Source organism: Nyctereutes procyonoides, unplaced genomic scaffold (genome assembly GCF_905146905.1).
Source record: "Nyctereutes procyonoides isolate TBG_1078 unplaced genomic scaffold, NYPRO_anot_genome, whole genome shotgun sequence".
In the NCBI taxonomy this organism is placed as follows: Eukaryota; Metazoa; Chordata; class Mammalia; order Carnivora; family Canidae; genus Nyctereutes; species Nyctereutes procyonoides.
This window is the reverse complement of record NW_026575049.1, coordinates 57828355-57900443: the sequence shown is the minus strand read 5'-3', so window position 1 is coordinate 57900443 and position 72089 is coordinate 57828355.

The window sequence follows — 72089 nt, the reverse complement described above, 5'->3', positions numbered from 1 at the left end:
GGTATATCCAAATGGATAACATTAATATTATAGGATAATGGAATATTATTCACTGATTAAAAGAAATGAAATTCTGATACCCGCTACTACATGGATGAACCTTGAAAACTTCATGGTGAGTGAAAGAAGTCAGGCACAAAAGACTGCATATTGTCTGATTCCATGATATAAAATGCCTAGATTAGGCAAATCCATAGATATAGAAAGTAGATTCATGGTTATCTAGGGCTGGAGAAATTAGGGGAAAATGAGTAGTGATTGCCAATGGGTATAGGGTTCTTTCAGAATTGACAAAAACATCCCAAAATTGATTATGGTGGTGGTTGCACAACTCTGTGAATATACTAAAAATAACTTAATATACTAAAAATAACCATAAATGGGTGAGTTGTATGATATGTGAATTTATTTTAATAAATTGTTGTAACTAAAAGTGATGGAATGAGGGAAGGAGGAATAGAGTTCTCTTTAAATATGTAATATTAAATGTACTCATTTATCTCTCCTCAAAACCCAAATAAAATGGTGAGAAAAGAATTTTTTATTTTTTTATTTTTTAGATCTTATTTATTTATTCATGAGAGACAGAGAGAGAGAGAGAGAGGCAGAGACACAGGCAGGGGGAGAAGCAGGCTCCATGTAGGGAGCCCGACGTGGGACTCCATACTGGGTCTCCAGGATCATGCCCTGAGCCGAAGGCAGCACTAAACCGCTGAGCCATCCAGGCTGCCCTTAAAAAGACGTATTCCCACGTGGACAAATAATATGGGAGAAGAGAGCACACACAGCAAAGGGGAGACGTCAACACAATTTTGGATGCTGGAAAGTAGAGGAACAAGTATCATGACCTAACAGACCCAGGAAAACTGAAAACCAAGCCTGTAGGAAAAGATAAGATGGAATACTCATGCTTCAGAAAGCTCCAGAAAGGCTCACAAATTGGAAGCATCAATTAATTCTGAAGACCAGGGTATGGAATAAGGCTGGAAGTTGGAGTGCTGGTTCAAAGTTTATATAAGAGGGAATCAAATCCCCTTCATAAACCATGAAGCTAGACTACAAAGTCCACCCCCAACCCCACTCTGCTACCTTAGCTAGAGAGAGACAGATGGTTTCCTCTTTTTTTTTTAATTTAAAAAATTTGAAGTATGACACATAACATTATATTAGTTTTAGATATATAACATAATGATTCCATATTTTTATACACTGCAGAATAATAACAAGTCTAGTTAACATCCAACCACCTTGCATACTTACAATTTTTTAATATTCTGGTGAGAATCAATAAGCGATTTCTTTTCTACAGAAGTGGTGGGTCTCAGACTCTGGGCTCAGGATTTAGGCTCTGGATTCAGGGATCTAAGACACAGAAGAGGAAGGAGTGAGATGGTCAACTAAAAACAGTGGAATTGAATACACTGCTGTACATTAAAAGGTAGTCTAGGAAACAGAAAGTAAAACAAAATGGCAAAGAGGTGGGAAATAAGAAAAAAGACAAAAAAGTTGGAAGCTCAATCCAGATGGTCAAACATCAAAACAACAGAAGTTCCATGGTGAGGTGGGTAGACAATGAGATCAGAGAAAATGGAGAGGAGAATATTATAAAAAAAAAATAACACAGGGCCACCTGGGTGGCATACTCAATTAAGCATCAGACTCTTGGTTTTGACTGAGGTCATGATCTCAGGGTCATGAGATCGAGCCCTGAGTCAGGCTCTGCACTCAGCACGGAGTCTACTTGAGATTCTCTCTCTTCTTCTGCCTCTGCTTCTGCCCCTCCTCAAATGAATGAATGAATAAATATTTTTTTTAAAAAAAGAAAGAATGGTATAAAATTTCCTAGGACATAAAAGAATATGTTTCTAAATTGAAGGGACCAACCAGGTATCCATCACTATGAAATTTTGTTAACTCTGGGATTCTGGGACACACTGGAACAGTGCCATCAAGGTCTAAGAGAAATTCTGTCCAACACAGAATTTCTTACTTCGCAAAACCATTAGTTAATTGTGAGGGGAGAATGTAGACCAAGAAAGAAAGTCATGTCATCTAAAAAGTTGGGATTCGACACCAGAGAGAAGCAAGCAAAATGCCCAGGATGCTGGTGAGGGACACTCCCGGTGACAGCTTCAGGCCCAGAGAGTGGAGAGTCACAAGCTGTGGGACGGACAGGAGCAGGAGGAGGAGGATTCTGAAAGTTAGGAAAGATTGAAAGGTCAGAGGGACATGGGGGAGGGTGGGTGTGCAGGGATTACTTAAGAAGATGACTTGACAGAGAATCTTCAGCCTTCAATCCTTTAGCAACGAGCTAAGCAAATAGATAAAGCCAGTCAACTGCTCTAGAGAAAAGAGAGTTCTATAGGAAAAGAAGGGTAAATTTAGAGGCACATTATAACTATTTATAATTGTAGGGTCCTTGCAAGCAATCTCATAAATCATTTTCTTCTTCCCCACCCAAGTTTTAAATAATTTGATCAATAAAAGTAAGGAGTTCAGATGAAGGACAAAATATCTCTTTGTTTTTCTTCCTCATGACAAAGGTTTATTTGGCTAATGTAGTTCAGTTTTGAGAGCCAAATGGGCTTTGAACCCCAGAATTAGGCAGATTTTCCCGCCCAGGCAGGGCAGTGCTCCAGGGAAAGCTTGCTCCTTGGCAACAAAGAGCTTTCACTGGGCAGAAGGACAAAGGGCTGATCCAAATCTCCCACCCAGATGAAGCTGCTCCTCCTCCCCTAGACAGAAGCCAAGTAATAACTGAATAAAGGGGAAGAGAGCACACTGGATGTTAAGGGGAAATCCCACCTCGTGGAAGAAAACATGAGGAGCAGGGACCAGGCTTCCCCCCTTGATGCTAACAATGCCAACATAGTGATTTCACCAGAAGTTATAATAGAGCAACGTAAGAAGTGTGAGGGAATTCGGGGGATTACGATAGTAGAGGCATGAGGCAGCCAAATCCCTATCTTTACAATAGAAATCCAATGCACAGTGGATTGTCAAAAATGGAAAGTCAAGAAATGACAGCAAAACACATCAGGTGGCAGTAAGTAGCTAAAAATAGCTAAGAACAGCTCCCAGAGTTGGAGGAGGCAGCCTTGGGGGAGAGAAGTCTGGGATGAGGAGATGGAGAGCAGAGAACTCCTGCCCTTTTGATATTAAGACTTGTTTGTCCTGCTGTTGGACTTTCAAGACTTTGGGTTAGGTTAGAACATAGGAAACTGCCAGTATTTGACCATATGGCTTTTTAAAAAGGCAAAGCCATATGTTCATATTGTTCAAACTAAAAGTGTAACAGAAATTTAATTCAGAAAGCCTTTTTAATGAAAGGAAAAGGAACACATTGCCCAGGGAACCTTCTGGGTCCCTTTGCCCCTCGACTGTTTTTTGTGCCCCCCCCCCGGGCTCCCTCACACTTGTATCACTACACTCCCACTATCTGGTGTCTCCACAGCAATGAGGTCGTCTGTGGGCCTGTCCCCTCACTTGAGGAGAGGGCTCTGTTTATCAGGGTGTCCGCCAAGCAGCAGGCACAAGAGCAGGACCCCAGGATTTTCCAAATGACTATGTTTTAACAACCCTTGCTGGGTGCTCGGAGCCGTGGCTTCCTTTCCCAGGTGTTTAATCTTTCAGTCTCGTGTCTAAGGATTTCCCTCAGAATCACACCAAGCTCACACCTTTGAACTTTGTAGAATTTATTACTGTCTAGTCTCCTTCTTTAGGGGGGGAAAAAAGTTTAAAACCACCTCCCCCCAAAATAAAATAAAAATAAATAAAACAAAAACCCCATTTTTCCATCCTTGGATCTCCAGCTGCTCGCCGTGATCTCCAGTCCCCGCCTGCAGGTTCCCCCAGAAGCTGGGGTGTCCCGCATGGGGTTCAGGAGACCCCCCCCTTCCCCAGGGAGCAGCTCAGCCCAGCTCTCAGGCTGCAGATCCTGCAACCAGGTGGAAAAGGTGCTCTTTCCCCTCCTCCAAATAACATGAAATTTCAACATTCTGGCTTTACCTCCCTAAGTGCAGGGCTCCTGGTAGCTAAAGAAGATAGTTCCTGGGTCCGTAGACTTATTGGACAAAAGAAAGGAGATGACGCAGGTAAAACACTGAGCTCTGGAAGCATGCAGGTGCGTTTCTGCTACCATGTGACACGCAGTTCTCCAGTCTGACTTCCTTTCCCTTTCTTAGCGTTTGTTCTATGCTTTTCAACCCAGGGATCATTCCTTGTTGCAAAAAATGAAGATGAACAGGAGTGTGGAGCTCTGATATATATATATATTTTTGGTATTATTGGCCAGAACACAAGAATCCCTCCGAGCAGCAGACCCACACATGCCCCCACCTCCTTGTGGGTCTCACTCTGAAAGTAATTTTATGGTTGTTGTCGCCCTGAGCACTTCCCACAAGCTCCTGGGAATTAAAGCCCACATAATTCTGGTCTCAATGGTCTTGCCTCTCATCTCTGGCTTCAAGCACTGATCTCTCTCTCTCTCTCTCTCTCTCTCTCTCTCTCTCTCAAATGTTCTTTTGAAATCAGGACTCATAGGTGAGCTCCTGTGGAGGCGCCAGTGGTTTCCCTAAGCACTTAGTTAATTATCCATCAGTGGGCAAATTTCCATTTGCACTGCCAGCCTCCCAGGTTTTGGGAGTTCCAGTCCCTCATCCCTCGTGCATGGTCTTCCCCCCAAGTACCCACTTCTCTTTGAACTCAAGAGTTCAGGGCCTGTGCCTCCAGAGCTCAGCTCTCCTCTGAGGCTCTCACTGCCTCAGGGTGCCATGGTCACTTCCCACGAGGTTCTCACCCCCCATCACCCTCTCTTGGTCAGAACTGGATCTAAGTCGGCAGCTCTTCTGGTTACTTTCTAAATAAGCAGGGAAATAACAACTACTCAGAAAAACCTTGTGTGTGTGAAGGTGTTTGTGGAGACAGAGTGCAAACGAAGAAGCAGAGGTTTCCACTCACAGGAGCAACTCTAATCATGAGACTTTCTAATAGTTTGCCTAGCCAGCAGGAGAGATGATGGTTTGGGCCCTGGATAAATTCCAGATGTCCCTTCAGTCATAATGTGTAGCCCAATGGCCACTCATCTAAGTGCGGATCACCTGGGTGCTGGGAGACACGCAGAGCTCCCTAGCTGGGAAGCACGGAGCATCTCTACTCCTCTGAGCCCCTGCTTATGAGGGCTTTGGGCCGGGTGATGGCAAAGCTCTCAGCCCTTTGACACTTTTGGGATTTTAAGTATAGACTGAGGGTTTCTCCTAACAACTAGTGTTTGACCTGATGTAAAACATAGTATCTTATCAAAGGAAGCACATAAGGGTTCAAATAAGAATCTTCCAGACGAAGCTAAGTGTACGTTCCATCTCTTTCCATGTTTGCCTTGACAAATTCATCAAGTCCTCTGTAACTTTTCTGTCCTGTACGAGACCCCCATCGAATTTTCCTTTAATCTATTGTTCTATTTCCCCAGTAGATGGCACCCCATTACAACTTTCAATTACCTTCTGCCCACAAAGGGCAGACAGCCCAGAAAATAAACACAGAGTGAAGAGCATGTGTGTGTGTGTGGGGGGGGGGGGGGTATTTGTTTATCAAACACAGATAAATAAGAGGAGCTTCAGGTTGAACATCCACCTAAAATATTCATTGATTTTTCTAAAATGTAAACAATCGTGTAGGTTCTACACATAAGGTGTCATAAATTAGAACATTTTGATATAGACCCATCAGCCTGTTGGGTGTTAGAACTGAGTACTGCCCTTCAAAAGGATGAAACTTTGAAATTACAGCTGATCAAATGATGCTGTCACATTACTTTAAAAAAAACATTTAGAAAATCCTTCTCTAGAAATGTAATCTCATGATCAATTTCCAGCCTACATGAGAAAAAAGTCTCAATACCCCCTTTTGACAATCCCTTCCCCATAGCACCATCTTCCTAGATAATCCTTGCATTCACGAGTCATTTGGGGTTTTTTTAAATTTCCCCTTGGAAAGGCTATTTGCAAATATTCCACACTCAATGAAATTTGACCATTCACTTTTAATGATTTTGGAAAGAATAGAACTCATCCACTTATTACCTTATTTTCACCCCATATGTTCTGGCTCCCAGCTGGCTGCTTTTGCCATGGGGTGGGGGGCGGGGGGGCGGGTAGAGCAGAGCCTGTTCTGTAGGAAGATTTATTCTAGTATGCTGGCAAGCAAAGAAGCCAATAAATGAGATGGAAAAGGCCTCTAGCACTGGGAAACATGAGCTTAGAAATTTGAATTTAGCTTCTGAGGAAAGTGAAGGGAAAAAAGCTCACCAGACTCAGGTCATGACTCAGGTCACCAATCCGTGCTTCAAGCTTGGCAGTGGATTAGGAACCCCAGTCCTACCCACATAGGTGTTACCGGGTTTGTCCCGCTGCCCTTAGCCCAGAGCTGCTGGGACCTGGCTACCTGGTACCCTTGGAGCTAAAACCATCACCGGTTATTAGCTGAAGGCATTCCTGTTTCCCTCCTGGAAGGGAAGCCCTGAACCGCTTCTCTGGGGGAATCCATCCCTGGTTCTTTAGGCATTGCTAGCTAGCCCCTTTAAAGCATGGGGGAAAGCACAAGCAGGTAACACCCAGCCCGACCCACAACCACCTTGCATCTGACTGACGTGTCCTTACCTGTTCTCATCTCAGCTGCTGGGTTCCAAGACTTTTCTTTTCCAGCTCCCAAAACCTTCCTCAAGCCCAGCTTATTATGATGACATTCTTGCCCCCCTGCTATGAGCTCCTGTACACTCCTGGGATCGGGCACCCTGGCTTGCTGGGTAAGAGATGGGCCCCACGGCCCCACTCCTGTGCTATTTACCGCCCTGCTCTCTGCCTGGAGAAAGGATCAACATCTGGCTCTACTTCCCCTACTCATCACAGCTGAGTCACCCCTCAAGGTCAGTTGCATGATCTTCTGGTTGTGAGACCACTTAAGCTTCCTAGATGCCCAGTCGGGTTGGAGCTGAGTTTTCAGTGATCTGCTCCTCTGTCTCCCTCTGGTGGTCAAAGCCACACCCGCGGGCCACCACACCAAGCTGAAGGTTTGATGGCCCTGCTGATTTATGGGCTCAGTTCAGTGGCTTCCTAAGGATATGAGGCGACAGTTTCCAGTTTCGGTTAAGTGGTGGGGGAACTAGGCCACCTGACTCCCAGGTTAGGTTTTCTTGGGCAAACCCTCACCAATTCTGAACGACTTCCATATTAATCTTCTTCATGTTTGCTCCACAGCCTGAAAGCCCTTGGCCATGGGAACCAGCAAATTGGGATGACATAGACCATTCTTTCAAGAGTCCGTATTTCTATAGTATTAAGTAACTTTTTCTTTTTTCCTAATATTTATTTAATATATGCTTTGTGCTGGTCCCCATTCTAGGCACTTTTCCTGTATTAACTTATTTAATTCTTAAAACAACTCTATGGGGTTGGTGTGATTATCATCCCATTTTTTAGAAGAAAAAATAGCCACATGTTGCCTCAGATGCCACAAGCCAGGAAGGACAACAAGTATTCATTTTTCAGCTTCACGCATAAGTTTATGAATCAAATGAGCCATTGAGTCCATAAAGAGGCACCAGGCTGATAGCAGTGGCCAAAACAAGTCATTTTGCAGGAGCTGCAGAGCCCAAGAAGAAGTGTTTGGCCGGTGGAGGACACTATCACTGAACTTCACTCAGAAATTTCAAGCCAAGACTTTTAGGAGCTTAACCAGTAACATATGGTTAAGGACCAGCTTCCAAACCAATATAGGAACATGGAAGAGAAAAAGGAGCTAGAGATGCATATGACATCTGAGATGGGTCAACACTGTGGTCTTCCAATAGACTGACCAACTGTCCCAGTTTTTCGGGGTTCTCCAGCATGTGGAAATTTCAGTGCAAACACCAGGAAGCTTCCAGGAAAACAGAGACAGTTTGGTCACTCTATCTTCCAAAGAACTGAGATTTGCTTTGAACTACTAGAGACTCCAGGGGTCTCCTGTCTCACCTCAAAGTTCCCAAGGCTCCTCATTTCATTGACTTCCATCTTCCTTCAACACTGGTGCAGGGATGGGGTCTAAGCATCAAGCTCTATGTCACCTTCTGGGGGCTTGTCTAGCTGTTTTAGTACAAAAGAAGGAAATCTTTGGCTCCTTGCAAACAGTAATAAACTTGTTACCTCAAAAACAGAACTAGCAAGAAATACATATTTTTCAAAGTTTGGATATAAAGGAGTTTGGAACATGCTACCCCAAAATATGCCACTTTGGCATATTGATTATTTTGAGTTAAAATCACTTGAAAAACAGTAGGTGCAAGAAAGACACCCTGACTTTCCTTTTTCTTCCTGAAAACAAGTGATAAAATTTCCATGTGAAAGGTGCCCCTCTATACCAGAGAAAGAAACATTCTCATCACCAGGGACAGGGGGTCAGGGCCAAGAGAAATCTATAAAAAGCAGACCTTGTTAAAATAATTTTAACAAATTTATTTTCCTTTAGTCTCCCCACATATTTTAGTAACCTTCCATTTTGCCATTCTTTGTTCAATTTAGTATATAACCATTTCTTTGGATCTTCATTTTTCTTATGATAATTCCCACATACATATAAAATTCATATGTTTTTTCTCCTATTTATTTCTCTGATGTCAGTCCCAAATGGAAACCCTAGGCGGGTGGAGGAAAATTCTATCCCCCCTACGGATGAACTAATGAAATTCAGATGTCTAAAATATTGGGAACAGGAAGGTGGGTGTGAGGAAAGGAAGAGATGTCACACTGGATGTCCCTTCGGCCCCCTACTGGCCAATAAAATGGTACCTAAGTGGACCATGTGTCTGAGCTGGTGCCCAGTCCTTATGTCCAGGAGCTCTTACAGGTACTTTTAAAGAAAACAATGAACAAATAACCTTGACTAAAAGAAATACATGACTGAAAGAACTATGAAACAGAAAGTCAATTTGATATAGCCAAGTGATTTATTTACCCTTTCTTCCATCTTGCCAAATCTAAAATACTCATAAAGAACCAAGAAGAAAGATAACTTTAGTACCTGATTTTCTTATCTCCTTTTTGTACCCTAACTGGCTAGATTTCAAATGAAAAGCCTTCCTGAGCTTGGGTAAGTACATAAAATCCTATAACAGAAGGGACCTGCCAAGGACTTGCCTGAGGGAGAGCCGGCCTGGTCCTTCAGTAGACTCTACCACCCACGTCCAATCCAGCTGCAGTTTCAAATTTTTGTCCCAGATCCTGAGCATTTCCAGCTTGCCATACTTGGATCCACCTTCTTTTAAATCTTGACTTTTGGCTCTGACCTCTGAATTTAATCCCTGTATTTAGCTTCTGTAAACATGATGTTTAGACATCTTCCCTCATCAAGATTTCAGCTACAGACGTTGTCTTTGCCTGTCCTTTGGTTTCCTGGGGCCCCCTATGAGCTCTGATAGGAACTCACAGCCCTGGCCTTGACCTCACAAAATCTAATCCACTCCCAGTTACTTAGCTGGACAATATTAGCTGGCCAGGAGTCAGGCCTGAGAGTCAGACAATAGAGAATCTGGCATTAACCGTTCAACCCCATGGGTCTCAGTATTTCCATATTAAAATGTAGTGATCCCTGCACATGCCCACCATTAGGGCATCGGGACTCCTCAGAACAACCTCATAAACCTATAAGAAAAATTGTTATAATCCTAAGAACCTCATTTTTTTTTCTTTTAGAGAGAGAGAGAGCAAGAGTGGGAGGCAGGAGTAGGGTGGCAGACACAGGGAGAGGAAGAAGCTCCAAGCCCAGTGCAGAGCCTGATGTGGAGCTCCATCTCATGACCCTGAAATCATGACCTGATTCAAGCCAAAATCAAGAGTTGGATGCTCAATGGACTGAGCCACCCAGGTGCCCCTAAGAACCTCTTTCTACATAGCATTACCCTTGCCTATGCTTACACATAGGCTCTTTGATTTCAAACTTAAAAACAAAGCAGGTGCCTGGCTGGCTCAATTGGAAGACCATGCAACTCTTGATCTCGAGATTGTGCGATTGAGCCCTACGATGGGTGTAAAGATTACTAAAAATAAATAAACTTAAAAAAAAAAAGCAAAAACAGACAATCCTGACCCAGAGAAGGAAAACAATTAGCAGGCTTTAGGTAAGTACCCTGAATTGTTAAAAAGAAACATACTGTCTAAAACTGATTCCCAGACGTGATTTGTATTCATGTCTCTGGCCTAGAACCAATCAACAGTGCAGCATTAATAAACCCCATTTGGCATAATGCAATGATGACCGTCATTATTACTCCAAGAAAGAGGACACAGGAAGTGGAGACATCACTGCCCAGAGAATTGCTAAACAGGATTAATAGAAGTGCTCTGAGCAGTTCAAGTTTTCCAGTATCAGTGAGACCATGTCTCTGTTTAGCACCTTCTCTAGAAGTGTCTGAATCAGATTTTGGTACCCTCGCGGTCTGCTTTTGTATCAGCCCTCAGATTCCCCGGTTCAGACAGAAGCTTCCTCGTAGAAACGGTCCTCATCCAAGCAATGAGACAAGCTTTTTAATTAAATGCCCTTTATATGCTCCTGTGACTCTTTCATCTGCTCTGCCTCCTTTATCTCTCTCTGGGATGCAATTCATTCAGTCTTTTTTAAACAGAACACATCTGCTTAACCTTGCCCAAAAGAAACTTCTACTGTCCTATTTATTTTAATAACCATGTGATCTACTAACGAACATTGAACAGCAGAGATTAATCAGAGGAAATCTCCCCCCAGTTGTGCTTTATCCATTAAACACGTGTGAATCTGTGATGATCTCGGCTTTCCTTGTGCCCAATGACTAATTGAGTTTGAGACAGTGGCTGTCAAATGCTGGAATAGAATGATTTATGTTAAGGATATTTTTGGTCTCTGGTATCTCCAGCTTCAGAGGGAAGAAAAGAAGTCGTTACTGTCTCAGGATTGTGACAATAGGCAGTTTCTAACAATGGGATCACCCTGCTACGACCAGCCAGGCTATTAACGGAAAGCATCTTTGCTTTCACCCACTGCTCCTGGGCTAGTGATCTCGCAGATTTTTATTTGCGTTTATTTCAGCTGCAACATGTATTCTATTCCCAGTTATCCTTCCCTGAGATCTTATTGAAGCTGCCACTGGGAACCATGGAAATAAGTGATAGTCTCAGTGAAGAACCAGCTGCTGGGCCCGGCCCACCATTCAGATGATATATACCCCAACCTGGCCCCTCTCTCAGCAACAGCGACTCAGAAATACTCTGGCTATTCATGGAAGAAACCCATTTCCTGCCAGGAACTTGATTACCATTGCTCTTACTTGGGACTGTAAAATGGCAGTAGGTGAATAGAAATTTGAGGCTGATGTGTGTGAACTAGGTTTATAATACCACCCTCTGGGGTGGGGTGGAGGGGGCAGTGTGGAATAGGGCAGGTGGGACTGATTTTTAATTGTTTTAACAGACACAGTACACAACTCAGAACCCAAACTATGTCGACCTGTAAGCTATGGAAATATTATTAATAACATTTAAGTGCTGAGTTCTGATGACTGTAGATTTGCCCTCACCATTTGATCACAAGGGCACTTTAATCAACCAGCCAGATTTGAAAGACTGGCATGGATCACAAGGTGAAGAGACTTGTGACATTGCTTCCCTGGCTCTTCTGCTGCCTCTGGGAGCTGTCTGTCTCGGATCCAGGAAAAGCATGGCCATTCTCCCATCTGCAATCTCCTCCAGGCTCTACTGCTCTCCCGCTGCCAGTCCTGCCCCAGGTAACCACCAGAACACCCTCCCAGCCAGCCTGCTTTCTGCTTCCCACCCCTAGCTGGTGCTCACAGCCCCCATCACTGGCCCTTATAAGGCTTTTCTGATACCATGTCAGATGAGTCTTCAGGTGCCCAAGGAAATGGATGCAAAATGCCTCCAGGGGGTTAGATACCCAGCAGTGAGGCACTCCAAGGGCAGGTATTCACATCTCAGGGCAACAGTAGGAAATGGTGTTCCTCACATCGCCCTCCTCTTTCATGCTCTAGCCCTCCTGTCCCCCATCAGTGGGTCGGCTCCCCCATGAAGGGCCCCACCCTCCTCTCTCCCCAACAATGCTGCTCAGAGCATCCATCAGCAAGAGTCATGCAGTGATTGGGCTGTGACTCTCAACTGTAACAGACAGAGACTCCTCTCACGCTTAAACAAAGGAGATTTCCATAGGTGGGAAGTTCAAGGGGCAAAGTACCTCCAGGCATGGTTGTATCAGGGGTTTTGACAATGTCCTCAGAAACCTGGCACCCTTTCTCAGCTCTGCCTTTTTTGGTCTCAGCTTCATTTTGAGGTGCGGGCTCTCTGTGTGTTAGCAAGGTGGGTTTCCAGCAGCTCTCGATTCACCTCGTCTTTATGGCTAGTGGTCCCAATAATCCCAATACAAAAGCCAGGGTGCACTCTGGTTGACCTAACTTAATCAAGCATCACCCCTAAACCACTTACTACGGCCCCATGGATTGTGCAGTCAAATTAGTCAGCCTTATGTCATATGCTCAGCCTAAAGCACTTGGAAACGGCTCCCTACTGAAATTAGGGGTTTTGTTGCCAAGAGGAGATGGCTCAAGAGACAGGCAGGGCAAACACAACAATAGCTATGATGATAGCCCTCCGTACTGTTTACAACGCCTCGGCCCAGATGAATAGGTCCATAATGGAGAAGCAGCCTCCATTAATAACGGGCTAGTAGGATATGGGGGCTTCTAGAACAATTCTAGTTATATTTCCTGCATGCTGCTATTAACTGCAGTGATATCTAACCCCCTCAAAGTATTACACTTATAATATGTGTAATATTCCTATGGAATCAACCCTGCTTGGGTATCACTCTTTAAAGCAACAGAACTCAAATTTATTTTTAAGCACCATGACTTTCTTCAAATAAAATTGCATGTAAATCCTGATATAGAAAACAGAAGTTAAGGGGCTCTACTTACAGCTGAGAGTTGGAAGTGCTAAAGCATGGAGACAGGCAGACACAGATATGGCCGGTGGTCCCTAGAGTGCATCTTAAGAACCCTTGAGATTCCTGAAAGAACAGTTTACAAACAAAAGATCCAACTGTTCTTGGTACCAGGCCCATAGGTCACCTTAACTAATATTTGTAGCTAACTCAGTTCCCTTATCATACCCATATGTAAAGGAACTCAATGTTCACACCAACTCAGCTGAGAAACTGAGTCTCATGGGTCTGTAAGTGGTAAAGCAAATTTCTAACCCAGGACTAATTATTCCCAAACCAGTCCCCTTATCTCTACCTATTAGAAACTCAGCATATAGGACAGCACGTTGATTGAAAAAAACAGGACACAAAGTTACATATGTCTAATATGACCCTACCTATTTAAAAATATAAATGCATGATTAAATTATTAGAAGATTGAAAGGGAATATGCTAAAGCATTTCTTAACAGATCATCTAGGTTGGTAATTATAATGATTGTAATAATAGCTAAAATCTAAGTGTTTACTACATGTCAGAGACTTTGCTAAAGACTTTATGTAAATTGTCTCATTAAATCCTCATAACAACCACTTGGGGCAGTTATCATTATTTTTCTCATTCTACAAAACAGGAAATGGCAAATGGCTTGCCCATAGTCATACAGGTTCTGAGTTCTGGGCTCAAACTCAATTTCTGAAGACCTTGCTCATAACCATATACTCTGGTGCCTTCCACTAATAACGGACATGTATTTATTTTTCAATCACACAAAAAATTAAATATTAAGATAAAATCAGATCTGGAGCCAAATTTTCTTCAATGCATGATTACGGGCCAGGACATGGGAATTTACTGGGCTTGGTGCCTTGTCCACCATACAGGTTAACCTGGGTGGCAGGGCCTTCCAGCCCATCCCGGGCTGTGTGCCTGCAGGCCACACCACCCTGCAAGCACCCAGCCATGAGAAGTACCCTCCTTGGTGGTAGCTCAGCTCATGCCCTCCCTGGGAACCTTCCCTGGGTGATCTGCTTCAGAACTAAGGTTATAGGTTATATGACAGGGACCTGATCACGGTTGGTTTGAATCAACCTTTCTATTTTCCCAGACTCTGATTTAGTGCCTGCTTCCCTTCTAGCCTCCTGTCGCTACCTGGGCTCCGACTCATCTGTGGCAGAGTGTACATTGCTCACTTGCAGGTAGCCTTCAGAGGATGGGCTCTGAAGGTCCACAAATCACAGCTTTGAAAATGGGCAGAGAAGGCAAAGTTGCCAGCATAATTTCCCTTTGACCAGCCCCTGCCCGTCTGGTGACCGAGGCCCCAGCACGCCTTGGCTCTGTTGATTTCCCTGGTAATGCATCTGCTCCAATAGCAGGGGGCTGAGGAGTGCTCCTCAGTAACTGCCTCCTCCATGGCTCTTCCTTGGCTCTCTCCTTGCCCATTGTAGTCCTGGGGTCTTCAATGGGACACTGGGCCAATTATGCCTTCCTGACATCCTCGATGCTGTCCTGTAGGCTGAGCAATTCTGAGAGCTGAATTTCTGCATCCAGCGGGAGTCGGGCTGATAGCCACTCTGTCAGCCAGGTCACTGTTTCTGGCCTGTGGCTTCCTTCTCATGGGATGGGTCACACTGGTCCACCTGGAGCCCAGGTGTGGCAGCCTAGCTGTCAGAGTTGGCTGGTCCAGAGCAAGTCTATGTGATTGACAACCTGCTGAGGACTCTAGTCTTTGGTGACTATGCCCTTTCTTTGGCTGGTCTCAGGGCAAGGACAGTGTATCACAGCAATCCCCCCAAACAGTACTCCTTACAATAGTGTCTGCTGAGACACGGATACGTTACAAAGGAGGGGAAACTGTCTATTATCAAATGAGTTTGCAAAATTCTGCCTCTATAACTTTTATTGGAGATTCACAGCTCCCATTAGAATATTCAGGGGGCTATGAAATCCTGCAATAAAGAAAACTGGTTAACTAGGCTATACCCAGTGTTGCCTAAACTTATTTATAAGGCAATAGCTCACCCCTCTGTCCCCCAGAACTTCTAGTAGCCTCACCTTGGACACTGGTATTCTAATGAGCTGTCTGGAAAATCTCGGTGGCCTGAGAGTAGAGCCAGGTAATCACCCAGTGATGTCTCTAACCGGCTCTATGGAAGTCACTTCCTTTCCCTGGGGCTCAACTTCACCTGTAAAATGGGGGTTAGGTTAAGACAGTTTTCAAATGAATCCTGAAGGAATCCTGCAGTGTCCATGGATCTATCTTAGGTGCTTCCTCAGGGGATGAAGTAGAAGAGAGGTCAGCTTGGAGCCCTGCAGACCCCCTCGGCCACAGCTGGCACAGCTTTGCTGGCAGCTATTTTATGTATAATAAAGTTTCCTTGTAAGAGATCCTGTAAAGAAATTCCCTTTGGAAGGGAAGGTGGTAGAAAAGGGACAGAAGGAGAGGAAGAGTATGAGGATGTCCATTGCCATCTTGTTCCCCTGACTCCCACAGCAGTGTCTGACTCCCCCAGTTGGGGTATCAGTTTAGGAACCCCACCACCACCTCCCCCAACATACACACACTCTCAGGTCCTCTGCTAACCAAAGGCTCAATGTCATATGGTCCAACACCATCTTGCCACCGCCAAACCCCTATTCCCCAAAGTGAAGCATATGAACTACCCAGCTGCTCATTAAAATACAGATTCCTGGGTTTCACTTCAAAACTACTGAATCAGAATTCTGGGAGAAGGGACCTGAGAATCTGCATTTTAACAAAAGCCCCAGTAGATTCTTAGCTACTTCAAAGTTCCAGGCCCACTGCTCAGGTCTTGGGAGCTGGGCAATTTCCACTGCACCCCCCTCCCCGAGGCATTTGATGCCCCCTCCCCAGCACAGGGCTGGAACTCGGAGACCACCCCTACCACCGACTGGGTGCAGGGACCCAGGCGAACCTCACAAGCATGCCCAGAGCAGCCAACACTAAGGCCTGGGGATGAAGGTCCAATGTCGGTCGCTGGGAAAAGGCAGTCTGGAGTGAACACAGGGCGCTAAACACTTAGAGGAGGAGGTTGGAGCCAGAGAAGCAACAAGCAAGCTAGGGAAGATCTGTGTGGGCACAACAGGAGAGAGGAAAGCTGACTGAGCCCCAGAGATCCAGGGCAGCTTGTGGCTGGGCTTTGCTTTGTCCTTTGTACCGTATTGTGATGGGCTATTTGTGTCTTATCAGCCTGTGTCACAGAAGCCGACCAACCGGTGAGGGATGGCAGGAGAGGGGCGCCCATGGGCAGCCTCAGAAAGAATCCCTTGCCTTCTGTCCTCTTCCCTAAAGTGCAGGCTACCCCAGAGGTCGCTGGGAGAGGGCACACAGTCTTCTGGGATAGTTCCTCCCCCATCCCCAAGCGCACCCCAGGGTAACAAGGTTGGCAGCCCCCAGAGCACCCCACAGGGACATAGGCCATGCCCTGCGTCCGAGTCTGCGTCGTTTCTCTGCGTCCCTGAAGCTTAAGAGCTGTGGGCCCAGAACCCAGTCAACAAACAACAGCCAGAGAGCCTTCTGGCTTCAGGATCACATGGCTGGGCTGGAAGCAGATCAGGATCAAATCACCAGGGAAGGTCCTGAACCCCCAGCATCCAGCTTCTAGAAGGTTCTGGCTTTTCCACCCTAGTGACGTCAGTGGCCTCAGATTTCCATCAGTCTTTCCTCCTCTGTCACATCAAGTGTGTGGCTAGGAGAGTGGGTCTGGGTGTCTGGCGGACCTGGGGTGGAATCCTGGCCAAGTGGTTCACGCGGGACGCTCCAGTAGTTCCCAAAGTTGGGGGCGGGCAGGGGGTAAGGGTTCTCATCAGCACCTGGCACTGGCACCGGGGCAGCAGTGGGGTCCCTGCCCCATGATGACCTTTACAAAGACTCAGTGATGCGGGGACAGGGCAGCCCCTAGCACTGGGCTTCTTAACACATTTAGATTTTTATTGTGATTTTTATTATGTGTGGCAGGCCCCCAACTAAGGCCCTTTCAAATTCATGCAGCAGAAAGGGTTCAAAACCTTCCTTGATGGTCGGGAGGTTATTGAACTAAACCCGAGGACCAGGAGAAGAGGAGAGCCTGTGGAGAGGGGACCTGCAGGAGCTCACACCTGCACAAAGTAAGGAGGGGCCCCCGGATTTGAAAGAGACGTGGGTACTTTCACACTAGTTCCTATACACAATCAGAGACATGGGTTTTCTCATTTGTTCTGTGGGAACCTGTAACACAAAGTGAAAACACAATAGCACCAACCAATCAATTTTCTTCATACAAAAAAAATTATATATATATATATATATATATATATATATATATGCAGAATTCCAGGATGTTTACTGGAAGAAATGCAGATAGGAAAGGAAAGTCTGCAAAAAGGCACTGCCCGGTCCTCAGCGGGGTGCATGTTCTCTAGTCCAGGCTGCTCCCTGCTTGGTCACAGGTTCACTCCTGCCCCTCTGCTGTGCCTTCAATGCCTTGGCCTTCTGGACTGTAGTTCTGATGGGTTAACAAGCCTCTGAATTACCAGGAGGGTTTGTAAAAACACAGACTTCTGGTCCCACACACCGAATTTTGGATTTGGGACTCAGGAATGGGGGGCCTCGCTGTGAACAGCAAGGGTCTGACACTATCCCTGGTCAGCAGCTTTACACCTCAGGTGCCTCATCTATCAACTGGGGATAAGAACATCAACTTCACAGGGTTCTTGTGAGGGTTAAACTAGTTACCCCTCATAAAGTGCTTAGGATACTTTCTGGAATTTATGAAGCTCTCAATAAATGTGGGCTATATAAGTCATAATCCCAGAGAAGGGGTTGCAATAAGGATGTGCTTTGCTATAAAATGCACCATGCTCCCTTTGTAGAACCCAAGTCATCCCTCAAAATGGATTTTCTCCTTGGGTTCATCACTACATCTTTTCAAGCTGTATTAAAATTCATAGCACCTAAAAATGTACTGAGTGCCGAGTATGAACTAGGAATGCTAAGCAACTTACCCGGGGTTCTTTCTACCACCTTCATGATAATCCTGTGAGATGGGACTACGATCCTGCTCTTGCAGGTGAGGAGAGGGAGCCTGCCAGAGGACCTACATATCTGAAATATCTTGCTATGGGTCCCACAGCCTCTAAGTGGCAAAGCTGGGGTTTGAGCCTTCTAATCCCATTTGACTGCAGAGCGTATGCCCTGCTCTACTCCGGACACAGCAAATAGATTTCATCATCTAGTCATCCCATCAGCTAACAGTCGCCTGGGGCAGAGGATTTTGAGGCATAAATATCCTGGTTCAAGGGGAAGGACTACTGGAATTGATTAGAAATGTCTAGCTGCCATGCAGCCAGAGAGGGGGGTGTGAAAACATTGGCCAGATATTTGCTGCGCCTGCACTTTGCTATGGCAACACAGATGGTGGTAAAGGTTTCCTCATTTTATTGAAGATTATATTTAAATACACACAAATCAGGTGAATGCCCCCAGGAGTTACTAATGATTTCAGATCTGAGCTCCTCTGCCCACTGTAATTTCATTTATGTGGCATTTCAGTGCACACCAATGAAGGCAAATAGTCATGTGACTAAGCCACATCTGTAGATGATCCAAAACCATTTTTTTGTTGTTGTTGCTGTTTTAGAGTTCCAACAGGGATACAGTCAATAGACTATCTGACATGATTGATAGATATTCCAGCAAGTTTCTGGACAGTATGCAAGTATTTAAAGAGGAGAGGGATATTCCATCTTCAGGTGAAACTGAAAACACAAAGCTTTAACCTTCTGAAGTTGATTCCTGATTGTGTGAAGGTTATTTTCCAATTCCCTTAAACCCATGGTTCTCAAGTGCCAATGTATGGGAAAAATTGGTGTTAGTAAGTTGGCTTTAGAAGCAGATTTCCAGCCACCCCCACCCTCCCCCCACCCCCGCCCCCGGGATTCTAATCCTGACTGTCAGGGTTGCGGCCAGGCAATCTGCACTTTGCACTGTCCCTCAGAGTCTTAGGACCACACCTGGGAAGCCCTGCCGTAAGCAATGCTATAGAAGAGCAATTCTCCTTGTTTTTCAATACAAGGAAAATTTTTACTCAAAAAGCTTCTCAGGCATCACTTGATAATACTTGAGAAATTGAAGGGGCAGGGTGGTAAAAAAAAAATTACAATTCATTTTGTATGATTATAGATAAATATGTGTTTTAATTACCTTAATAGTGGATATGTGGATATTTGAGAAAGAATAGGAACTCTGTGTAAAACATAGTGTTTAATCCATCCATATGCAATGCTCATTGCACATATGGATTTAAAAGCTTTTGCAGACATTCTGCTAACCTCCCCGCCACCCTTGCCCCAAGATGTCCACAGGCCAAAGTGCGAAACCGTTGATAACAGTTTTGATTCCTGCCCACTCTTTAGTATGGTTGTCTCTTGATGTATTGAAGGGACATCATTCACCTGAGAAGAGGAGGAGAAGAAAAGTCCTATTATTGAGCACTTACATGACAGGAGTAGATCCATATTGGCTGCTTTGTATACATATTTTCATTTAAAAGCAGGAGTCCAATTCTTTCTTCTATCACCTGCATCAACAGAATAGAAATCCAAATTTGATTAATAAATCCTCATTTTACTGTAAAATCAGATCTCTCTACCTCTTATATCTCCATTCCAGTTTTTATGCTTCATGTGGCTAAAACTCACATTTGAAAATAATACTGAATCCAAAAAGGGTGTTGGGTATTTGGCGAGCAAGGCACTATGTCGACAACAATAAAGACCTCATGGAAATCAGCATGTGAATACAGGGTTGAGTACAGGGGATTCTCCTTACCAAAGAGGCACTCATTTGGATGTTTCTGGACGGTTCCTATTCTGTTTGCCAAAATCAAAACTCTTCTCAACCTTAGATATGGGAAAAGCAGAAGACAGGATTGTCTTTCCATAATAAAGGGTAATTGGTAGCAGCAATGTCCACAATAGCCACAACTATGAAGAGAGCCCAGATGTCCATGGACAGATGAATGGATAAAGAAGATGTGGTGTATATATACAATGAAATATTACTCAGCCATCAAAAAATTAAAATCTTACCATTTGCAATGACATGGATGGAACCAGAGGATATTATGCTAAGCAAAACAAGTCAATCCAAGAAAGACCATTATCGTATGATCTGACTCATACGTAGAATTTAAGAAACAAAACAGAGGAGCATAGGAAAAGAGAGGAAAAAATAAAACCAGATGAAATCAGAGAAGAAGATAAACCGTAAGAGACTCTTAATCATGGGAAACAAACTGAGGGTCACTGGAGGGGAGGGGGTGGGGAACGGGGTAACTGGGTGATGGGCACTAAGGAGGGCATGTGAGGTAATGAGCACTGGGTGTTATATAAGATATGAAGCACTGACCTCTACCTCGGAACCCAATAATACAGTATATGTTCATAATTGAATTTAAATTAATTTTTTAAAAAACAAGTAACTAGGTTCTAACAGATGTAGCTTCAATAAGACGATGATCCAAGTTATGTTTTGCTTAAATTCACATTCAAATTGGCTGAGAAGTCCCTCAAGACAGTAGATGCCGATCTAGAATTCAAAATTTACAGAGAAAATCTATTAAGCTTGTGTGGACAATAACAAAATGGATGTCTGTAAAAGACAAAGGGAAAGGCAGTCAGTAACCAGGGAGTGGTGGCCCAGTGGCCCTGTCCTGCCTGGCCTGAAGGACTGGCTCGCCCTGACCACATGTCTGTTTGACACTGTCATTAAGTGGTAACAGGGAGCACTTGGGCTGTGGCGAAGACCCAACCTTCCGGACACAAGGACAAAAGTGCTCTGAGCGCTGGCCCCCATCGACTCCAGGCTGACCATTTTGTCCTGGGCTCTGCTTGGACTGCAAACCATCAGGCTCATAGGCGACTGAGTCCTAGTTCATTAAGAAATGCTTGGAGGCTGATGAGAAAGGAGAGTTTCATTGGGAGAATTTTCTTTTTATTGCAATTTGTCTTCATGACACCAAGGAGAAGCACAAGGAGATTCGGCAGCCCCATTTAGTTTGTGATGACCTTTCCCCTCTGTTGATCTCTGACCCAGCTGTTTCAATCACACAGACATGGAAACAAAACTGGAAAAAACTCAACTGGGAGATGGTTTAGGAACCTTTCCCTTTGTAGTGCAGCGGGGTTGTGGGGGGCAGGGGGGTAGTTGAGAAGAAAATCTCTCTGCCAGACAAATTGCCTCTGGGCTTCAGCTGACAAAGGGTTAACAGAACATCAGGTCCAGTTTCCTGCTCAGCAGTTTAATTGCTGCAGCCAGGGAAACATTTGAGGGAGAGAGGGCTGTTACTGGGGACCTCATTTTTCAAAGACCTGTCAGAAAGCTAGTCCACCGACTGGGTTGGATACAAAAAACAGGAATCGGGTCCCTTTTTCAAATTCAGATGACTCAGATTCTATTGACTTGTCTCTCAGCAGAAATGCTCTAGTCGTTGACTACCTTGGTCCTTCCATCTGTTATTAGATTATTTCCCAAAAGAGCCACCTGACATAGAGGGTGTGTGGTGTGTGTGTGTGTGTGTGTGTGTGTGTGTGTGTGTGTGTGTGTGAGTGATTTTAGAGCAGAGTTCCCAAAGATGAGCATGCATCCGTCATTAGAGAGCTTATAAAAACAGTAGCAGGCCCACTGTGAGAGTCATTTCAGGAGATCTGGGTGAGGCCCACAAATGTGCATTTCTAACAATTTCCAGGTTGTGCTCTGCTAGTGGTCTTAGGACCACTTTGTGAGAACTACCATTCTAACATATACTTTCTGCTGTCATCTTTCTGCCTGAATATAATTACACTCACACTCACCATATTATGTTTAAAGTATCAATTATTATCAATATTAATGACTGAGTACCCACTGTATGCCAGTGCTACCCTTTTTTAAAGGCAGATATTTTTGCCCATTTTACCAAATTAAAGCCTGATTCGGCCCAAATATGACTCCTAAGCCCATGTTCTTACTTTATTACTTTCTTAATAAGTAATAAAACAATAAGCCCAAACCAGTTTACAAGTATTTTTAAATAATGTCTTTTCTCTATTCTAATAAAATAAATACTGTACTAATTCTAAGTAGAATAATATAAACTTTCTTTTTCCTTATGCCATTTAGAGCCAAAAAAACTAAAAAAAGAATACTCAGGGAATACTGTAAAATTAACCAGCCAACAAATATGTACTGAGCTCTTCCCGGATGCTTGAGGGCCACATGACAAGCCAGCTTCCCAAGCCAATGCACCTAAAACAATTAGGGAATAGTCTGAGATTAGTGTAAATGTCAAATATGAGTGCCACAAGATTTTTTTGCCTTGATAATTAGTGGTACAAGCAAAAGATAACATGGCACCAAAACAATATCTCAGAGCAGTAGTTCTCAAGCGTTGGCCAGCAGGAGAGTCACCCACAGGACTTGTTAAAACACACATGGCCACCTCCCTGTTTGTGACTTAGCAGGACTGGTGTGAAGCCCAAGGATTTGCATTTCTAACAATTTCTCAAGTGATGCTGAAGCTGCTGGTCCTGGGACCATACTTTAAGAACCACTGTTTTAGACTAAGCCTTCCTGGATTAACTCAGCTTCTCTGACTTATCTTTTATTCACTGATTCAGCAGACCTTACTAGAATATCTACTATCCTCTTTTTTATTCTGAGAATAGAGCTGTAACCCAAGAGGAAAAAAATCTCTGCCCTCACATAGCTCACGATCTAGAAGTAACAACAAGCCAGAAATAATAAATATATAATGTGGCTGGGGGATCCAAAGAAGATCAAAAAAAGTGGGCGGAAGGAGGGATGTTATTTTAGTAGGCCGCTTACCTCTTGGAGGAGACGGTATCCATCAGAGCAGAGATGCAGCGTGGATCTATAGGTGAAGAGAGTTCAAAGAGGAACTAGCAAGTACAAAGGTCCTGAGGCAGAATTGTGCTCAGTGTGTTCAAGGAGAACTAAGGAGACTGGTGGCAGAAGGGAGGGTGTGCAAGAGAGGGAATGATAGGAGATGAAATTCAGATTTAATAGGAATCTGCATGTTTAAAAAGCTCCTCAGGAGAGTCCAGTATGTACCCAGGTTTGGAAATGACTTCTCAGTTGCATTTATTTCTAAAGCTCATCCAACTTTTCTCAAGTCTCATCAACACTGTTTTGGTGTTGAGAGGCCTGGGTGGCTCAGGGGTTGAGGGTCGGCATAAGCTCTGGGTGTGATCCCAACCTGAGATCGAGTCCTGCATCAGCCTCCCCACAGGGAGCCTGCTCCTCCTTCTGCCTATGTCTGTCTCTCTCTCTCTCAATGTCTCTCGTGAATAAATGAATAAATCCTTTTAAAAAAAGCCACTATTTTGGTGTTGACACAAAAATAGAGTGTGTCTCAGAGTAGATACATCCCTGGAGTACAAAACAAACTGTATCCTCACAGGGTAAAGTTTATGGGGCATGCCCAGGGATGAGCTTTGCATGACTGCCGTTCAAAGAAATCACTTCTTCCTCTTAAACAAGAGCCTGAACCAACCTTATATATTGAGTGTGGAAATGGAAGAAAGGAGCTGAATCCAAAGAGGAAGGAAGAACTTTTGGTGCAGACAAGACATGGAGACATATAGGAGGGGAAGAGTGGATAATGTGTGGCTATCCAGGGGGATAACAAGGGATCTGATCTCATTCACTAGGAGTGTGTGTGTGTGTGTGTGTGTTGGGGAGTAGGGGAGAAAGGTTTGGGAAAAAAGGTCATGGCTCTGTACGCAAACAGGTGACAAACGAAGCCCCTAAATTAAAGACTTCTTCGCTGAAGAAGTAGATGAGGATGATGGAGAATGAAAGGCCAGGACTAGGTCATCGGGGTGACAGCTGGCCTGGGGCAGGGGGTGCGGGGGGGGGGGGTAAGAGACACAGAATCAAGAGCAGAGCCTAAGAGAAGTGCCCCCCGCCCAGCAGCCCATTACCCTAAACGGCTACTTCCCACAGAGCTGCCACAAACACCCCGGGCAAAGGGCAGCCTCCTGTCCTTCGGGCTCATGGGCCTGGAACCAGCTGGCTTTGCAAGAAGGACCTGGCGTTATGGAGAACACTCTATCCCATAAATAAGTCAGACTCAATTATTTGATATCAAAACAATATCTTAGCTTTTAACGAGCACGACTGCCAATACCCAGAGTCGCGCGTTATGAATCACTATTTGCTCCTTCCTACACTCTCTAATTTCCTGCTAAGGAGACAGGGCTGAATGGGGTCATTAATCTGAATTAGAAATACCGTGACCTGCTCTGCACTTTGCTGGCTGACACTGTGCACCAGAGCTGGATGTGGAGGGGCTGTGGCGGGGGGAGGTTACTGTCTCCACAGTTCTGAGGAAGAGGTGGGGCGCTGGGGGGCGGGGGGGGGGGGCTGAGCCAGTCTTCACTCTTCAGCCCTCCTTCATTCCAGATGCCACGTGGCCCTCTCACACCGGCCTCGGAGATCATTGCTATCATTTGGATGCTTTTACTGGAGCTGGTGTCCAATGACAAGCTTTGCTGAGCCTCTGTCTGGAACTCTAGAAGATTCACCTAAGCAGCCTAAAATAATGTGCTCCCTTTGCTAGAAAAGGGGGACTTGTGTGTTTTTCGGGATGCACTGGTGTAGCTCACCGGATGTTCCACCGGTGAGGCCGTGGAGGGAAGACTGGAGGAAGCCAGATGGTCTACAAGGCCCTGGGTTCAAGAAGTCTCTCTTGCAACTGCTTGCTTACTTCAGAGGGAATACGATGAATGGCCCTTGGAAGAGCACCGCTGCAGAGTACACTCACGATGGGCAAATACCCAGAGAGCAAACTCCAGTTTATTAATGTATCTTCTTTTTAGGGCCCCAGGGAATTTTGATGGACTTTCTGGGATTAATGGGGAGCTGGGGACTCTCTTCAGAGGCCCACCAGCCTTGTTCTCCCCAGGATCCTGACACAGAGCTGCAGATGAGAGCGGACCTCTAGGCCTGCAGCCTTTGGCCAAAAGATGCTGTTCTTGACCCACCTCACCCTGCTCCGACCTCTAACTGGTCACACCATTTACTGCTAGCAATGCTACTGGTGGAAACTCACTAGAAGTAAAAAGTGAGTTCCGAAGGGTCAGAAAAGGTCCTGACAGCCTGGTCTGTGGAGGCCGGTCTGCAGGTGAGCCCCAGCCTTCTGAGGCGCTCAGGAACAACAGCTGCGTTCCCTAAAGCTACTGGTGGTTGCCTCCCCAGACCCAGAGTGCAGGGCTGACGGGTCTGTGGTCCGAGCTGAGTCCTTCATCTGTCCTATCCGCTGGGCCCCACCACACCATTCCAGAGCCCCTTAGAGCTGGGAGGATAAGAGCCTCAACTTTTCTTTATGGTGTGTGCATGGAAGCTTTTCCCTTTCTGACTCATCTCCTGCCTCCCTCACCCCCTTCCATGGTACTGGGTGGTCAGGTCCTTGAAACGGCCCCCACTGCAGCTTTGCCCTGAACTTCCTGAACAGCCAACCTCCCACTGTTCCCCACTCCCCCTCCCACCAATGCTCCACTGTTCCCTGAGAGACCCAGAGGTGACCACAGTCAACTGGCTTCAGAGCCTCGAGTATTGGGGGTTTTGCTGCTGCTCTAAGGCTATGGAAAACTTGAGTAACTTTCTGTGGTCACAGCCCCAGGGCCCCCAGTCAGTGTAATTATAAGCCAATCACTCTCTTTCCAACTCTGGTTCCTCTTCCCTTTGGGCAGGTAAAATCATTACCATGGCTCCTTTCTCTCCTCAGCCAGACATTTATACAGGCCATTTACCTCATGTCTCATGAATCTTCTCAACTGAATGTTATTCGGTGGTGGTGGCGGTGGCAGGGGGGTTGTATTTATTTATTTAACGCAGAGCAGCAGAAGGCCTGTCATTGATTTCTCCGCCCTCCACAGCCTACGGCCTCCTTCTGTTTTCCTAAGTGTGAGTGAAGGGTGGATGATCCCCACAAAGAAATCTTCGTGAGGCCCAGCCCCAGAGGGCCCCCCAGCATGCAGGCCTCAGCCCGCCACAGCCTTGCCTGGAGATGGCCCAGCATGCAACAAGGTCACAGGGAGCAAAACTCTCCCTCCAGGGAGGCACTGGGGCTGTATAATGGAGAGAGAAGGCTTTTTGTGTATTGAGAAATGTAAAGAACTCCTTCCAAATTTCCTTTACTACACTAATTAAAAAAGAAAGAAAGAAAGAAAGAAAGAAAGAAAGAAAGAAAGAAAGAAAGCAAGCAAGCCTTCTTGTGTCGGGTAAAGTAGCGCCAAAGGCAGGATGGACATTTACAAGAGTTTCGTTGCGCCAGAACTGAACTGGCTGTTTAAATTCTCCCCAAGACATCTCCTACTTGTCCTTCCCCTCCAGGTCCATCAACAACCCTACCAAATAACCCCGTAGAAAGTGTTATTTTATTTTATTTTATTTTATTTTATTTTATTTTATTTTATTTTATTTTATTTTATTATTTTATTTTATCCTATTTTGAGAGAGAGAGGAAGCACATGCACTAGCCAGGGGAGGGGCAGAGGGGAGAGAGAGAGAGAATCTTAAGCAGGCTCCACACATCTCAGAAACTTAAAAATTCCCTGAGTGATGTTCATTTCCAAAGTTCTAGATTGACAGCTTCCCTTTCCTGAGGGCACAGATCTGTGGTCAATCCTAGAGCCAGACTCACTGTCATTCCTAGCCCTATGGCACATACTTCAGAGGCCTTGTTGCATTTTTAATTTTGTAGTTTAACAACTGTCAGCATTTCCACAGTCGTTTCTCATGATTCTTCCTTCAGTGTTCTATAACATAGCAGCAATTCCCTCAAGAGGATGTCAATACAGCCGCATAAAATAATGAGAGAGTGTGGTTACAGAGTCTAGGGGACTGGGGTTCAAGACCCAAGTCAGCCAATTATTAGTTGGGTGGCCTTGGACAAGTTATTCAACTTCTCTAAATTCTAGTATCTTCAGGAATAAAATGAGGGTGATAACATTACCTGCCTCATGGAATAGTTGGGGGGATGAAATAAGATAATGAACAGAAATACTTAGCCTGATCCAAAATCTATAAAGAACTTATCAAATTCAAGACCCAAACAACAAATAATCCAGTCAAGAAATGGGCAGAAGACATGAATAGACATTTCTTCAAAGACACCCAGATGGCCAACAGACGTGAAAAGATGCTCAACATCATAGGAATACAAATCAAAACCATGATGAGATACCACCTCACACCAGTCAGGAAGGCTAAAATTAACAAGTTGGGAACCAACAGGTGTTGGTGAGGATGCAGAGAAAGGGGAACCCTTGTACACTGGTGGGAATGCAAGCTGGTACGGTCACTTTAGAAAACAGTATGGAGTTTCATCAAAAAGTCAAAAATAGAACTACCCTATGATCCAGCAATTGCACTACTAGGTATTTGCCCAAAGGATACAAAAATAGAGATTCAAAGGGGCACCTGCACCCCAATGTTTACAGCATTATCCACAATAGCCAAACTATGGAAAAAGCCCAGATGAATGGATAAGGAAAATGTGGTGTGTATATTATATATATATATAATATTACTCAGCCATCAAAACGAATGAAAATTTGCCATTTTCACTGATCTGGAGGGAACTAGAGGGTAATATGCTAAGCAAATACGTCAGTCAGAGAAAGACAAATACCATATGATTTCACTCGTATGTAGAATGTAAGAAACAAAACTGATGAACATAGGGGAAGGGGAGGAAAAAATAAGATAAAAACAGAGGGGGAGGCAAACCATAAGAGACTTTTAACTATAGGGAACAAACTGAGGGTTGCTGGAGGGGAGGTAGAAGGGGGGATGGGGTAACTGGGTGCTGGGCATTAAGGAGGGCACTTGATGTGATGAGCACTGGGTGTTACATGCAACTAATGAATCACTAACTAGTACCCCCAAAACTAATAATACACTATATGTTAATTAAATTGAATTTAAATAAAACCTAAGGAAAAAAAAAAGAAATACCTAGCCTGAGGCTAGAGCAACACTGTCCAATAGACAGACACATAGTATGAGCCACATATGTAATTCTAAATTCTCTAGCAGTTTCTTATAAAAAAGGAAAAGACACAGGTAAACTTGATTTTACATATATATAACTATTATCACCACAAAACAATATCAGTATAAAATATATAAATGAGGTATCTTTAAATTCTTTTTGTCATGTGAAATCTGTGAAACCTCGTATGTATGTTACCCATCTGGATGGCGACCAGCCACATGCCAAGTGCTTGCCAGGGTGGCTGCCGCATGACGTGGCCCAGGCCTAAATCGTGGCAAATATTAGGTAGAGGCACATTCCTTTCACTGTGTCTCTGTCCTTCCAGGCCTTGGAGTTTAGAGATATTTGGAAATGAACTCTCAAGTCACCTGTAGCCCCAGTGCCAAAAGGTTACTTCTGAGTTCCAAAGCCAGGTTTTTCTTGTAAGGGAACAGGCAAGGCCTCAGTGCTTAGCCCACTGTACACAGGTAGAAAGTTCTATGGATGCTCTACATGACCAGCCTCACTTCCTGGAACTCTACACCTCAAAGTTGCAGGGGCTCTGGGCAGTCTAGCCTCACCTCTTACTGGGTGCTCGGGCACCTTATGCAATGCTCAGGCTAATAGTCCCTCAGCCTCTCCTTGAATGCTCCCGGCGGTGAGCAGCTCACTCCCCCGGGATCAGATGACTTTGGCTTAGCACCCCGTCCCTCTTCTCTCTACCTGCTGCTCGCTGGTCTGGATACCAGCCCTCGGGAGAGGATAGTCAAAACTGTCTTCTGTGTGACAACTTTTCCAGTCTTTGAGGTTGGTTCTGAGGAGCCCTTAGGGCCATTTCCATACCCCTCACATGACAGACAAAGCCACAAGCCAGACAGAACAGCCTTTGGAAGGATTTCACTGCTGAAGGCACCCCTAGGTTGGGCCACATCCAACCCTTGAAGGTTGGTTTCTGCTCCCACTGGCTTTGTGACCCATGGAGCCTCTGGTTTCACATAGTGTGGGGTACACAATAGCCCCCTCCCACAGAGATGGCTGTGTGCACTACAGCTTCATGTTGGACAAGCCTGAATAACCAAACACAATGGGAAGACCGTTCTTGTAGACAGTGGTCTGCCCCTACACCTGGTTGTGCCATGGATGAATTCAGAGGGGGAAAAAAAGCCAGACAGAGCAGCCTGAGGAAGGATTTCACTGCTGAAGGCACCCCTAAGTTGGGCCACATCCAACCCTTGAAGGTTGTGCAACCCCGGCTCCATTGGGGGGGGTGGGTCGTGCATCCTTTGCTCCTTTGCAAATCGCAGCTCCCAGAACTACACGAGAAGTGTGCAGCGTGGGCCTGGAGGACACACGTTCCCGACTGTGGGCCACCTCGCCACCTCTTCGCCACAGCCCCCCCAGGACCTGGTGGCAAGCCACCCTGGGCCGCAAGGCCCCGCATGCCCAACTCTGTGCCCCGTGCAGGGCGCTCTCCGGCTCAGCATCCCAGGGATGCAGGCCCCTCCACTCTCGCCGCCCCCTCCTCCCAGGCCAGGGCCTCTGAGCCTCCTTGGCTTATTGTTTCTCTGGGGGATGAAGGTTGCCCCCCACCCCGATCCCCTCTGGCAGTGGGGAAGCCCTTGGCCAGCCTTCCTCTTGTGTGATATGGGGGCTCCTGCCAGGATCCCAGCGCTGCGGCTGCAGCCTCAGCCCCTCCCTTCTAGATATTTCTCTGCCACTGATTAACTTCACACCAAACTCCCATTAAGGCCCAGTTCAAAAGAGTGGGGTGGGCAACGGGATGTGGCTGTTGGGTGGGGCCAAACACACTCCTCCCGAGATAGGGAAGGAAAGGAGCAGCTGCAAGGGAAGATTAAGCTCGGCCTCACTCCCATCGATCAATAAATCAGTCAATCCTTATTGAGCTCCTCCGCCTGCACATGCTCATTAGCCAGCATGGACCCAAGGGTTGCAGCTCTGAGTCTGGGATTTGAGGGGGAGGAGAAGGCCTCTGTGAAATATTTTCACCTCACAAAGGTCAGTGGTTTCCCTGTAGGGTCATTAGCTAATTCACGCTAAGGTGTTAATGACTTATCAGCTCCCTTGCTTTCTAAAAAGATTCTAGCCAGGGAGGGCCTGGGTAGGGACCTCCTAAAAGGGTTAAAGATGGAGAAGTTAATGCTGAAGGCCAATGTCTCTATCTTGCCATTTTCCCTCGGGCTCAGGATGCTGAATATTCATTAGGGTCAGGAAAGAAGGTAGGAGCAGAGCTCCAGTGACACTGCTACCTTCAAACCCTGGTTCTTCCCTCACCAGCCAGTGACTTGGCCTCTTGAGCCTCTGCTCCCTCACCAGTAAAGCAGGAGTGTCCACCAAATAGAGCCAAGGGGATAAAGCACTTGGTACAGTTCTTGGTTTAAAACAGAACAAAACAAAAACCATGATGATTACTTTCGTTCACGTTGAATTAAACCCAGACTGACAAGAGCTATGACCTTCCAAAAAGGGGACGGATGGTGGATCTTCCTCGGCCTTCAGCTATAACAATTCCTGTCGTCCAGACCTCATTTGGTGGCCTTTCATGACACTGTCATTTGCAAATTTGTCCAATCCTTTAGATATTCATTCCCATTCATCTATGTATCCTGCTTATATTGCTTCTTTATTAATGAGCCTCACAAGTTTTTTTGTTCTGAAATCACCTCCCTGAAATGTCAAAGGAGCCTCCTCAGCCCAGTGTTTTGGGATTTGATAACCAGACTGTGTTTTCCTTTTGACTCATAATTTTATAAATTCTGCCCATGTCTTCGCTCAGGCTTTTCCCTCGGCAGAGCCTGTAGTGTGTCTTTCTGTCTCAATCTGGCCTGCTTCACATTTTTCATCCATTCATTCATTCATCAAACATTTATTGGCTGCCCTCTAGGTGCTGCTGCTAAGGGCAGGACCACAAACATGGTGCCTCTCCTCATAGTCATCACGTACTACCAGGCAGAGGCAGGGAGGAATCGGCAGACAGGAAATAGGTGAGGTAATTCCAGTGTAATGGAGTATGAGTAAGTATAATGAAGAAAACAACCAAGAGGCGGAGCTGGGGACTGCTAGAGAGACGGCCATCGGGAAGGAAGGGGGAGGTCCTCGGGTGGCCAAGAGCTCAACGTGAGATCCTGAGATGCTGAGCGTAGGGGAGAAGGCAGGGGGTTGGGGTGAAGGGCTAGGCTGGGGCCAGACCATGAGCAGCTCTGTAGCCCACCAAAAGGGGCTTGAACTTTATGCTAAATTTGTTGAGAAGTTGTTGATAGGATGGGGGTGACTAGGTGATGGGCACTGAGGGGGGCACTTGATGGGATGAGCACTGGGTGTTATGCTATATGTTGGCAAATTGAACTCCAATAAAAAAAGAGAGAGAGAAGTTGTTGATAGGTGTCAGTCATGGCAGTAACATAACCCAACGACGTGTGTCTTAAAAGGTTTAACTTCGCCATCACGTAGAACACGAGTTAGGTTTGGGAAAGAAAATAGATTGCAGATTTGGAGACTGTTGCTTTCATCTAAATGAGACATGATGGTGGCCGGGACCGGTGGGAAAGAATAGATAAATTCTAGGCACATTTACAAATCAGAAGTGACAAAAGCAAAGCAGGGAGAGAGTCACAGACACACATTCATTTTGTGATGCCTGTGAGGTGTGATGTGTCAAAAAGGTGGCTCACAAACCTGGCCGGACATGACTTTAGAAATCAGACCATAAAGGTGACCCACTCCTGTCATCCACAGGGGTCCATCCGCTCACCTCCATCCTGCCAAGTACTCCAGCTCCTCTCCTGTGGACACAATCTCCAGCACTATTGTATTTGCTGAGCGGCCACTAAGGCTGGGCCCACAGATTTCTGGGAGGACCCAGGAATCCCAACAAAAGCAAACTACAAAAGAGACAGTACCCACTGCGACTTGCCGTGGATTCAAACCCTCTTACTCAGTTCTAAGCACTGTTCTGGAACGGGTTGCTTTGCCTCCCAGCTCTTTGTAAGTGTCATTATATGTATTGCTTGGCAACATGGCCATCTCCGTACTATTCAAGCAAATACTTGTTCTGGTTTTGAAAATGGAGATAAATGACCATCCCTATGTATAAAATCCTCTCACTCTGATTGGTACCACATCTTTTGGGTGGATAAATGCACTTTCCATTACTTCTGGCTTTTTGAGACAAACATACTTTAGACATTACATATGCCCATCATTAGGACACCAAATGAAATGTTGAATTTGACAAACATAAGAAAGGGCAAGAAAAGAGACAGAGGCATCTTTGATTCTGTGGCTACATCTCAGAGGGCCCAGATTTTCACAAAGATGCTTCTGAGTGAAGGGTTGATGAATAATGAGCTACCGGAAACGAGAAACATTCCTTATGACATCGAATTTTTTCTAGCTTTTATATTTCTCCCATTGTAACCATGAAAGGACAGTTGAAGTCTTTGCTTCCTTCTTTGTTTATAGAATCAACTCCTAGGCAAGGTTTAACAAAATTTACATTTTGTGCTTTTAAAAATATTTCCAGAGGGTAGTAATTTATAAAGGAGATTCTGGTGAATATGTACCTTAATCAAAAATCACTATAGCAATAAATGTTTTGCATGCTGTGGTGATGTCTTCCATACAAAATAACCAAAATTATGCGCCAACTGTTACCTGCCTCGGCCTAAGGAGAATAAAACAAAGCCATCAGCATATGCCACGCCAGCAACTTTTTTTTCGGTTTCGAACTGCAGTAGGGAGCTTGAATTTGCATGCTAAAGTAAATGAAACGATTTGATTATATTTGCTGAAACAGCCCATTACTGTATATCATTTCAGAGACCACAAAATTTAGCACATGTAATCGAAATGGATTGCCTCCTTCTAACTGTGAGGAGAAACTATAAAAACACCGGGTATTGTGATGAATTGAGTTCTCATACATGAATCTGGTTCATTTTCTGACCATTATCTTGCTACTACTTGAATACAATTTAAATACAATCTACATCTAAAGTCTTTGCATCTTGCCTGTGAATTTGTTGGTGTTTCCTTTAGAAAGACTTAATTCCACATTAATTTCTTTGCGCCTCATCTTCTCAGCTAATTAGATATTTTGTAGCTTCTGAGGCCCAAAAGAAAGTATTGTTGGACGCATGTAGTTGCTCACTCTATAGAAAAGACTGTCAGCATATAACAATTTTAATTTCGACTTAGAAGTTTCTAATGTATTTATTTTCTAGTTAACACACAAAAGAAGATGTGGGTTAAAGGAAGTTTTTTTTTTAAATCTTTCTCTATAGGAGTACATGTGCTTAAGCAAGCTAGCAAGCTAAAATTAGAAATGTTCTTTTGCAAAAAGCACACAAAGTCTACAAGAGGACTGGGAATTGAACAGAGTGGGGAATAAAAACCGATAAGTTGTGATAAGGAAATACTTGGTGACCCAGTGTGAGACTTCTGTGTAGACGCTGTGTTCACCCTGGTCGTGCACAAAGTCCTTTCGCTCTCCTGGTTTCTACCTGAGAGTTTGGTTAGAAAATCAGAAGGAAAATATACAGGTACGTCAGCATAATTTGGAGATTTTTGTTTCAATTCAATTGGGGAGGACTTTTCTTCCTGATGAAAGAAGAAGCATGCTGTCCAAAACATTAAAAAATAAATAAATAAATAAAATAAAATAAAATAAAATAAAATAAAATAAAATACCCAACCCAACAAACCTATGAAAGACATATCTAAAGGAACTTTTCTCACAAATGCTTCCTGATACAGAACATCTTCATACGAATACCAAGTCAATATTAAGCCAAAGATAAAATGGTAGAACAAGAATATTATGAAAAAGAAAGCCTCAAACACAGAAACAAATTGGAAAACCAAAACAGAATAACTAAGGAAATAACAAGTACGTTAGAAAAGCAAGGGACAAAATAAATAGCACTCGTGGCCAAATTACTGGCATGGAAGAAAGGTTTGAAATAATTAAGGTACAAGCACATTTAAAAAGATAAAGCAATGAAAAAAAAGACAATAGTCCTGAAAAAAGCCTGATATATGGAATAGTTGCGCATTCAAAAATACAACACAAGAAAATTTATCTGAGTTGAAGCAACATTTTTCTAATTATCTGTAGTTGGAAAAAACCTGTATTCTGAGAAAATTTAATCCAGGACTCTATACTAAGACAGACTCTAGCCGAGCGAATTTCAGGGGGGAAAAAAAAACAGTTTTAGGCATCTGGGCAGAAAAAGCAAATAACCTACGAGAGATTAAAATCAGGCTGCTTTAGATCAATCAAGGCTGTAAGACAATGGAACAATTGTTCTGAGGTGAGAATTGCACTACCCAATAATGTTATACCCATGGTGGCAGTCAAATAGAAAAGCATGTAAGCCATGGAAGGACTAAGAGGGTATGTTACCCATGAACCTTTCTGAAAAAAAAAAAAAAAACAAAAAACTAGACAAATGAACACCTGCCAATTCCTTTTTAATTAAAATTAAAAGCTCAGAAATAGAGAAAGTATGATTTTTCTTTAAAAAGACTAATAGTGAACATTCAATCCACTAAATTATTGATCCTTAACACATGGAAATTGAAGTTACAGGAGAAAATGCAATGTTAGAAAACCAAACAATGTACAAATAATAATAAAAAAACTTCCAAAAATTGGAGGTAGAGGAGAGAAAGGTGTGAAAATGTGATAGTACTAGGGTCCAATTCTTTCACAGGAGAGTAAATTTAAAATGTTGAAAATTAAAATAAATAAATAAATAAATAAATAAATAAATAAATAAATAAATAAAATGTTAAAAATTAAAATATAACTTTAAAAAATCTTGATTCCAACATGAATATGTTTCATGTTTTCTTAACTTTCAAGAGCCCTTTCACAAAATATTTCCCGAGATGAAGAAATCTGCATTTGAAATACAATAATTCCTCTGGTCTTACTTTTATAATTTCAAGTAACATTGATTTAATAACTTTTACTTCAAAATAGCATTTATAATTTTATAAGCATAATGATAAGGAACTATCATCTTAAAAAAGACTAGAAGCAGATATGTCAGGATATTAACAATGGTTCCTTTTAAATCATAGAAAACAGGCATTATTATAGTTCAGGCATTATTATAGTTCCATCTTTGCTTTTTCTGTAACTTCCTTTTTCAGGCCTTGTGACCTCACTTGTGACACATTATCCCTTCCTGGTGACAGTAGTCAGTGAACTAACTACTTAGAGAAGACACCTGGGTTGGGATTGAAAGACATGGAAGAAACCCAAGCGTTCCAATGGGTTCCAGTCCCAACCAGCTGCTGCAGGAGTTCCAGGAGGATGGTGGGGGGAGGAGGGCAGCTGGTTCATGGCTGGACCAAGATGCTCACTCACCCTTGGCAGATGAAGGCCAACAGCACAAACACACTGATGAGTTTTTTCAGTCCTCGAACTTTCCTATTCTTCTTTATAGACTTAGAAGGGGGGAAGGTGAGTAGAAAGTAGCAGAGAGCAAGAAAGCATATTCTATAGGCTCATTGGTATGCAAAGAAAAGAGAATTTGGGGAGGGACAAAGGTGCGAAGCAGCTCTATCTATGACAGCTCATTCAATGTAAAATGTTTGTGTAGCTCAGGACTTCACACCTGTGACTTCCTGGATCCCAGTGACAACCCTAAGCGTTAAAGGGAAATGACATCACTGTGGTCCCCACTTTAGAGACGACAGGGACTCAGCCCAGTCAGGGATTTCCCCAAGCCTACTAGGTTAGTGAGTGGAAGAGTAAGGATCCCAAGCCGGACCTGCTCACCCTAAAGACGATGTGCTTTCTAGTACCGCAGCCATTCAAATATAATTCATCACAGCTCTTAGTTCATTTAGCAAGCAAACAAAGCAGAGAAACTAAAGAAACATAGAAAAGGGTAAAAAAGAAAAAAAAAAAGCCCTTCAAATATCCCAGTCCCATATAATAAGACCTCTTACTCCTGACTTGCCTTGTACCTTCTTCCCTGTGGACAGCATTCCACACAAATGTCTCAGGGTTCTCCCCCCGCAGTGCATGAGGCTCAGCTAAAGCCTATGCATGGGAAGTGGACAATGTGTGGGGAGGCTGTGTGTGTCACGTGTACATTTACTTGTGAGTATTTCATTCTCCAGATCTTTTCATGTCTATATATATGACTTTATTGATCTACTGGCAGCCTCATTGGATTGACTGGCAGGTGCCACGCAATTCCTCTTATATCTAAAGAAAAGAATAAAGTTTTTAGAAAATATTGGTATGCTATATATTTCTAAGCCCCTGAGAGACTGAAGTTCTGTTCAGTCTTTCCAAGTATCCCTTCTACACAGGACTCCAGGGGCTAATTTCCTCACTTCCTTCACTAATGTAATCTTTAGTAGTCTGCAGCAGGATTGCAACTGTGACAATAATGGCTAACATTTCTTGAGTGCTTAAGGCTCTGGACTAAGTGCTCTGTTAGCATTATCTCATCTAAGAGAATTGCTATCTTGATATTTGAGATGATGGAATTGAGGAGTGTAAAGGTTAAGGAGCCCATTCCCAATGGCACAGCTTTTATGTAATGGCAATGAGATTTGAGCCCTGGTCCAGCTGATTTCAGAGCAATATTCTCAACCACTAGACTAGTATCCTACACATTTCTCTGGTCAACACCACAGTTGAAGAGCACGAAACACCTGCCAAATGCCTGAACAACCCCCTGAGAGTAAGCATGGAAAAGCTTGGTGGCTCAAAGTTTGGGCTTTGGAGTCAAGAAGTCTCAAGCTCAAACCCCAGCTCTGACACCTGCAACCTGGCAATATATTGAAGCCCCAGATTCTCTAGTGAGACAAGGGTAATGATAGCAGCAGCTTCATAGCTATTGTAATGATTAAATGAGATTAAAATCTAAAAATGCTTAGCTTGATGGTTGTTGTATTGCAGAGACTCAAGAATGTTACTATTATTTATTTAAGCCACAATAGAAGCAATTATCCCTTTCTGTCAACCTCCATTAGCAACTTACTAAAGGTACAACTAATAAGAATTTGCATATTTTAAGACTATTGATTAAAATGAGTCAATCACTTGTCAGAGATCCCAGCTTTCTAATATTTATCCTAAAACAGCGCTGCAAAGACTGTCCAGTATAAATCAACCAACTAATATTTATGAAGCACCTAATATTTGCAAAGCATTTGAGACCCACTAGTGAGTATAAACCTATGTGCCTGCCCCCAGAGCATTTTTGGGCCCTGTTATAGAACAATAGAATGTTACACTACAACGATAGCAACAACACAAAGACAATCCAATGTAGGTGAACTTGCAAAGCAGTATTCGATAAATCCCACTTGAGGGGTATAAATAATGACACGCTTAGCTCAAAGTAAGTGAGCCAGAAAATTTGTATAGGCCAAGAGGGAAAGAAAGAATTTAAGAAAAGGCCAAAAGGCAGTGCAAAAGAAAACAGTCCCTGGTAGTGCTGAGTCAGGGAAGGAAGGACAGAGGTGGAAAAGCAGTGTGTATGTGGGTAGCTGGGGAGTGGGGGGGCAGGTGGGCATGCATGAAGATGGGGTAGAGTCAAGTAAATAATGAGGTTCTCACATCCCCTTCTTCTCCACTCATGAGCACACTCAAGAGAAGAAGAGAAATTAAAGCTCTGTGATAAAAGAAAAGTCTTAAAGTGACTTTAAGGAATCTTAGCAGCACTGTGTCTTGGGGGAGTTGCAGGGTGATGATTGCTCACCACCTTAAATCTGCTGTGAATCGGGAACTCTTTAAAAAAACTGAGACACCAGAATCAAATAGTTAAAATACAGTAGAAGTTCATAAGCAGATAAGGCTGGATGAAAAATGGAATCAGATCTTGGCCAAAACACTATGACTAATTTGTTGGTCCAACTAAGGGCGAAGTTGTACAACCGCAGCCTCTCCACAAATCCCACCCAGGAAGATCACTGCACATTGTAGGAAAAGAGATGAGATATATCCGGAAGGGCTCAGTGCCCTACCCTCCTGCCAATCATACCAGTCAGGTGCATGGCAAGAAGGGACAGACGATTCCCTCCCAGTATTGGGGCCATATACATTGATCAATAGATTGATAGATTGGCCAATAGATAGACAGCTGATTGATATCAAAGTTTTAGTGTAGCAAATAAAAACCAAAAGAAATATTTTATCCTCTGTATTTTCCCTAGGAATTTATTATTCAGATTTTGTTTGTATCCATGAACTAGTAATTTTTCAAAATAGCCTTCTGTGTTTTAAGGAGATTGGATCCATTTCTGCTATTTTTGAATCTTTTTTTAAAAAGATTTTTAATTTAATTGTTCATGATAGACAGAGAGAGAGAGGCAGAGACACAGGCAGAGGGAGAAGCAGGCTCCATGCCAGGAGCCCAACATGGGACTCGATCCTGGGACCCCAGGATCAGGCCCTGGGCCAAAGGCAGGTGCTAAACCTCTGAGCCACCCAGGGATCCCTATTTCTGCTATTTTTGAATAAGCATCTCAACTTCACTTCCTAGGAAAACCAAAGTAAGTGGAATTTTAAGGTCCATTTTTTTATGCCTCAGATTTTGTGATTTTAAACATGTTGAAATTAGAGATAAAATGTAAGATGTGTAAAATATACATTTTATAAGGATAAATTAGAAAATAAATCATGATTTATTTGAAGATTATTATCTAAACTTGAACCAAGTTCAAATATCCCTCCCAAAGAATCAAAAGAAATGAAATCTATCAGTGGGAAGGGAGCACAATCATCGCTCTGTTTTTGTTCTGATTTTGCAATGGAAGGCCTAAAAACACGACTGCTTTCAAGAGCCTGTGCATTTCTCTCTTATTTTTCCTTCCTTTTCCCAATCCAATTTGAAACTCCAATGTCTTAATTACCTAAGCTAAATATTGATCCGATTAAAGCAAATAGTATCAAGATGACTAACGAATAGCCCCAAATATCCCAACGTGCATTTATATTCCAGGGATGCCCTTGTTCCCTCAAGTAACTCTGATGGATAGAATGTGGGTCGCTGGACTGAGCAAAGAGCCCCCCCAGTCTAGACCACAGAGATTCTTCTAGTCACAGTTCCTCTAGGAACAGTAACTTCTCTTTGATGTTCTACTCGCTCAGGTCAGCACCCTGGTCAGCTAAGGAAGAGGCGATGATTGGGCCACTTCAGGCTCGGGTGGTTCCAACAGGTGGGTGGGGCTAGGGGATTTGTCTTGTTCTGGTACACGTGAGCTTCAAGCTTCTAAACACAGCCTGAGAAATTTAAGCATTTTGGGTACCTGGGAGGCTAACCAGTAAACCACACAGCTCCTCTTGGAAAGAGATCCTTATCCAGCTGGCTTCGATGTTTAGGTATCCTAAAGAATGCACATCACTGGGTGGGTAAACTTGACAGTTGTACTGATGTTAGTTACCACTACGATATGACAGTCAGATTTGATATTTTTTTTTCCTCAAATAGCTTTTTTCTGCTGCCCGGGCCCCATCTCTCTCTGATAGTACAGATGTTATCACCCTAAGCCAAATGCCTCCAGCTACAATGCCTCTACATCATCTCTCAAGCCGACCCCACATTCGTCATCTCCCCTACGTTCCCTCACACTAAAAGCTCTTTTTTCTCTCCTGTGTTACCAGACACCTAGAGGTTATCCCCCACAGAATTTATCCCACAAACTCATTCTGAACTCTAAAGGAGAGGTCCACAATTAGACAAAATTGTTTAAACAAAGTATATGCTTGAGACTCATGGGTGGCCCAGTCGGTTAAGCATCTACCATTGGCTCAGGTCATGATCCCAGGGTCTGGAATCGAGGCTCTCATCAGGCTTCCTGCGCAGTGTGGAACCTGTTTTTCCCTCTCTCTGATGCTCCCTCTGCTTGGGCTTGTTCTCTCTCAAATAAATAAATAAAATCTTGTTTTAAGAAAAGCGAAAAACAAAGTGCATGCTTTATTAAGGGCACAGGGACGTAAAAAATGGTCTGTTGATCTTCCTGAGCCCTAGCTGGGCATCAGTGTCCTTATTTCTGCAGTGTCCAGGTCATTAGTGACTCCCATTGATGGAATATTCCAGACTTCAGTGTATAGGGAGACTAAATGCAAATGGACTCAACTATCCCTAGAAGAGGAATGTCAAGGAGGCACAATGTTCCTGCTACTCAAAGGGAACCAACTGCATCTTAAAACAAAACACTAAAAAAAAAAATAGAAAAATAGGGGAAACTAATTTGTAGTAAAATGCTGGCATGCAAAGTGAATCAACCTGGCTCATTGTGTTATACTGACAGCCCCACTCCTCCTCTATTTCTCCTTCTCAAATCCCCCTAGACCTTAGAGCAATGATTTCCAATGGTTTCCCGGACTAGCAGCTCAGTGTCTCCTGGAAACTTGTTAGAAATGCAAATTCCCGAGTCTCATCACAGATCCACTGAATTGGAAACTTCGTAGGTAGGGGATAGCAATGAGTATTTTAAGGAGCCCTCCATGTGGTTGTGAGGCTCACTAAAGGTTGAGACACTGATTTAATGCATCCTCTAAGCATCCCCTCACTTTCTCCTCAAGTTGTATTTGACACCACCAGTCGACAGTCCTCCTCCCTGTCCAGAACTAGGTACGGACTACTCTTTGAGGGACCCTGGAACCTGCAAGTGAGAAATACTATAAAGGTTTGTATTCAGGGCACAGGACACTAGGAACAGGTTTTTATTTTGCCCTCAGGGTTTTTTGTTTATATATATACAAAAGACAGGCCATAAGAGTACAATACCAAGCCTCACTTTTGGAGATAAAAAATAGCCTATATTAGGTTCGACTTACTACAAATAAATTCTTTTAAAAAAAAATCAAAAACCCATTATTTAACCTCTTATTGATTCCTAAGTGAACAGATGACCCTTTGATTTTAACACCCCCACAACCACGACACAATTAATTTAAATTGTACAATTTTAGAAGCTCACTTATTCTTCCAAATATTATCCACATATTGCAGACTCTGATCAGTAAACATGTCGTAACTATGATCATTGCCTTTCCTCTACCTCCCCCTACCATGTTTGTAACTTATGGCCTCATCTCTCCTCTAGCAAAATGTTTCATGCCTTGAAACACCTACGAACACTGAGAGTCCTTTTTACCCAATGGCTAAGGAAAGGTCACTTGGCAAAGGCAATGAAAGCAGAACTCAGAGAGGACAGGTGAAATGCAAATTCAGGAAGGAGAGGAGGAATAAGTCAAAGTTCAAAGGAAGGCCTGAGCATTCAGCAAAGAAATCAAGGTCCAGATGTCTCCCTTAAGCTCAGTGTACTGAATTAGCATCGTTGGTAAATTGAACTGAAGATGAACCTAGCTGCTTGAAAAATCCACTCCAGTGCAACCTTTTTCCTTCTCTAGATAAGCACAAGCTGGTTGAGATTCCTAGGAGCTTAGTAGGTTTCCTTCCCTCTATTTCTCATTTCTAGGTAATTCCTATCTTGACCAATTTATTTTGGACAACCACTTTGGCCATTTTCAGATAGAGAATATTGTTCTACTGGGTCCTCTCCAATTTTTCCAAGTTTTCCAATTTTTCTGTGAGTGCTTTGAAAGGAAAGGGGCGGTCCAAAAGGTAGAATTTGGGTTGATCTGGAGACATTGGACACATAATTGTGACATTTGGGTCTGGGTGATGTCTAAGGAGACAATGTTCCCTGACACAACCAAAGGAGCTTTTCTATCTTTACTGGATGTGATTTCTAAACACCAACTGTACATTAGATGACTAAAGATTAGGCTGATGAATGTTTTATTTTCCTATGACAAAAAAGTAGAGCATTCATAATGAAAACTATAGCTTGCAAATGTTTTTTACTAAGAACACTACATCCCTATAATAAAAGAGTAAGAAACGAACAATGCATCAGAACGCTTTATTTCTTCTTTTTCCTTTCTCAATCTTCCAAAAGTAATAAAAAGATGTTTATGTTTGTTTTTGCTCCTTTAGAGTCTTGAAATGATTCAAATGTCTACCTGGTTTATACCCTGCCCCCTACCAGCATAAATATTGAGAGGAGGGCCTGTTACCTTAAAATGTTAATTTTTGGTCTCCATTACTGCAGTATTGCATAGGTGACCCCAAATGTGTATTTCTGGTATAAGAAAAACCATTAGAGAAAGACCACTAGCAGAGTACCCAGTAGAGACACAAAGCCAAACAAATCTCTTCATTTCCCATTTTACTTAACAAGTAAACATTTTACAAAGACAAAAGTTATTGTTCCCTTTGAAGGCATAGGCAAGCTACATATTCAGGGAGGGATGCATTTATATAATGTGTGGTTAGAGAGTAATCAATATTTCATATCTATTTCAGGGCAACGAAATGCTCATATAAGTTATTTGGTTATCCTTTGGCATTTTATTAGTTAAGTGAAATTAATTTATTCCACAAATATTAAGTGCCTACAATAGTTCTTGCTACATAGTAGGCATTTAGTGACTATTGATGCAGAGAATATTTTTTGAGCATTCACTATATGCAGACTCAGTACTGAAGTCCTTGGCTGAAATGATTCAGAAGCCAAGATGGGAATTTTTTTTTTCTCTCAGAGCCGGAGTCTATGACTATGAAATCATTTGCATACCCAGCATCTCTGGCCTCTTCCTTCCTCTACACGTAGCCATTCCCACCACTGCTAATGAGATAAGTAATCTCAGATCTTGAGCAACGTGCCCATAAATCCATCTCTAAGGCTCTGCTCAACAGTATGACCTCCCCTGGGCCCACTGCAGCAAAGTATGCACCACTTGAAACCTGAACCATCCACTGCCATAGAAAAGCACATGCATCAAATGCCCACAGCAGAGTCCGATGCTCACTGGCTCATCCTCCATAGTAATTCCAATCACTGATATCCTAGTGGTTTGCTGAAAAGAACAGACTAATTAAATGCTACTGCTCAAACCGCTTCCCTACACCTGGGGAGCTTAGAGATGAAAATCACCTAGTACTCCCCTCTAGGATATCCTTGCCTGGGGGCCTTCCTCGATGTTCTCACCCTTTTTCTTTAACCTTTTGTAGATTGTGAGACCACTGAGGTCTAAATGGACATTGCTTAAGAGCAGAGTAGAATTTGAGCAACAAAAGCACTTAGGCAAGAGAAAGGACAGAGGACAAATTAATTCTCTGATCAAACCTTCCCTTTCAGAATAATATGGTAGATTCGTTTTCCTTTGTGCCTCACTCCTACACTTTGAAAAACTCTCAGTAACACCAATGATCAATCACATTCTGCTAAAATTATTTGTTTGCATGCTTCTTGAGAACAGGAGCTCGGGCTTCTTCATTTGTGAAGCCTCAACGCCTCACATGCGTGGCAGTGACAAAATGATCTTCAGGTAGATTTTCTTCGTTCTTAATGAATCACTAACCAAATACCACCTAGTCATAGCCCACAAATTCTAAAAACATTGGAAGTATCTGTTTGACCTGCTGCCTACCCACCTAACAGTCCTATAAGGTCCTTACCGTAGTTCATCATTATATGCAAAGCCTAAAAATCATTTTGCCCAATTACACTATTAATAAATCACATAATTTTTAACAAGTATGATCTTGAATATCTAGTACAAATCTCTTAATTTTGTAGATGAGAAATCTGAGATTTCCAAGAAGTTAAGCCAAAGCTGGTGAATAGCAGAGAAGGAATAGAATCCAAGTCTCCCTGTTTCCTGCCCAGGACTTGGTATACCAGTCCACAAGCCTGATTCATTTCGTTGAGGTTCCATTTCTTCCAATGCTCATGAAGGGGTTTAGGGAAGGCTCTGACAGTTGAGCTGGATTCAGAAAGAGGGAGAAAACACCAGCTGCTCTATCTCTTTTTCCTCACGAGAGATATAAACACTATCTAAAGACTATCTTCGTATAAGAAATAAGAAAGAAAAGAAATGATAGAACACATAATTTGAAGCTAATGAGATGTAAGAAGGCCCTCTAGGATGGTTTCAGGTTTATCTAGAATCAAGAGAGGCTGCCCCTAGGTCAGACCTTGTGCAGTAGTTGACCTCCAGAGTAGTGTCTTTGGGTCTGCCCTGGTCTAAATCTCCATCCCTGACTGACATGGACCAAAACATGAATAGTGCATGATTTTAAAAAAAACAAAAAGGCAACACTTCCTGAAGCTTTCTTTCATCAGGCAGTGTATTATCCATTAAGTCACGAAAGGTCTATTGACTATGTACTAAACGTCAGGCACAGAGCTGAGTACTGTGGCTATAAAGATGAATGAAACAGAATCCCTGCTCTCAGGGTATGTGCTAACTGTGTTATCTCTGAACTAAGAACTCTTTACGTACACACAACCACCCAATTGTGTATTAGAAACACATGAGCACTGGGGAACCTGGGTGGCTCAGTCAGTTAAGTGACTGACTCTTGGCTTCAACTCAGATCATGATCTCGGGGTTGCGAGACTGAGCTCCACATCCAGCTCTAGAAGTCTGCTTAAGGTTCTCTCTCCCTCTCTTCTCTCTCTCTCTCTCTCTCTCTCTCTCTCTCTCTCTCCCTCTCCCTCTCCCTCTCTCAAATAAATACGAAAGAAACACATCTCTGTTACAACTCAGGATTTGACACTCAATACTGGCATAGGACCCACCCAGACCTTAAACTTTCTGTCTCATGACTAATACATTTAGGCTTCCCTATATCTTTTGTCCTATATCCTCAAAACAAAAGGCAACTGTGTCTGGATGCTGTGAAGGTTTATAGATTGTGATACCATTAAAGTCCAAATAGACATTGCTTAAAAGTAGAATAGGATTTGGGGATCCCTGGGTGGCTCAGTGGTTTGGTACCTGCCTTTGGCCCAGGGCGCGATCCTGGAGACCCGGGATCGAATCCCACGTTGGGCTCCTGGCATGGAGCTTGCTTCTCCCTCTGCCTGTGTCTCTGCCTCTCTCTCTCTGTGTGTGTGTGACTAGCATAAATAAATAAAAAAATTTAAGAAAAAAGAGTAGAATAGGATTTGAGCAACAAAAGCACTTAGGCAAGAGAAAGGACAAATTCTGTTATCAAACTTTCCCCCTCAGATAGAATAAATATTTCAATTCTCACAAAACTAAGAGTTACTTCTCTTCAAGGACCAATTTGTGATTCTGAAGATACAAGCACTATATTTACGGTTGTTGCAGATAGAAGTTGAAAAACGTGCACAACATCAAGCAATTCATGTTACTCTTAAATTTATCTTCACGTAGATCTAAACATAATATGTGTGAAGAATAATAAAAATTCTCTATATTGGCAACCAGGTGAACTTTCAACATTGGAACTGTGAATAGTTTTATATCTATAGAAATGCTCAGAATCTAAAAGTAAATCTTAAATGCCACTTTTAAAAAAAAGTTATATTCATAAATTACAATTTGTACTTTTAGCTCATTTTTATTAAATCTTGAATATTTTAAGATCAATGTAACTTTTAAGACAGGATAAATGAATTTAATGTTTTTATTCTTACATTTACTCTATATTTTTGACAAAATGGAATAAATTGTGCACTTTAGAGTACAAATATATTTTGCTTTTAATCCTTTAGTTCATTTCTAAAAATAGCACTTAAATTATGAAAAATATTAGGTATAACAATATGTTGTGATTTTGCTAAAATAAAGAAAAAAGGTACCTTACAGGATACATAACATTTGATAAAACATGCTTGTATTTATTTTATTACTCATCCAAACATCATTAGTCTATACCATAATACCACAGCATGCACAATAATACTTAAACTTAGTCATGTTAACATTTAACAACTGTTAAATGCCAACTTTCTATCATATAAAAAACATGGCTTTACACACATTATTTTTACTTCTCGTTATGAAGGTACATAGTAGAAAGAAAGAATATATTTCTTCTAGCAGTGTGTCAGCCTGACCTAGAACCTTCATGTGTGTGGACATAAGTACGGTCTGTGAGCCTCTGTCCTCTCATCCCAGGTGCTGAAACATCAGGGGGGTGCGGCCAGTGTCTGAGTCACCAAAAGTTAACATAGAACAACTGAAGCCCCACAGTAAGCCAACAAGGTATATAGGGAAACAAGCCTCTTCTGTCTTCTTGAAGTCAGGACTCAGTTTCTCTCAACACTAATAGTCTCAGGTGGAACTAACAAGTACATGAGTCCATGGAGATGGTTTCCCTCTGTGGAACCAGTATCCGCAAAGCACTTATTTATAAGTTTATAGGTTATGTCTCTTGGTTCAGCATCCCTTTCCTCATGCTCTCCATGTGATTCTGTGCACTCCAAACTTAGAGAACCGGTGCAGGGGGGGCCTCTCAGCAGCATCTATGCATTAGAATCACCCAGGGAGATTTTGTTCACTAACAAACCCTGGCCCACCCTAGACCGATCAATCAGAATCTCTGGGATGGGGTTGGCCATCAGCCTATCTTTGAAGTTCCTCAGGTGGTTCTACTGGGCAGTCAGGGTGAGAATCACTGGTTCAGGGGCTTCTCTCCCACCTTAGCTCATTTACAATCTGAAGTATCAACTCCATTCAGCAAACAGTGGGCAATGGGAAAGAATGGGAGAGGATCAAGGATAATGACCAAATGCCAGGGTCTGGGGGAAAGCTAACTCTGGGCAAACTGCCTTACAGCCATGGCTTTCAAAAGCAGTGTCATAGTAAAAATCACTGGCTCTCTCTAAGCCAGTAAGAGAGGGACATTTGATGGAGGCACCATAAAGAGGCTCTTTGCTACCTTATGTGTGTTATCTAAAATAATTCAATTGTACCCATGAAGTTATTCCTAACTGGCCTATGGTAATGCCCCACTGGAATTAGAAGGGGATAAATTAATCCCTTGTTTTAAAAAAAATAAATATTTGACTGCTCTCTGGAAAAAAAAAAGCCTATTTGACATAAGCTGTTTAAAAAAAAATATCACTACTGTCTCTTACAAGCCCTCTGTGCTATCCACAGGAAAAGTACTATTGTCCTCACTTCAGAGATAGTAAAATCTGGGTGGAAAAGGTTAAGTAGCCTTCCAAGGCCACATAGGAAATGGAAGAAGCAGGACATAACTCAGACCCTCTGACCCAAATCTAATTTTTTTTCTCACTCATCCAAGTTCATCAATTTTATCCTTCCCCTAAAAAAAAAGAATAGGGATTCAGATTATATGGAAAAATCTCACCTGCCTGCAGCTTTCCTATGACACTTACTACTTTCTGCTTTATTTTTATAATAATTTCAGAGCTAGATCTCTCTTGCTGCTCTATGTGAGGGACAGTATGTGTTTGCTTCATCTTTATATCACCCACAATGCATAGCTCTGAGCAATGCTGGGTAGTAAGTGTTTCTTGGATAATTAGATGAAAGTCAGATATGGTTAAAATTTCCAATTGTAAAATATTCAACCTGAGAGCAAGCATAATCCCACTGATCACCAGTTAACGCGATCTTTTCTAGAATGTCTCTGTCTTCCTCTTACAGTGGTATTTTAACTAACACCATTACTAACCTTGTCATCAGCCCAAATCCTAACTAAAATTGGTAATTATATACCAGGACTGAATTACAGTTTGAGAAATCAATGTTTTAATTCTGGGCCAATATGTTCTTTCTTTGATTTTATTTTTATACCTCAGCTTTACTAAGATATAACTGACAACACAGAAATATATTTAAAGTGAACATGATAATTTGATACACAGACATTGCAAAAGGATTCTCAACATTGAGTCAAAACATGCATCACCTCAGATATTTACCTTTTTTTGTGAGAACACTTAAGTTCTACTCTCAGCAAATTTCAGTTCTATAATACAGTATTATCAACTATAGCCACCATGTTATACATTAGATCCTCAGACTTTATTCATCTTATAACTGTTTGTAGCCTTTTACTAATTTCTCCCTATTTCCCCCACCTCCTAGTCTTCCCCCACCACCATTCTACTGCTTCTGTGAATTCAACTTTTTTTTTCTTTTAAAATTCCACATATAAATGACACCATGCAGGGTTTGTCTTTCTCAATCTGGCTTATTTCACTTAGCATAATGCCCTTCAAGTCCATCCATATTGTTGCAAATGGCAGGATTTCCTTCTTTTTTAAGGCTGAGTAATACTCCATTGTGTGTTTATACCACATTTTCTTTATCCATGTGTCCATTGATGGACACTTAGCTTGTTTCCATACCTGGGCTATTGTGAATAATGCTGTAGTGAACATGGCAGTACAGATATATCTTCAAGAAAGTGACTGCATTTACATTGGACATGTAGCCAGAAGTGGGATTGTTGGATCATATGGTAGTTCTACTTTTTATTTCTTGAGGAACCTCCATATTGTTTTCTATAGTGGTTTCACTAGTTTACATTCTTACTAACAGTGTGCAAGTGTTCCCTTTCTCCTACATCATCACCAGCATTCATTATCTCTTGCCTTTTTGATAATAGATATTCTAATAGGTGGGAGGTAAACATCTCATCGTGGCTTTAATTTGCATCTCCCTTGATGATTAGTGATGTTGAGCACCTATTTGCCATTTGTAGGTCTTCTTTGGAAAAATGTCTAGTGAGTTCCTTCGCCCATTTTTTTAAACTGGGTTATTTGGGCTTTTGTCTATTGAATTGTATGAGTTCTTTGTGTATTTTAGATAGTACACTTTATCAGATGGGTTTGCAAATTGTTTTCTTCCATTCCATAGGTTTCCTTTTCATTCTGTTCGTGATTGCCTTTGCTGTGTGGATGCTTTTAAGTTTGACATAGCCCCACTTATATTTTTTTTTGTTTTTGTTCCCCTTTCTTTTTATATCAAATCCAAAAAAGCATTGCCAAAAACAATGTCAAAGAGCTTACCCTCTATATTTCTTTCTAGTTTTGTGGTTTCAGGTCTTGTGTTGAAATCTATAATCTATTTTGGGTTGACTTTTGTGTACAACGTAAGATGGAGGTAGAGTTTCATTCTTTTGCATTTGGACATCCAGTTTGCCCAGCACCATTTATTGAAGAGATTGTTCTTTTCCATAATTTATTCTTGGCTCCTCTGCAAAAGATTAATTGAGCATATATGCATGAGTTTATTTCTGGGCTCTCTACTTTGTTCCATTGACTATGTGTCCGTTTTTATGCCAATACCCTTGTCACTTTTATTCAACATAGTTGGAAGTCCTAGCTAGAGCAATTAGGCAAGAAAAAGAAATAAAAGGCATCCAAATTGGAAAGGAAGAAGTTACACTGTTACTATTTGCAGATGACATGATATTATATATATATAAAACCCTAAAGACTCCACTAAAAATTGTTAGAACTAATAAATTCAGTAAAGTTTCAGGATACAAAATCAATATACAAAAACTTGTTTCTATACACTAATAGTAAACTACCAGAAAGAGACATTTTTAAAAAACAATTCCATTTACAATTACATCTGTTTCTTGATTTGAATAGTAGGTACAGGGTATGTTTACTTCATAAAAATTTATTGGAGACTTTTTTTTTTTTTGCTAAACAAATCTTTACTTAAAAGGATGAGGATCTTGGCACCCCTTAACTAGTAGTGCACTGATTCAAACAAGCTTCTAATTGGCAGGAATTGGGGAGTTATTTCTCTAAAAACAGGATTTTAACAGCAGCATTTTATATCTAGTTAGAATTCATATACTTATGGGGTGTTTCCTTGATTTACAGCTTTTAGAAATTCATGTTATTATTTTCACATTTTATAAATACCACGTATTACTCTGGCTTTTTATCTATCACAGAGTCTCTTGATGCTCTTTAGCCTCTGTCCTCTCGTTGCTTCCATTCACTCACCATACTCCTCAGAGATCTTCAAGGGCATGAAAAGAATCTCTGCCTTGCCTGTACATATGGGGACTTGGTTCTCTGTACCTAGGCAAGCCAAGAGAGGCATGTTAGGAGGAGGCACTTCAACAACATTGAGTCTTTACTCCAAAACTTCCCTTAGTCTCTACTGCCAATGCCTTCTAGAACCATCACTGGCTAGGGCACATGTATCATAAATGGCTCTTTCAGCTTTTTCCTAGCACCACAAAGCAATTTCAAAATGGACAAAAGAGCTTTTCCAAGAACACATAAAGAACAATCTTAATCCAGGGGGCCTTGGAACCACCTCCCATCACTTCTGTTTCTGCACTTGGCTGACACACACAAACTTTGTCTCTAGACTTTCCAAGGCATCATTTTAGTCAACAGCTTCTCCTTCTGAAGTCTAACTTTACAAAATAATTCCCACACTATCTCTTTTAGGAGGCAATTCCTATACTTGAGAGTGGAAGAAATGACCTCCTCAACAAGTTTGAAATTCCTTTTAGAAACTGCCAGCAGCAACACACGCTTCTTTTCCAGTAAAGGCCCAAACTCCCTGGCCATATCTGGTGATTTCCAGAATCCAATAAACCCACATGTTGTATTTAAATTCTCTATGAGGTACTGTACTCTGTCCCCTGGACAATTCTGGAGTCATAGTTGTTGAATCTCTTTTATTGATAAAATGAATTTCCATTCCCAGGACTTAGGATGATAATACCTACATTGGGCCAATGAGACACTAGGAGTTTTTACAGCTCCAATAACTTCAAGTGGTGTCTTAATTCAGAGCAGGTTATAAGATCAAATAAATGGAAAGGGTAATCCAATTTTAAAACAGAACTTTCATGCATATTGCAGTAAATCCTTCCTAAGTTACATTCTGGGAGAAATATTTAAATTTTAGATGTATATTTTCCCTTCTGATATCAATGTCTGCCAGCCAGTCAAGAATTGGGGATCCCCTGTGCAATATATTGGACCTAGAAAATATTTTTACCTCCATTATTTCTTAAGATTTTATATATTTATTCATGAGAGATACAAAGAGAGAGGCAGAGACATAGGCAGAGAGAGAAGCAGGATCCCTGCAGGTTGCCTGATGTGGGACTGGATCCCAGATCCCAGGATCACGCCATGAACCAAAGGTAGGTGCTCAACCCCTAAGCCACCCAGGCATCCCTATATTCATTATTTCTCAAACCCATTGAAATGACAGTAAAGATAATAAATAAATTAATAAAGTCATAAACGTTCTAGGAAGTGAAGAATAGAACATGAATGGGCCAAAGGTATAAAATTTCCTGAAGATGAATGGCATATGAGATTACACTAATGGATAAAACAGAAGAGAGAATGGCATTAAGAGTATAAGAGAAGGCACAAGGGAAGTTACAGTAAAGGTGAGAGCTGTTATTTCACAAAATGAACCCTTGGAACCCAGCAGACACTGATGCAGCTGACTGAAGAATCTGTGGGTTGGCTTTTGGGTGGTGAATAACAAAGAAAGTTTGTGTTTCTCATGTCAATAAGAAAAATTAAAGGAAATTAGAAATTCCAGGAAAAATAAGATGTTGTATAAAAATTTATAGCAAAATTATGAAGCATGATTATAATACATTTATGGAGAATCTAAAAAAAGAAAATCTTGAACTTGGAACTTGAAATATTCTACTTTAAAGAGACTTGATTTAAGAACATGAATTACATTCTATAGTCACATTCTGGCTAGGCAGTAACATCATAATATGGTCAATGACATTCATTTCTCTCCGGTTTTCAGGATTAACATATAGGTGAAAGCATGGAAGACTTAATTAAAGTTACTCTTCGGAATATAATGCCTTAAGCCTTGGTGATATAAAAATGATGGTATAATTGACCAGCAGTAGAGCAGTCGAGGAAGAGGGATGGGAGAAAGTATAGGGGTCATCAACTCTAACATATCTTATACCACGGGTAGTTACCCAATACGTCTGAGATTGATGGAACAAGAATAAAAGCCAAATATGTTATTTAAGTATAACCAATAGGAGGATCAAAAGAAAAAAAATTGAGGGATGATATAAGAAAAAGGAAGAGGGCTGGTAGATGTGAGCTGAAATAGACTTTTTTTTTTTTTTTACAGCAAAGCGTTACAAGATGAACTTTCAAGCTAAAAAATAGATATTTAAAGTTTTATAAAATCGATATTTAGAGCTATCCTGATAACTGTTGGAAGAGCTAAAAACAGAAAATGTTGTGGGTGGTAGCCTCTTGGGGATAGGGCTATGTATAATGGAAAGAGACGCATTTTTCATTTGGCGTTCTTACCTTTGATTGAAATTTTATTTCCATGAGAATGTACTTTTCAAGATTTTCATCAGTATGCTGAGTTCTAACATCCCAAGTTTTCTATCTTTTCAACTTTCTAATCCTCAACCAGTGAGGCAATGCCTCCATACCATGACCAAAGCCTGGCAGCAGGTTAAATCTCCATGGTCTTCAACCCTCTGAGGTCAGTAGCCACCTCACTGGCACTCTCTGTTTTGCACATATTACCTTGTGAGCTATAAAAGCAGATACCTCTGAACTATCTCCAACTGTCTGCTTGTTTTTCCTGCCAGAATCACCCATTTTCTGTGAATGCCATCTTATCGTACCACCAGGCATCATCAATCTCTCACTAGGTCTCTTCAGTAAGGTGTGCTGATTAAATCCAGAGATTTTTCATTTGGGAACTACCAGAGAAGAAAAAGCTGCCAGAATTGAAATCCTGACAAGACATTCCAACTTTGAGCCTTAGCAGAGGGTACTGATTACACTTTAGAGCACTCGCAATCTTAGAAACTTCTGGACCCTAATGACAAAGATGGAAACAATGGTTATTAAATCCTAGAAATATCCCCACTGCCTACTTTAAAATGCCAAATCCAAATACTAAATCACCAGAGGATAAAAGGTAATGCTGTGCAATCTGCTTTGGAAGATGCAAGGTCACCATGGTTTTTCCTCACTCCCCATCCTCATCCAGCCTTTAAGCACACTCCTACCTTCACTTGACCTTACATGCTTTAATATACCCCTGGCATTATTTCACTTTGCATGGCTTAACACGTCTTAGGATCACTTCATCTTACTCGGTTTAACACAGGATAAAATATTGAGAGAACAAGTGCAAAGTATAAGGGAAGTAATCAAAACTTCTTAAAAGAAGAGATATTCAAGTTTGATACAGTTTTTTTAAAGCATATAGATTTTTAAGTATTATAAAACTATTGTAGGGTTTCAAATTTGCAAGATTAAGTAAGGTGGGTAAGGTCACACAGCTTGTAACATTAAGAGTCCATTCCAGAATTGTTGTTTTATTAACTAAATAATGATCAGGCAATAGGGGAGATGATAGTCCTCAAATCTGTAAATCTATCTCAAACCAAATGAATATTGCCCGAGCTAAAAGCCGTGATGGTAGAAATTTTTTTTCCTATATATTAGCAAATTTCTACTGAGGCCTATTCTAAGTCCTGAGGGGGCACCTAAGTTCAGGGAAATAAAGATTTGGATTTTTCCCTTCAAATCAATCACAAAAAGACTGGGACAAAAATCATTCTGTCTGATTATATCAATCTCAGAGTCTGAAACATAAGAGTTTTATTTCTGAATAATAAGAATTAGTTAAAGGCTAATTTATTCAATCCAGTATTGCAGAGTTAGCATAAAGTACCTTTTTAAAAAAAATGCATCAATCTTTTGTCCAATTGTCCTCCTCTTTATATGGCTAAATGTGAAATGTCAAACATCTTAATCATTATGGTTTGCAGTCAAAAAATTTTTTAAGGGTAGCCTGGGTGGCTCAGTGGTTTAGCGCTGCCTTCAGCCCAGGCCTGGTCCTGGAGCCTCGGGATCGAGTCCCACGTCGGGCTCTCTGCATGGACCGTGCTTCTCCCTCTGCCCGTATCTGTGCCTTTCTCTCTCTGTGTGTCTCTCATGAATGAATAAATAAAATCTTTAAAAAAATTTTTTAAGAATGCTTCTAAATCTATTCCAGCTATTTCTACAATATAGCTCTTCTACTTACCTTTTTTAAAAAAAATTCCAGTATAGTTAACATCCAATATTATATTAGTTTCAGATTACAATACAGTGACTCAACAATTCTATACATTACTCAGTGCTCCTCATAATAAGTGTACTCTTAATCCCTTTCATCTATTTCACCTATATCCCCACTCACCTCCCCTCCGGTAACCATCAGATTGTTCTCTATAGTTAAGAGTCTGTTTTTGGTTTGACTCTTTTTTCTTTGTTTTGTTTCTTAAATACCATAAATGAGCGAAATGATATGATACTTGTATTTTTCTGACTGACTTGTTTTGCTTAGCATTGTACTCTCCAGATCCATCCATGCTGTTTGCGAATGGCAAGATTTCATTCTTTTATATGGCTGAGTAATAATCCATTGTATATTTGAGTATATACCACTTCTTTTTTATCCATTCATCTATTGGTGGACACCTGGGTGGCCTCCATAGTTTGCCTATTGTGAATAATGCTGCAATAAACATAAGGATGCCTATATCCCTTCAAATTAATATTTTTGTATTCTTTGGGTAAATACCCAGTAGTGGAGTTAGTGGATCACATGGTAATTTCTCCACACTGTTTTCCACAGTGGCTGCACCAGTTTGCATTCCCACCAACAGTGCACAGGGATTTCTTTTTCTCTATGTTCTTGCCAACACTTGTTGCCTGTGTTGCTGATTTTAGCCATTCTGACATGTGTGAGGTTTTGATTTGCATTTCCCTGATGATTAATGATGTTGGCCATCTATATGTCTTCTTTGGAAAAAAATGTCTGTTATGTCTTCTGTTCATTTTTAAATTGGATTGTTTTTTGTGTGTGTTGAGTTCTATCAGTTCTTTACAGATTTTGAATACTAATGCTTCATCAGAGATGTCATTTGCAAATATCTTTTCCCAATCAACAGGTTGTCTTTTAGTGTTGTCGATTATTTCCTTTGCTGTGCAGAAGCTTTTTATTCTGATGTAGTCTCAATACTTTATTTTTGGTTTTGTTTCTATTGATACAGGAGGCGTTATCTAGAAAGCTGTTGTTATGCTCAATGTCAGAAAAATTACTCCCTATGATCTCTTCTAGGATTTTTGTGGTTCCAGATATAACATTAACTCTTTAATCCATTTCAAGCTTATTTTTGTGTATAGTGTAAGAAAGTTGTCTGGTTTTATTCTTTTGCATGTAGCTGTCCAGTTTTTCCAATACCATTTGTTGAAAAGACTTTTTTCCCATTGAATATTCTTGTTTCCTTTGTCAAAGATTGATCATATAATCATGGTTTTATTTCTGGGTTCTCTATTCTGTTTCATCAATCTATGTGTCTGTTTTTATGCTGTAGCATACTGTTTTGATTACTATAGCTTTTTAGTGTGTCTTGATATCTGGAATTGTGATATCTCTAGTTTTGTTCTTTTTTATGATTGCTTTGTGGGTCTTTTGTGATTCCATACAAATTTTAGGATTATTTGTTTTAGTTCTGTGAAAAATGCTGTTGATATTTTGATAGTGATTAGATCAAATGTGTAGATTGCTTTGGGCAGTATGGATATTTTAACAACATTTGTTCTTCCAATCCATGAGCATGGAGTATCTATTTCTTTGTGTTGTCTTTAATTTCTTTCATCCATGTTTTGTAGTTTTCAGAATACAGGTCTTTCACTTCCTTGGTTAAGTTTATTTCTGAGTTTTTTTTTTCCACTCCTTTCCCCTTTAATCCCTTTCACTATTTTTTATATTCCCCAAATGAATGAGACCATATGATGTTTGTCCTTCTCCAATTGACTTCACTCAGTATGATACCGTCCAGTTCCATCCATGTTGAAGCAAATGGTGGGTATTCGTCGTTCCTAATGGCTGAGTAATATTCCATTGTATACATAGACCACATCTTCTTTATCCATTCATCTTTTGATGGACACCGAGGCTCCTTCCACAGTTTGGCTATTGTGGACATCGCTGCTATAAACATTGGGGTGCAGGTGTCCCAGCGTTTCACTGCATCTGTATCTTTGGGGTAAATCCTCAGCAGTGCAATTGCTGGGTTGTAGGGCAGATCTCTTTTTAACTCTTTGAGGAACCTCCACACAGTTTTCCAGAGTGGCTGCACCAGTTCACATTCCCACCAACAGTGCAAGAGGGTTTCCCTTTCTCCACATCCTCTCCAACATTTGTGGTTTCCTGCCTTGTTAATTTTCCCCATTCTCACTGGTGTGAGGTGGTATCTCATTGTAGTTTTGATTTGTATTTCCCTGATGGCCAGTGATGCGGAGCATTTTCTCGTGTGCTTGTTGGCCATGTCTATGTCTTCCTCTGTGAGATTTGTGTTCATGTCTTCTGCCCATTTCATGATTGGATTGTTTGTTTCTTTGGTGTTGAGTTTAATAAGTTCTTTATAGATCTTGGAAACTAGCCCTTTATCTGATATATCATTTGCAAATATCTGCTCCCATTCTGTAGGTGGTGTTTTAGTTTTGTTGACCGCTTCTTTTGCTGTGTGGAAGCTTCTTATTTTGATGAAGTCTCAATAATTCATTTTTGCTTTTGTTTTCCCTTGCCTTCATAGATGTATCTTGCAAGAAGTTGCTGTGGCCAAGTTCAAAAAGGGTGTTGCCTTGTTGCCTTGTGTTCTCCTCTAGGATTTTGATGGAATCTTGTCTCACATTTAGATCTTCCATCCATTTTGAGTTTATCTTTGTGTCTGGTGTAAGAGAATGGTCTAGTTTCATTCTTCTGCATATGGCTGTTCAGTTTTCCCAGCACCATTTATTATTAGGATTATTTATTCTAGTTCTGTGAAAACTTGTTCTAGTTCTGTTATATTGAAGAGACCGTCCTTTTTCCAGTGGATATTCTTTCCTCCTTTGTTGAATATTAGTTGACTGTAGGGTTGAGGGACCATTTATGGGTTCTCTATTCTGTTCCATTGATCTGTGTGTCTGTTTTTTTTGCCAGTACCACACTGTCTTGATGATCGCAGCTTTCTAATACACCTTGAAATGTGGCATTGTGATGCCCCTGGCTCTGGTTTTCTTGTATTTTATTATTCTTGATGCAATTGTAAATGGGATTGTTTTCTTAATTTCTCTTTCTGCTACTTCATTGGAAGTGTATAGAATTACACAACAGACATTTGTATATTAATTTTATATCCTGCAACTGAACTGAATTTATCAGTTCTGATAGTCTTTTGTGGAGTGTTTAGAGTTTTCTATATAGTATGCTATATGCAAATAGTGAAAGTTTTATTTCTTCCTTACCTGTATGGATGTCTTTTTTTCCTTCATTATTTCTTTCTTCTTCCTCTTTCTTCCTTCCTTCCCTCTCTCCTTCCTTCCTCTCTCTCTCTACTTCCCTCCCCTCCCTTCCTTTCCTCCTTCTTTCCTTCCTTCATTTTTCTTGTCTGATTACTATGGCTAGGACTTCCAGTACTATGCTGAATAAAAGTGGTGAGAGTGGACAATCCTTGTCTTGTTCTTGATCTTAGGGGGAAAGCTCTCAGTTTTTCACCATTGAGTATAATATTAACTATGGGTTTTTCATACATAGCTTTTATTATGTTGAGGTAAGTTCCCTCTAAACCAACTTTGTTGAGGGTTCTTCCTCTTTACTTTTAACTTAAGAATTTATATTCCTAAAAAAAAAGAATTTATATTCCTTACTAGAATTAATCTGAAAATAGATTAACATTTTATCAGGCAAGACCAAGTGGTAATAGTAGTTGCCTGGAGCACTGCATTAAGAAGGATTCTGATGTTGTGTCCAAATTCAATGGTAAGGTCGACCCTAATCAATTAAAATATTTGCTACAGAAACAAAAGAGAAAATGACAATATGTACTTATCATCTTTGCCAGGTACTTGAATCTAGCACATTTTAAAACTCTGTATAGTTTTGTGTTTCTAAAATAAAATATAATTTCATAAATTGAAATTCTGTAATAGAAAACCCTTATTAAGTCTTTGAAAACTACCAGAATTGTAAGGGTTATCCAAGCTGCCCCAGAAAGAAGAAAGAAGATTTATTCCAATATATTTTAAAATATAATTTATTATATAAATTATAAATAATAATTTATTAATTCCAATATAAATATCAACTTGTCATTCAAAGTCCGGAGGGTAAAGTCATAGGCATCAAATGACGTGCTAACCTAAGTCCTCTAATTTAGCACCATCCTTCTCAGAATCCAAGTCAATTTCTCCAGGGATCATTACTGACCACAGACTAGAAGTATTTTCTTTTTTTTAAAGTATTTTCTTCTGAATAAGTAGAATAGATAGCCTAGTAAGAGACCCATGTGAAATATATGCATATATATATATGTAACATATGATCAAGAAGATATCACAAATCAGTGAGAAAGGAGAGGATTATTCTGTAACAACTAATTAACTATTTGCATTTTTATAAGATATTTCAGCTATACCCTTGTCGCACACATACACAAAAATAAATTCCATATGGATTTGATTTAAATAAAGGCAATATCATTTTTTTCAAATCTACAAAAAAAAAAGTAGAGGTGAATTTTTACCTGATCACTGATTAGGGAAAACATATTTATGTGTAAATTCAATGTAAGTAATGACAAAGGAAAAGATCAAAGATATAACTATCAAAATTGCACAACATATATATTTTTTTAAAAACACCAAAAGCAAAAATCAGGGGGGAAAAATCTTAAGGCTTCAAAAAAAAAAAAGCTAAATAAATTGCTATAATTAAGAATACATTTGTTGAAAAGAATGGGTATCTATTCACATGACTTCCTGTGAAAAACTGATGAAGAATCTAACTAAAGTAGTACAGGTGGATTCATGGGAACAGGAAAAGATTAGACAGCTCCCCTCTTCATCTTCATCTCTCTCTGGTCCACATGGGCTCTTTTCAATCTGCACACTTCCTTCTCTCTCTCTCTCTCTATCTCTCTCTCTCTCTGAAGGGAACTATGCTCACTACTCCTCTACAACTTTAGTTTGCATGTGGCTTTAACTGGCCTTGGTGCCAATCCTGGCTCCAGAACCCAGCACCATTTTAATGGCTCAGTCTTTCAGTACCTTTGTTCTAAACTTATGGGAAAAAGATGTACCAGGCCCAACCTAGGTCAGGTATCCATACATAGTTCAGCCAGATATGGCCACTGGACCAAAAAACAGTATCCCATGGACATGGAACTGGTGAGGCCAGTTTCTCAGCAGATCTGTTTCTCAGCAGATCCAGATGCAATGCAACCCAAAGACAGGGATGTGGGATGGGCAGGCACCAAAGACATATCTACTGTGCATTTGATGGTATTGTGATATGAACATGGAGCTTCATTAAGCAAGAATAGCCTACTTTGTTAGTTGATATTACCTCCAACATGTGAAGAATAGTATGCTTTCCCCCACAGACCTGCATAATTCCAATAATCAGGAAAGAGAAAATAAAATACGAAAAGAAAAAAAAAACCAGAAGTGTTAGAAACTAAGTGCCAAGTACTCAATTTAGGGTGAATTCTCAGGTCACTTTTCATGACATGTTCCAACTTTCAACCCCACCACAACCCTTAAGAGTCATTTCTACAGTCCAGCCTGTTAGCGACAGACTCTTCTCGGAAGACCTTACCCACACTCATCTATTCCACCAATCTCATGGTCATGTTGACTATAATATTCTCTCTGCCCAGTAGATACCACTCATCCCTCAAGGCATGGATGAAACAGTCAGTGTTCCTCAACTGCCATTGTCCCAGCAAAACTTCTCACTTGTGTCGTTTGGCTCTGAGTTTGTAGCTCCACTATAACCCTCAGCCCAAATGTACATTCACAGGCTGAAAACACCTTTGTGCTCCCAGCTCCACTTGCAGATCTTAGCAGGGAGGCGTTCTGTTCTACTAATGCTGTTTTACAGCAGATAGTACAGGACATGAGCAAGAGTAGTTCTTAATGAATGTCTTGCTGAATAAATGTTGAAAGTTCAGGGAATTTTTTTCTGTATTAGGGTCAGAGACTTCAAATTGTTCTCATACAAAAAAAAAATGTTTTACTAAGAAAAAAAACGAGATGTTTGCAATATACTGGAAAAAGCATCAACTTCAAAGACCAGGAGGCCAGTTTTGAATCCCAGAAAATTGTTAAGCTTTCTTTTTTTAAAGATTTTTGTTTATTTATTTGAGGGGGGATGGGGGAAGGGGCAGAAGGAAAGAATCTTTCAAGTACTCCCTGCTGAGCACTGAGCCAGACACAGGGTTTGATCTCACAGCCCATGGGATCATGACCTGAGCCAAAACCAAGAGTTGGAGGCTCAACCAAATGAGCCACCCAGTTGCCCTGTTGAGCTTTTCAGAGCCTCAGTTTCCTCATTTTAAAAATGAGGATGACAATATTTCATGCAGAGTTGGTTTGAGGATGAAAGGTGAAATATATAAAGTGGCTGGAGCATTTAATAAATGACAAGTATTATTCATATTGGGATTATTAACTTGATTAATGAAATACATATGAAATACTTAGACAGTTGTGTACTCATGGAAAATACATGGCATTTGAGTTTTTCTCAAAACATTAAGAGGGATTTTATCACTAAAAACAACCATGTATTCATAAATGTATAGAAGAGCCACTATCTCTAAAATGTATAGGGCTGGAAAATTATGTGAAATCCTAAAGACATTAGAATTTCCAGGGGATGATTGAATTTTAGCACCCAACCCACCACTTCAGAAGCACATTATTTTAAACAACCCTTGGTTTTTCAAACTCTGCTATTGTTCTGGTAACTGGGGTCAGATTTTTCCTTTTTTCTTAGCCGTTACCAAGGCAAAACATAATGGACCACTTATCAATAAGATCATTCCAAGAGGAAGGAACAGGCCAGATCTAGAAGGCAGAGAAATTCATCTCCTTGCCTGGCATGTGATGTGCCAAGGAAAGATAGTAAGAAATTGGTTCTGGATAAAATGGAATCCTCTTAGAGATGCCTGGTGGCTCAGTCAGCTAAGAATCTGACTCTTGATTTTGGCTCAAGTCATGGTTTCAGGGTCATGAGATTGAGCCCCATGTCGGGCTCTACAATGGGCATGGAGCCTGGTTACAATTCTCTCCCACCCTCTCTCTGTGTCCCTCCTCCCTTCTTCCCTTCCATCCCCTCTCTCTCTCTTAAAAAACAAAAGTAGAATCCTCTCAAAAGCATGTTGTTGTTTTTTTTAAGATTTCATTTATTTATGAAAGACACAGTGAGAGAGGCAGAGACACAGGCAAGGGAGAAGCAGACTCCAACCACAGAGCCACCCAGATGTCCCAAAAGCATGGTTCTGATGAGACAGCACTTGCTGTGGATGCACTCGGGTGGGAAATTGTGAGTTTTATCATTACTTTATTATATTCATGCTCTTTTAAGATACATATTTATTGAGCACCTATTGTATGGAAGACCCTACACTGGGCAGTGGGCAGGAAACAAAGGTACAGATGGGGTCCATGCCTCTTGGGAGCTTCCACTCTAGCAGGGAGGCATGACAAACTCACGACTACCACCAACATCAGGTCACGCAGGATACATGTCACAATGCATCCATTTTAAGCATCCTGAAGATATTATATGATTTCAAAGGACTCTTGGCATCTCAAAGATTATCTCCTAAGAAAAAGGTTCAGAACACTTACTGAAAAATTCTTCAGCAACAACCATTGCAGTCCTAGATTGGATTGATAAGATCTATGCAGCAAATATCTCCTCAAACTTATGCATGCAGTAGATATTTTCCTCCTACAAAGTGGATGCTGGGGTGGGGAGGCTTTCAATTACTACAAAAATACTATTAAGTTGTCTACACTAATTGTTTTTTAAATTATAATAGCCACCTTGGGGCCTTTGCACTTCCCATCACTTCCCCTTAAAGACCTCTTCCCAGATTTCACATGAGATCTCTGATCAAATGCCATCTCCTTAGAGACACTTGTCCTCCCATCCCTCACTCTCTCTTGCTCTCTGCTTTGGTTTTGCCATTGGTATCTATTATTATTTGACATTTTATTATACATGTGCTCATTTTCTGTCTCCCCTCACTGGGAGCCAAGAGATCTTCTGTGTAGTTCACCACTGTAACCCAGGGCCTAGAATAGTACCTGCTCATAGATGGCATCTTATAAATATTTGTTAAATGAATAAAAGAGTGAGGAACGTGCCTTATTAGGAACATTAGATTCCTTTGAATAGTCTCAAAAAAGGCAAACCTCCATCTAATGGATGTCAATTTGAATTTTTTAATCCAGTTCACTCAGAGCTTTCTGGTTAATAAGTTGGGTAGATGAAGCCGGGTTCATTCACTCGTTCATTCAACAAGTACATGTTGAGGGCAGCTGTGTGCCAACCATTCTAGATGCTGGATTATTCAGTTGGCCCCAAATGAAATGTGGCTATTAAGACCATGGGCTTTATTATGTGACAGTAAACTAATTCTGAAAAGTTCCAGGAAGTCTGTCGCAGTACATAGCAGCATACCTGAAACAGAAGCAAAGCTTTCAAAAATGACTTACTTACATGTGGAGGTTCTGGTGTTGGTTTTTTGAAAAATGGGTTTCATCTTATCATGATTCCATTTCCTAGAAATGGGTTCTCTCTGGTGCCCACACTGGGTGTTGTGGAGGCACAAGGGGGAGGGATTGTAATAAGGTCTCCTCTAAATTATTCTGGACACTCTACTGTGCTGTTGCACAGTTCACCTTCCACAGCTGTTTGAGGGTGGAAAATGTGTCAGCCTGCAACTTGAAGCAAAGACACTTTGGGGGTTCACAGATACAAGGGAAAGTATTTCCAGATGTAAGTAAAAATCTTAAAGATGTGAATGTGAAAAACATATGCAAACAAGTATATCTACGGTTGGGTTCTTTTCTTCCTTTGAAGTCCAGAACAGAAATTACTTGGTAAGTAATCATGACTTATAACAGAATCCTTTAGAACAAGAATGTCTAAATCCAATCTTCCTAGTGTCAAAATGATCCTAAATACTTGTGTACATCTAACTATACCAAAAGGTTCTAAGGTTCTACTTGTGGATGTGTTATACTCTACGGCCAGGCCAACTCAGCATTTACCTGTAAGAACTTAGGAAGAATCAAATCTTGTTTTCATTTCTCTAAATGACTGTCTTTGCAGAGTCTTCATTCTCAAGAAAACTTTGCTTTCAATTATAAGAAATATTTTCCCCATAAGGTAGCATTCTGATGGAAACTGGTTTGGGTGTCTCCCCTGATTCGACATCCCTTTAAGCACAGCAGATCCTCAAGAACTGGATGTCCAAATTAAGATAGTTAAATCCACAAGCCTGCAGGACCCCTACAACTATGGCCCCTGTCAGCTCTTAAATAAAATATTAGATTGTGTCTATTGTTGGTGAGCTGTCCACGGTCCCTCGTTCAGCTGGCTGGGGTTAAAGGGTATGTAGATTAGTTGGCCAGCTGTGTGGTAATTGTCACAGCCAGTTACTTGGTAACCCACAGAACAGCCTTCTCTCGAGGTAGAGGCTTTGTTGCTAAGCAATAAATTCAGGTAAAACAGCCTTTCCCTGGTGCTTATCGGTCCAGTTTTATAACATGGGGTATAGGTTAGGTTGTGTCCCTGACGGGCTGCCCAGTCCTCTTTTGTTTTCCCTCTCGGGCCATGAAATGAGTGTGATAACTTGGACAGCTCTTGTTCACTGGGGCTTGTCTACTGCTCACGCAGGCTGGGAGCAAGCAAATGGCTGGGGAGCAGGGCTTATTGGGGTGTGCCCTCACGTTGCCACTGTCTAACATACTTTCTGGATCTCAGGTTTGGGATTGGCCAATATATCAGCCAGACAGGCACAAAGACCAAAGCCAATGACAGAGCTTTCACGGAAAGGAAGGAAAATGTGTGCCTGATGATGTTTTGTCTACATTAGCATCAACTCTATAATAATAATCATATTATTATTGTCATTATTATTTGTTATATCTTGAAATACCTCCTTGCCCTCAACGCGTGAATGAGTGCTTTTTAAGTAAATCACTGTGTTGCAGAGACCAAGAGCTCTGAGAAGGAGGAGACTCAGGCAGGCAAATCTCAGGTCAGTCCCTTCAGGACAGGTTTGAACCAGCTTTCTCCTCTTAGGGATTTGTTGCAGAGGCTAATCAGCCTGCGCCACAACTATACTTCAAAATTTTTGAGGAGGTCAGGAAATACTATGGGTAAATTTCTGAGACAAATTCCACTTGCTATTTTTATAGTCTCACCTGGTAGTGTTGGAGTAGAAAAGAAGTAAGAAAGAGTAGTATCCCAGTTTTCTTAAAAACCTAAGAATTCGGGGTACTTGGGTGGCTCAGTGGTTGAGCACCTGCCTTCGGCTCAGGTCATGATCTCGGGGTCCTGGGATCAAGTCCTGAATCAGGTTCCCTTTAGGGAGCCTGCTTCTCCCTCTGCTTGTGTCTCTGCCTCTCTCTCTCTCTCTTTGTGTCTCTCATGAATAAATAAATAAAATCTCCAAAACAAAACCCTTTGAGTTCAACTAAGCATACTTGCCACTTGTTGTGGAAAGTCACTGTTCCTCAGGGGAAGTGTTTGGATTCAGCCTGGGATTATTCCCATTTGTTGGGGCCTGTCACTGCTCCTTCCATGGGTGACCCTCACCTTAGGAAAACCCCATTCGCAAATATCCAGACCTGTCCAGGTCTGGACAGGTTAACAGGTAAATATTTTCTTTCCTAAAAGCCCAATTCCTTGTAATAGCAATCTCCATTAATAGATCTAAAATGTTTCCTCTTTTCATAGTGAATCAAAGTGTAATTTATAGGGTACAAAAATTATGGGCTGTAACATGCCTCCGGGCCAGTACAGAAGCCACTCTCTTGGTGACACCCTCTCTCAAGACTCTCAGCTGGAACTTAAGAGCCCCTGCCAGCTGCCACTGGTCCTCCACACTGAGTAACGGTTAAGAGCAGCAGAGTCTGAGACCCAATTCCCCCCGTTTATTAGCCAGACAGCCTTGGTTGGGCAAGTTACTTGACTTGACTTCCCTCTGCCTCAATTTCCTTATCTTTCAAATGGGCATAAAAGAAGCTTTTTAAAAAACAGGAGAAGGACAAACAGTGTATGTTCTCATTCATTTGGGGAATATGAATAATAGTGAAGGGGAATATAAGGGAAGGGAGAAGAAATGTGTGGGAGATATCAGAAAGGGACACAGAACATAAAGACTTCTAACTCTGGGAAATGAACTAGGGGTGGTGGAAGGGGAGGAGGGCGGGGGGTGGGGGGGAATGGGTGACGGGCACGGAGGGGGACACTTGACGGGATGAGCACTGGGTGTTATTCTGTATGTTGGTAAATTGAACACCAATAAAAATTAATTTATTAAAAAAAAACAGGGTTATTGGGAAGTTACATGACATAATGCATTGATACCCTAACTATATAATAATTGTTAGCTTTGATTTTAACTAGTTCTCCTTTTGGAACCGTATTGTCTTAAAATAACACTAATAAATGCCTGTTGTGTGTGGGCAAAGCTTTATGCTGGTCACTCAAAATCTTGCTTGAGTTCAATGAAGATAAGACGTTAAAGACCTCTCTGGGGGTTCATTACTTAATGTAGTTACCTGACTTTTCTGGAGAGACAGGCCCATAGGGCACAGGGAGCAGTGACAGCAGAAGCCTCAGCGCATGAGGGGCCCGCCCCGCCAGGTAGCAGCTTGGACACCTGTGTGTTTGCTCAGTGACTTCCCTGGGCTGGCGGCAGGCACGGGCATTTAGCTCTGCCACCTTCCCTCGCCCCAGCAAATCCCCAGCCCAGAGTAAGTGGCCCATAAACATTTGCTCAAATTGCTGAAGCAGGAAAGGATGAGGCAGAGAAAGGAAGAGGTCACGTTCAAAGGGTTTCCTATTGGTGCTGGGGTTGTTTTCTTGTCTGTTTTCCTTTTAAATCTAAAAACGCTCCAATCCTTTATGGACTCCTTCACCAGGCAGCCAAATAGATAGGCACGCCTGCCTTCCTCCCCAGTCACTGCATATGAATTGAGAGAACGTGCAACTGGATTGCAGCCCAAAACTATGACAGCCGCCCAAACACAATGAAACAAAGCAAAACATTTACTTGGACAAAATTCCACGCAGGCCTCCTCCCACGCCTTAACTCACGGAGTTTCCCTTGAAAGGGCAATTTAGATAAACCAGCTTTTATGCAGAGATGTTCAGAGTCTTTCAAAAAAAAGGAACTCAACAATGCAAAGAAAGAGAAGTGCAATGCTGCGCACCGAAGGGCGAGACGTCCAGACAGGCTGGCCCCAGCTCCACATGGGCGAGCCCCTCGCAGCCCTGCTCCATAGAATCTTCCATTGGGCCCCCTGTCCCAGACAGGAACCAAGGGCCAAGGGTCACAAGGTAAACTGATAGGTGAAAAGGACAAAAAGAATTCCCCAGAACAGGTTTTGTGAGGCAAAAAAGGAGAAATCCTAGTCTGACTTCTGAGGACAGTGACAGTTTAACTTCATAAACTCTGTTGATGTACAGAGTAAGTGTTCTGGGCTAACGGGAATTCTTCTTAGCCATAATTGAAGTTCAAGAAGCCATTACACTGCTCATTTGTAATTTGTGGATGTTAAATCTCCTAGTTGATGGCTCTAAGGAGAACCTAAAAAAATGTCCCATGACCTGCATAACATGCTGAATTATTTTTGTTCCTGAACTTCACCCTTTGTTAGACTGATAATCAGGTGTCACATAAATTTATAAAATTTAAAATGGGCTTTTTACAGTCTTTTCAAGCCTTATGGTTGCGCTGCAGGTTTCTTATAACAATTTCCTCATTTTAACAATCTCCTTGTATACTGGGCCAATCCTTTGGATAGCATTACCTCATAAAGAAGTCATTTTGATATTTCAGGAATAAACCCCTTTGGACAGACTCCAAGAGCCACTACCACTTTAAAACAAATTGGTCTTTGTGACAAGTCATATATTAAGATTCCTGTGTGTTTTAACGTGGGTCTGCAGAATGCTCGCTCTGTCTCTCTGTCTCAGACACTCAAATGTCAGAATCCTAAACTAAGATGTATTCACTTTTTTGCTGTGTCCCAAGTATTAAAAGACACTATTTTGACAGCTGAGGCACATCCTATATTGATACTTCACACAAACAAGTCACACGTGCACATTTTGTCACCACACAAACCTAGATAAACATCTCTTTCTTCTCGCACATGCCATTTGGCCATGAGGCATTATTTTTGCTTCCTTATCCTTGGTTTTTGAGCGAGTGATGTTTTAACTAAACTTTCTTTTTTCCTGGAGTTAGCGATCAATTAGACGTCTCCCTGCCCTGCACAATTACAGAGGGAGACCCTGTGTGTGTGTGTGTCCCCTACTTCCTGAACCCAGAGCTCTCCACGACTGGGAACAATTCTTTCTTATCTTGAGACAGGGTTTACCATTCGCAATGCAAGCAAACAGTAAAGGGCCTCCCAAAAGTATGCTCTTTTTAGAACATGCTTGTCATTAGCATGATACAAATCTGTTTCATTATTTTTCGTCTAGACAAAACTCTGGTGAGGATGTTTTTTTTTTGTTTGTTTGTTTGGTTTAGGTTTTGTTTTGTGTGTGTGTTTTTTTCTTTTTTCTGTCTCACAAAAACCAAGTGTTCTCCAGCAATGAGGCAACGGAAAAAATCAATACTTGCCATGTACCATGTAACCAATAGAATAAGGGGAATGATTTATGTATGGATGGATGCAGCCTGAATCAGCTGGGGCCTCGCACAGAGAGCGAGGAGAGAGGGAGAGACAGAGGAAGAGAGAGTGCACAGAGGGAGGTGGGGGGCGAGCTGAACTGCGGTGATTATTTCTACAGTGTGGCCAGATTTTTTTTTTTTTCCTGCAGCAATAATCCCCTTCTCCAGCACTGCAGGACATAGGGAAAGCCTGCAATCTGCGGACTATCTGATGGCTCAGCTCCCCTCAGAGTCCTGATGCCACGCTCACACTAAGGTGTACCGAGAAGGGGAGAGTGATGTATGGCCTGCAGTCCTTCCACCTTCCGGTCATCTCCACCCTAAGAGAGGCCAGTGATGGGTCGACAAGCACTAGTTGACAGAGAGTCCAATTATGAAACAGGATTAAAAAATAATAAATAAAACGTTCCAGCACCGCTTCCTAAGAAGACCAGCGGGAAGGGCTTCCAGATGAGAACTCTCTCTCTACTCCAGGACTTTCTGCTGGAAACAGAGTTTGGTTAGCTGGAAATCCAGGGCGCTGCAGCATGAAGCGATTGCATCCTGCAGGTAACTTTTAGGCTCTTGCTCACAGCTTAGATCCTCACTGTAGTTATGTGCTTGTGGTGCGAGGGTGCAAATCGTACCTAAGCCAGCTACCTCGCGGCTGGATACACGGTACTATTGTATATTGAGTTCTGGTGGTTTTAACTTTAAACCGGGTTAATCATTTGCTTTAGAAAGACATAATATATATTTTTAAATGGAATGTTTTCTAAAATGCCTACTTTTGCTTCAAACCCAGGATGAACCGTAGAGGAATTTGTGATGGGCACATTTGACCATCTCTCTGGAATATCTTTGGTTTTTGATGGGCATTTAAATAGATCTAAAATTTTTTTAAGTTACCTGCTTTCTGCATTGTGCTGGAAACTATAGGAAGTTTGAGACCATCATATTTCCATCAGTCTGTTGAAGAAGACTGAATTATGGCCATTTAGGAGGCACGTTGATGCCATATAATTTTTTTCAATGTTTTTACAACCTTTAACTCAAGATACGGTGCTAATGTCACACTAGGTATTCCCCCATAAATATCCTGTATTCCATATATGATTCATTACACTGAATCATAATACATGGAAAGATACTTTAAATACTGAGTGTAGGAGAATAATGCCATGCCATTAATGTCTGCTTAATTTGGAGCCGGGAGTGTTAACACCCATAAGCTATTTAACTAGTTTTTTCTCTCCTTCATTGAAAGTATCCACTCAACCTAACATTATTACAAGCTCTCATGACAAAATGCCATGTTATTTTTAAAAATATGTATGTTTACCTTATACAAAGTATGTTAAACTCTGTTGACAAAATCCCATGTTGTTTTTAAAATATGGATGTTAACCCTATAAAAATTATCGTAAACTCTACTAACAAATTTCATGTTGTTTTTCAATTACACGTGTTCAAAGCGTACTGGATGGCAATTTTTAGCGTTTTCCCACATATGCACTCATCTAATTTTTTTCTTTCATTTATTACATAATTGTCTTTTTTACCTAGCATAATGTATTTAGTTGCTCATTTACATTGCATAGTTTGTAGGTTTATATTGTAGCTAAGTGTGCATATGTAGGATTAAGGATTAGAAGCAAAAAGTAGAAAATTAGAAAAATATGAAGAACTATTCTCAGTAGTCCTCTTTTAAATGATTCTTCACACTTTAATTCCATTTTTATAGGTGTTACTGAAGAGCAATTAAAGTCGAAGCACTGTCAGTTAGAAGTCAGTAAATATTCTCATGTCTTCATTAAAATATCTAGTCATTGACAGATTTGATCTATCCTGTTCCTTGCAAAATTATTTTGGAATGATCTTTCTGCAAACGAAATAAATGCATGCATAAGGTGTCTTTCCTCTAAATAAAATTTGAATGATAAAGAGGCACTCCAACAGTAAACTGTATAAGTAGTGAAATATCTTTCAGGAATTGTAATACCAAAATGATTACCCAAATTAGCAGAAACTGCACATAATCCTCCTGAGAAAGGGAGACCAAGGAAATGTTTGCTGCCTCCACCCAAGGCAGATGAGCCTCAATTCTTATATTTTGCTCCCCATCTTCATTCCCTCTCTCACTCTTCTCTTGGCCCAAACAGGTGAAACAACAGAAACCCCTTACCATCATCGCTTTTCATTTTGCTGCTTCAATCAAGCTGACCAGCGAAGGGTTAATAAAAAACAAAAAACCTGGAGACAGACCAAATACCGTGAGGCCTGTGAAGACCAAGCTCAACAGTGACCAGTGACTGGTGGCCCTAGGCAGAAGGAACATTCTCAGGACCTCCAAGCAGGTATGAGCTCACCAAAGCACATGGAAATGAAGGAGCATGATCACAACCAAGGTGCTGCTGAACTGCAAGGTAAGCACAAGTGGGACCTTGTTGTGGGCTTATTTTCGGGGATGTTTGCTGCCACTTAGGATAAACTGTTATTTATAGCAGACAAAAAGATTCAAAGCCTGCCAAAGGCCACAGAGAGTGGTTAAGGAGTCCTGCCACATCTATTACATTGTTTGAGGAGGACCTTATGACCACAGGTACCTGGCATGCTAGCAAACAGAAAACCCTGGCCCTAACAGTAGGAGCAACACACAACATGAGTGATAAGCTAACTGCAGGCAGGAGGTAGGTAAACAAGAAGGCCAAAAACTGGTTTTCACTGCCAGTCAACAGAGTGCCAACAGAGTCTCTTTGTTTAAAAAGTTTATGTCATAAACTTATCATAACTTTCTGATTTCTAATAAAGTCAAAGAATCCCTCTCCCCAATATGAGATCAATTTCCTAAAACACCTGGAGTTAAAATGCATACATGAAACTCAAGTTGGCATCTTAGGCTGTGACCAAAAAAGCAAATCTCACTGTGAACGGGGTCTTCAGTGAACACCTGCTATGGTTTATTCTCCTTCATCGGTGGTTACAATTTCACCGATGAAATACCCAGTAAAGAGAAAAAATCAATATCTGAGTTTAACCATCTGCTTTGTTTTAGTACCTCAAATTATTTTAAAAACTGATTAACATAAGTAACTCACTGTTTAAGAAATACAGCAGATGAATGTTTCACATTGCTATTCTAGCATTTATCGAAATAGAAAAGGTAAGGTGATATCTGGTTCTGGTTTACTTAGCAACTCCTTAATCTACTTAGTAAAAAAGAAAGTTTCACATTTTTACTTTCATCTTTGCATTAAAATAAAAATGAATGCAAGCGAAAACTTCTGGTGTTAAAAATAAATACTACTACTTCTAAATAAATCTGCTTACACCGAAGAGATAACTTGTAGGTTCCCCATAAAAGAGCTGTTTCTCACTCAGTCTCTCTCTTTTTCCTTCAATTAGTCCACAGCAGCCAGAGTGTCTCGGGTTAGCCTAGTTTAATCTGAACATAATTGAATGGCAAATTTCTAGTCTCTAATCTAAATGAGCTCACCTCAAAAGCACATAGAGGGTGGATTCTATTGAACAGGGAGGTCAAACAAGGACAACAAAATGTGACACTGCATTTCTGTTCACTGTTCACTGATAAACTATTACATATGATTACCTGCACTTTCCAGATCTTGCCAAGGCATGGATGCACAGGCAACAGTCTACCAAAAATATTAAAAGACAGATGCCCGAACCCTCACCCTCAACCAGTACGTCTGGTAGCATGAGATTCTAGGCCCTCATCCTGGCTGTCTGCATTTGCATCTTTATAGATTATGTGGAGGTATAGATCCTTTCGTCTCTCAAAAAGCTGTCTAGTTGGAGCTACAACTCAGATGGTTTTCCTATATGGGCTGCTTCATTTACTTGAATAGAATTTTTCTCTGGTGAGATCTAAATGAGAGCACGTCTTCCCCCCTCTCCAGGGAATAATCCAAAAGATCGGAGGTTCTTAATAAAACAATTAATTGTGATAAATTTCTGATTTTTGCTCCTTCGTCCAGGGCTATTTCCATGGCAACATCCTCCCGTCCTATTGTTGGGTTGTTCTTCATTCACACAGCAGGTTAAGCCCAGGGCAGCCAGGGCAGGCTGATGGTCAGCCTTTATTTTCTCTGGCCCTTCAACAAAGGTTAGTTGAGGTCACCAGAAGCCAAAGGGTAATTACTTTTCCTCCACAGGGTTAAAGGAACACAGATTGCTATTGGGACAACTGTATGGATGACCTTCAGCTTTGAATGTTCAATCTTCTTTTCTTTCATCAGAGAGAATAAGTATGATATAAAGTGGAGATGCCATGAAATTCAGAATAGAAAGCCAAAGGTCTTTTTATGTTGTAAGCTTCTATCGATTAGCATAATATACTCTTGGAATAAATTTGGAAAACACAAGATATAAGAGGTTTCCTAACCTTTAAATTAAAAACAACAACAATAACAACAACAACACTACCTCATGGCAGAAAATTGCA